Below are 60,948 nucleotides of genomic sequence, written 5' to 3'. Positions count from 1 at the left end.
TTATTACTAATAATTATTATTATTATTATTAAAAATATAAATACTCAACTTTGAGCGAACTTTATTATTATTATTTACTTTTAATATAATAATTATAATTAATAATTATAATTATTATATTATTAATATTCAAATATGGATTCTTTTTACGAAATTAATTATGTTACATATGTATGCGAAAATACATGTCTCTATATATTTTTAAAACAACGACAAGTTTCTTAGTCAAACGGATCATTAAAATAAATGACTTTAGCATTTACATTCACTTAATACCTAAAACATGTCATTAAATTGTTTCGTTTAAATAAACTCGTGATTTCACATGTCATTTCACTAGTTATGATTATATAAGGCTAATTATGCATTATGTTTAAAAAGTAAAGAGTCTAGAGCGGACGCATGTCCATACAAATATGATGTTATTCTCTTTATTCAATAATGAACGATTGAAACACTCTTAATTTTTATTTTTATTTTCGAGAATACATAGTAACTTTAAATCAATTTAAATATTAACAAATTCAATTGATATGATTCAAAATTAATCAAACAAGCGGCACAATTACAAACTTAATTAACTGTTTGCCAAGTGGGTGTAACACATTTAAATAGGAAAGTAGATCATGCCTTAACAAGCAACATTGGATAGCCAAAGTAACAATTGCACCAAAAAATACATTAACTAAGCAAAAAAATAACAATCAATAACGGTTACAATAACACTGACCCCATCACAGCAAATCAAACTGAGAAGCGACGAAGCAACGCAAATTGTCTCATAATGATCCCAACAACAAAAAACCAAAGTCACCTGATCTGATGTGAGCCTAAATGTTTGTTGCAATTTGACCTTGAAACTTATTTTAATGTCACTGCAAGTAATACTATACAAGTTATTTGACGTTAGTATAATAAAATATGAAATTATTTAATGTGACTACAATAGTAGCATAAATAATAGCATAAATTATTTGATGTGACTAGCATAAAATTTGAAATTATTGACGTAACTAATGTAAAAGCTAAAATTGTGATAAAATTATAAGGAAGATGTTTATCGAATAGATTTCACAACATTCAAAACTTATACCAATTTATAACCGTATAGATGATACGACTTATTTACCGACTTGATCCAGTTCACCCAAATCACAACAACATTATATATGTTTAATTGCTTATGTTGTAAGGTATCCGCTTTGCAATGTTAATGTCGGATACCTCCAACACATCCATAATGTAATGCATATAAGTGTGACATTGAATGATAACGTCCGTATTCAAATCAATAGGATATGTACGTTCAACTTCGGCGTTCCAAATATAAATATTTAATAAATATTTTTGATTAGAGAACTAATGTAAAATTATTTGTTACTCTTAATTGTTTTTTATTATTTAAGTAAAATTATCTATTTATAAAAAGACACAAAATACTTAATAACCTACTAGAAAATAATACTACTACTACTAATAATAATAATAATAATAATAATAATAATAATAATAATAATAATAATAATAATAATAATAATAATAATTTGATTAATTAATTTATAATTTTACTTAGTAAACGTTTAATTCAATGTGTCGAAAAGACACTATTATATAAAACAATGTGACAGTATAATATATTATTTTTAATTTATTTATTTGAAATATATTTTCTTTTAAAGAATATGACATTTGGAGGTCGGGGGTGTAGACATTATAAAGCTTATTTTATTTGACTTTTAGCAATAATAACAACAACAACAACAAAACCCAATACCACATAAGTGGTGTATGGGGGAGGTGAGATGTAGACAATCCTTCCCCTATCCGAGAATAAAGTCAAGTCATTTCTCCACATAGAGTGAAAACACTCTCAAAAGTAGAGAAAATCATCCCTCTCTCTATTCGACGGATAGAGAGATTGCTTCCGAGTGGACCTCCGGCCAATAAGTAGGAAAAAGTTTTTTAAAAAATAAAATAAAATAAAAAATAAAATTGAAACGTCATGAAAATGGTAAAATCAAATTTCCATGAGTTTTAAATCATGTCTGAAATTTAATTTAGGCTCTAAGAGTCAGTCAAGTCGCCAATAAATCGACGCTTGCTGTTGACTCAATAACTTTTAGGTTACGTCAAATTTCATGACTCTTTTTGTGTGCACTCTGGGATGATTTACGTTTTCATATTGCGTGTCGAATGTTATGTTGAAAGTTTTACATATGATATTACTTTAAACTTTAAGTGTTTCTTATCGGTCATCCAGATTACACTCTAGCGGACGTGATACTATACAGTCTCAAATACACAATTATTGCTCTTGCGATTATAATCCTTTTTTGTTATGTCTTGGGTATCCAATCTTCACATTTCATCATTCACGAATAAAGAAGAAGAATAAAATCTTTAAAATAGTATTAAGTTTTAAATGTTATCTGTAAGGTGTATAATCAAAAGTTTTTAAAGTACTCAAGGGAAAAATTCTAGACAATCTTTAAGGGGCATATTATGTAATATTCTCTTAGTCTTACGTGTAAAGTATGATGTTGTTTTCTTTGACATTTTTCTTAAGGTTCGTGATCAAATGTTATGTTTACGAAAAGTGAGTATAAGGTAGATTGTTATGTATTTATATCGACAACGACATAACATAAGATTTCTAAAGCATGTATAAGGTACATTTACAGCATCTTTATTGTACTAATTTGATAACAAGATGAAGAAACTGGTTTGTATGTGTTTTGATGAAACTAGTTGATAGCTGGAACTAGAGCTTGTAGCTAAAGTTATAATTCAAAATCTGGATCTTATATTTTAAGTTATAATATAAAGTTTATGTTTTATAAGTGTATGTTAAACTAGGTGAAGTTTATATATATGTAAAATAACATTTAAGGACAAAAATAAATAATATATAATCGTATTATCGGTAACAAGGTAACAATGTAATTTTACTCTTAATAAGTTATTGAATAAGTTACTAACAAATAATGATACTAGTTTAGGTTTGTAATAAATAAGTTTAAGCTCTCATTAGCTAGTGGCAAACATACCCTTGAGGATATTAAATAAGGCGTTGTTTGTTATTTAAGATGTTTTTGTCTAAATATTTGCGGATCATGTTTGTAAAGAAGATGCGACATAAAGATCAATATCGCAGGGATTATAACCAATACCACTTTCATCAATGCAATGGAGATTTAAGTCTTGATCAATCCTATGACAATGAGGCAAAATGACAGGCTAATTAGGCTATCGAGTGAATTCATTTCAATAGAATTATAGAAAACCCAATACACTTAGTGAATTGAGTGACTCGAGTGAAATAGTCTAAGAGTGTGTTTTGGTGAAACTAGCTTGTAGCTGGAAGCTGGAGCTTACTTTTTAAGCTAGAAGCTGGAGCTTATGTTTTATAAGTGTTTAGTAAAATATTTGAAGCTTATGTATGTAAAATGACATAAAGGACAAAAAATAAATGATAAATAATGATTCAAGAGTTAATAATGTAATTTTACTTCCATAAGTTTCCTAATTAATTTTCAAAAGCTACTTCAACTACCTTATTTTTTCAAAGCTTATTTTTTTCTTAAGCTCTGGAATATTTGTATACCAAACAAGGCTAAAAGCCGGAGTTTATGAAAAAGAAATAAGCTCAAGCTCCCATAAGCTCCTAGAAGCTGCATCGCCAAACACACCCTAAGTCATCTAACATCCCCTCATGTGTGAAAAGATAGATTCGGGATTAATAAAGATAAACTCCGTTTTCTCTTGTGAATCTCAAATGGAAAAACCACTTGAGCGAAATGAACGAAACACCCAAGTGTCTGAGTTTTTAAAGTTTGCTCGAGGATAAGTAAAGTCTAAGTTTTAAAAAAAATATTATAAAGAAAAATATATTGCATCAATTGAGTCCGAGTTTTAAAATATCAAACGAGCCGCAATTATACTTAAATTTTTAGGCTCGAGCCGAGCCAGGCCGAGCTCGAGTTCTATGAAATTTTAACGAGCCGAGTTCGAACTCGGCTGAGCTCATTTAGCCCTACTTGTAACTGAATTGGACTCCGTGAAACAATGTATACCACATAAATTCCTCAATCATAAAACTCTGTCGAACTACGGTTGTATTTTTTGACATACTAAGGAGACCCGTATAAATTTGTCTTCCATATACAGTCAATTTTGTGTATCCGTGACAATGTTAATTTAAAAGATTAAACATGCACTAAACTAGGACCAGTTCAACATGTCTGTAAATAAGTTTATATAGATGCAATAATTCATTTTTTAAAGTGTCCACCTTCATGCTAGTATAATATATAATATAATAAATAATAATAATTGTGAAAAACAGATAAAGTGATAAAACAATAATCAAAACAAATAAGAAGTTTAACAATCACAATCATTGCCGTAGTCTTGATATAATATTTGTCCAAATTTATTTTATTCTTTTCTATAAAAAAGATGGAAAGATCTTTAAATAAGTAAATAAATAAATAAATACTCGTAACATGGAAGGATCTTTATAAAAAAGATGCCGCATATTTCCCATTTCCCTCTCATAAAATAAAAGAAAGGACGTATACAATTTTTTTTAAATTTAAAATATTACACCTTGAAGTCTACCATAATTACATATGCAACCCCTCACATTCTTCTCATCCCCACTCCCCCACCAAACTCCTCACTTTTTACGTCATCGTCATTCCATCATCATCATAAAATTAAAACGCATCTCATATTTCATTAAACATTTCATTTAATTTAAACCTTGTTTACTCCGTCCAAATCAACTACCCTAAAAATGGCAACCGCCGTAACAACCTCCGTCAATTTTACCAGATTCCCCACTTCAACCTCCAAACCCCACCTCACCTCCACCGCCAACCGCCAACCGCCGTCTCTCCTTCTCTCCGTTCACCAAATCCCACCGCCCAATTAAATTCTCCACTAAAATCACCGCCACAATCTCCGTCGGCGACAAACTCCCCGACGCCACTTTACCCTACTTCGATTCCAACGATGAACTCCAAACCACCACAATCTCAGCCCTAACACACAACAAAAATAAATCCTTTTCGCCGTTCCGGGGGCCTTTACCCCCACCTGTTCCCAAAAATACCTCCCCGATTTCGTAGAAAAATCCGGTGAGCTGAAATGAAAAGGCGTTGATACGATCGCGTGTATTTCAGTTAACGATGCTTTTGTAATGAAAGCGTGGGGTAAAGATTTGAATATTGATGAGAATGGGAGTGTGTTGCTTTTGAGTGATGGGAATTGTGAGTTTACGAAATTAATTGGGTGTGAATTGGATTTGAGCAATAAACCGATCGGGTTAGGGGTTCGATCAAGACGATATGCGATGCTTGTTGAAAATGGTGTTGTGAAAGTGTTGAATTTAGAAGAAGGTGGTGCCTTTACTTCTAGTGGTGCTGATGATATGCTTAAAGCCATTTGAATCATTATTTTCTGCGTGTTTTGTAATACTAATAATGAGGTTTTAATGTGTACTTTTGTAGCATTGAAATGAAACCAATTTGCGTGATTGGTTTGCAAGGTCTATCAAGTTTGAAGAGTTTGTTGTGTTGTTTTAATTTATGTATCCTTTAAACTTGTTAGTGTTATGTTGTCATCTACACTTCGTTAAACCCATGTTCTTTTTCGATGAGACAATGTGTATAGGTGTTTATACTGATACGCAAGGGCAGAGTTTTAAAGGGGCCGGAGGAGTTCTCACATCTTAAAATTTGATCAATTAGTGGAATTTGGGAGTGGAATTTGTATACTCTTGAGTTCCCACCTTTGACCTTTTTATCAATTGAATCAAAGTATGTGTACAAAAATGTTAATAAAATGGTGAAGATTTGTAAATTTCGTATTATTAACAATTACTTTACAAAAGTTTTCATTAGATCACCCTATAACTTAGTGAGAGAAAAAAAGTTAGACACGATCATCAAAATAAATTGTTCTCATGTTGAGATCACCGTATAACTTAGTGAGATAAAACTGTTAGAAACGATCATCAAAATAAATTGGTTACGTCACATTAGTTTATTACAAATAATTCATTTCTTCGAATAGTTTAAAAAAAAAAAAAAAATCTTATTCGTATGTAATTCACACTTGGATAATTTTCATCTTACAAAAATTCCGTTCATGTCACTACTAGTACGTGTTGTGACTTGCATTCATTCACAAAAATTCTAACGGTTTCTTGCATCATCAATATATAAAACATTAACACTCGTAGCCAGCATACAAACTAATTAAACTAAACATTTATGCTGATATATTTGTCATCACTGAAAACTGTAAAAAATGCTGGATGTGGGGTTCGAACCCACGCGCACTTATGTGCAGAAGATCTTAAGTCTTCCCCCTTAACCACTCGGGCAACCCAGCTATTGATGAAGGTGTTTTTATTTTATTTTACATATTTGTTTAACATGTAAAATTGTAAATACCTTCAAGTAAGAATTCGCTTCTATAAATACCTGCTCTGATTTATGCTATCCCCCTTCATCCCCAAATTTCAGAGTTCTACCACATAAACCCTAACCCTATTTTCCACACACAAACAATCAATCAATTCAAATCAAACTAAACTAACGATGGCGGAGCATTTGGCGTCAATTTTCGGTACAGAAAAGGATCGAGTGAATTGTCCGTTCTATTTCAAGATCGGTGCTTGTCGTCACGGTGACAGATGTTCAAGGCTTCATACAAAACCGAGCATCAGTCCTACTTTATTGCTTTCAAATATGTATCAACGCCCTGATTCCATTACTCCCGGTGTTGATCCTCAAGGTCAACCCCTTGATCCGCGCAAAATTCAAGATCACTTTGAGGTCCTTGTCCCTAATTTTCTCCTTTCTATACCTTGCCTCGTATGGTTGATCAATTTTACGTGTATATATATTGGTATGTGTATGAATATAAATATGCATATGTATAAACTGTGTTCTAGTAAATTTTGATGTGTTATGTATTAATCGCATAAAAATTTCTATTGGCTTTGCAATTTTTCAACTAATGCATTGATTTTTGATACGGTTATTGTTACCACACATTGATGCAGGATTTTTATGAAGATTTGTTTGAAGAGTTGGGCAAGTATGGGGAGATTGAAAGTCTAAACATATGTGATAATTTGGCTGATCACATGGTATGTTATTGTTTTACATGAAATTGGTTTGCTCTTTGAATTGATGTTAACTTAAGTCTTCTTTTTTGTAAGCAGGTAGGGAATGTGTATGTTCAGTTTAGGGAAGAAGAGCATGCTGCAAGTGCTCTTCAGAATCTTACTGGAAGGTTTTATGCAGGTACACGTTTTATTCTATTTGAATGGCACTTTTCAATGAATTTTATTTATCTATCTTGGGCTATTGATGTGTTTTATCATTAGTAGATGCCTTCAAGTGGCTTAAATTTCGAGTTGTACATACATACATATATATATGATTAAAGCAAATTTTTTATAACATGAAATAATCTTATATCTTTAGGTCGCCCCATCATTGTGGACTTCTCTCCTGTGACGGACTTTCGTGAAGCGACATGTAGGCAGTATGAAGAAAATGTATGCAATCGTGGTGGTTACTGCAATTTCATGCATTTAAAAAAGATTGGCAGGTCAGTTTGTTTTTATATTTGGTTGTACTTTTTAGAGGTGTTTAGACATGTGTCTTAAAATTGATTATGTGATTTTACTGTTCTGAAGTGTTAATAGCTAGTTTTATAGTATTTGATCAACACAACCTCGATTCCTGTTAACTGATTGTAGGGGGTGAAATAGTCTGCATTTTGATTTTAGAATATTGTCTATTTAGGTCATCTGATCTAAATACCTTCTTAAGCAATGTATTCTGTTACAAATTATTATCTGATTGTTGTAATTCAGTATCACTTTTTTCATTTTTATTAAAACTCCCTGATGTTTTACTGTCATTCCATTAACGAATGATGAATGCATATGATATTTTCAGAGAGTTGAGGAGACAGTTGTTTGGAAGAAGTCGAAGGAGAAGTCGAAGCAGGAGTCACAGTCCTCAGAGGCATCGTGGTTATGACGAACGTTCACATGGTGGTCCCCGCAGCTCAGGAAGAAGAGGCGGTGGTGATTATGCAGATCACGATCACCGTCATCATGATAGGAGTGGTAGGAGGCCTAGAAGCCGGACCCCACCTCGAAAAGGGGGACGCAGTAGAAGTCCAGGTGGAAAGAGAAACCGGAGCCCAGTTAGAGAAGGTAGTGCTGAAAGAAGGGCAAAGATTGAGCAATGGAACAGGGAAAAAGAGCAAGCGGACCCCACCCGTGCAAAAAACGCCACCAATAATGATGGACGTATCGATGGAGATGCGAAACTGAATGGAGACCAGTATATCGATCCTTCCCAGCAGCAAAATAATGATGGAGGTTATTATGATTGATTGAAGTTGCATAGTCAGGTTTGTTTCTTCTCTCTACTTTCTGTATATAATCTTGCATTATTTTTAATGGCGGTGAGAGTGGGTTGAATGGGTTAGGTCCAAATGTCTAACCAAGATATACCTGGTATGAGTCGGGTCGGTTGACCTAAAACAATATCTGTTTGGATTTTTTGATCTTGTTCTAAATTAATAGTGTGTCAAATATTATTATAGAAGTTAGTTTTGATTCCGATAATAACTAAGTCTTAACACAATTTATTAAAAGGTTTTATGCATCAAAGCTACTCTTTAGGTGGGTTTGGACCTTCAACCCATCTGACTCGTTAGCGATTAAACAGCCCAAATGGACCCACTAGTAAGCAAATCAGTCAAATTATGAACTCTTATCGAAGATAGGAATAATAAGTGAACAAAGAAAAAACAAAATACAGGGTTTTATTTTCATATTATCCTCACTTTGGAAGATACAGCATACTGGCTTACTGCCCACTTTCTGCTGTGCAGGAGTGTACAGGTTACAGGTTCACTAGCCAAATGTCTATATTCTCCCTTTACTCTTTACCCCTTCAAAGATTTTGAATAAAGATTACAGGGGAAGACAAAGTGTAGAAAGGATCACTAGCTGCAAACTGCCTCAATCATAGAATATAGGGCTAATTGGATAAAATTTAACCAATTTCTGTTCAATTTCTATTTCTGGTAACCATATTTTTTCTCCCTGAAAAACCATTTAACTCTCAAAAGTTTACATAAAAATACATATTAAGAACTGATTGAAGGTAAATCCATATGTGTCAAAGTGATGATCTTTGATCATTATTGACTTTTTATGCTGAAAATCCTGTTACACGCTTTCAAGATTGAAGTTACCTTAAGTCAAAGTTTTGAAAAACGTTTGAGGGTTTATTATTTAGGCCAAAAGATATTGGTTACCCAAAATAGAAATTTATCAACAGTTGGTCATTTTTTGATGAAATCATGTTTATAGGAGTGCAGCAAATAGATTTTTGGGTTCAGGAAATTCTTCCTTAATATTTAGAAAGATTACTTATATTTGAACAATATTATGAATAAAGAGATGTGATCTTACATAATTTACTAGTTTTGCAGGTTCAGGTATCCCTGCTTCGAAGGATCAAGCCTATTTTATTGCAGCTTATAATTGTTTTTGTATACAGGTTAATATCTTCATCTCCAGGCGACAAAACAGATTGAAAATGTTGTGCGGGGAAGAATTTAATCTGAAGATCATGTTGGCGATAGTTCATTTATGGTTGGTTTTTATTTTTATTTGGATTTTTGCTGTGAAGTATTCCGTAATACTGTTCAACGTATAAGATTAGTATTCTGTTTGTGTTTTTTCTTGGAATGTGATGTACTCTAGTTTCTGTTTCGGATGATGGTGTTGTATCAACTGACTGCCTTTGATGCACTTCATTATTATTACATTTGAGATTTTTTGGAATTTTATTATTTTCTCTGGATAGATTATATGAACGGTCCTCTTTTCATTTGAAGTTGCTCTATAAGTGAGATAAATGATTAAAAACAAGATTTAGATGTACAAGTTTATTGGGTGGCCCATGGCTACAAATTTGTTTGGACTGATTTTAGCTTTTGATATGGAGCAGTTGATTGTTAGTTATCATTTCATTCCATGGCTGTTTGAAGTATGTATAAAGGTAAAAGGTATAGGTTTCCTTATTCGGGCTATACGAATGAGTAATTCAACCCCATACTTTAATGTACCTAACCCAACAGGATTAGGATTACTACCTGGCTGTTTCAAATCTATCCTTGGTCACCACTAAATATTCATCCTAGACAAGATTTGAGACCTCTTGCAAGGAACTCATGGTCTTAACTACTAGACTATCTTGTGATGGATGTTTGAAGTATGTATGTTGGCCAGTAACGTTTGTATACATCTACTAAGTATCAGTAGTATAGTATCTCTTAATTAAAAGGATTAGGATTGTGATGTGTACACCAACCCGGCAACACATGTTTACTTAAACACAACACAGTCATTGCTGCTTTTAAAAGCTGTGCAGCACTACAATATGTGAATATGATGCACAATTAGTGGCATATTTGTAAAAAGGTGGTGCTTTACGGAATAACCCATACATAGATAAGAAACTTTCAAACAATCAAATGCTTATTTTTCATTGAAATTATTGTAACAAAATAAGAACTTTGATGGTAGTTTGACGTTTGTCCTTTTAAGATTCTTTGGTTGCATCTTGTCCACAAGTACAGCTAGTTCCCTGTCCCATATCTATTGCTTCTCTATAAGCTAATTTTAGGCTTTAGCATATGAAAAAGGCAAATATTATATTATTATATTACGAAAGTTAAAACAAGTCTTACTAATTACAGCTATTTCTTGCAAGCTTCCAAGTGAAAACATCTCCATTTCTTGGAAGTCCATATGAAGCTAGACTTTAAAAGGTATGGACGTACGTCATCATCTGTAAAAGACCTTTCTCCCCGTAAGTTAAAATATGCAACCTTTGCATATTGTATGCATCAGTGCTGAAAACAAGTTAAAAACTTATTGACACGGGTTTGTTTGTTTTTTTTCCAGTAATTGATTGATGTTATTTATTCTTAAGGATCATCATTTATACTATGTAATAGTATCTGATATGTATATAATCTTCTATGTATCTGTGTAAAACAGATATTGATCAGCCTGAATCTTTAGATACTCCGGTTTCAAGTAGTCAAAGAAGCAGATCAACTCCCCCATCAAGGGTTTTACTAATCTCGCATCAATTCACCAATCAACTCAATCGAATTCATCTAGAAACTGCAATTTCGCACGGGGAAGACAATTTAATCGACCTCCAGCTCTAGAATCCACACATTATTCGCGAAAACGCTTGATTCAGCAGTAACGTTATTATCTTCTCTGTGAGTTCGTTTCATATCTATTTAATTAGACTGAATTTGTTTTCAGTTTCCTGTTTCCTAGGGTTTTGATTGGGTTCCGTTATTTGACCTAATATTTTGTTCTAGGGTTTTAAAATTCGCCTTGTTGTCATCTCTCACTATTTCCCCAAATTCTCTGCATCTCATATCATATAATCAGTATAATTTTTATCTTTAAGAGTAATCGTGTATCATGGTGTCCAAGAAGAAGAAAAAGTACCAAGATATAACGATAACGGCGACTGCTACTAGGGTTTTGCGAAACCGATCGGTTAGTCGTGGAACAGCGGATGCGGCTTCTAAAAGTGGAGAAGTGTCTTCATCTGATTCTGATGGGGATCGTTCATCTCAGATTATGGATGATGTCGTACGTTCCAATCTGATGGTAGATGAAGTTGATCAGCCAAATAAGAATGAGGGAGATGTGCCAATTGATCAACCTGGGAAGGATAATCGTGATTCAGAGGGGATGGTTCTGAAAACCTATAGTTCTAGAAAGAGGAAGGGTAAAGTGAACCAGCTGATTGATGTTGGGGATGGTCCGTCTAAAGAAAAGAAGAGTGCTCAGTTTGTTCCTTATGCTGGTGATTCTTCTATTCCTGCTAATGAAAAAATACTCCCTGAAGTAATTAAAAAACGCAAGGGTAACAGGAAGAAAGGTGGGTATGGTAAGAATTCTGTGATGACCCGGAAATTTCGACTAAATTTAAACTTAATTTTAAATGATTAATGACTTCGACACGATAAGCAAAGCCTATGAAGTTGAATCTCAAAATTTTGAACTATTCAATTACCCTTCGGTTGTTCTCAACGATTCGCGAACCATTATATGTAAATAGATACATATATATACTATAACTTGAAAACGTAACAAAGTTTTAATTGCATGATACCGTACATTAAACTTATTGGTTTATATATCTATTTGAATATATATGACTTCAAGTTATTTAGTAAACGATAGTAACATTCGATTATTGATTCGATTGATATTTAGATAAGTTAACTAAAACGTTTAAGATGAACAAGTAAAATACTAATTTGCTACAGTATTTTCAAATTGCTACAGTACCCAAAATGCTACAGTGTTTTCAAAAATCACTATTTGCTACAGTGAAATTGAATTGCTACAGTGAATTGCTACAGTAAAAATTGACTTTGCTACAGTAACTTTGCTACAGTAACACTATTTCAAAATGAAAATGTATATATTATATATATATTAACAAATAGCGAGACGATGATTTATAGAAGTAAATGACCAAAACATTTGAAAGTTTAAGATATACTATGAGTGGTATAGTTTATGGATAATTTAAGACTATATTTTGACAAAGGTACGTGACACGAAACGTAAAATGCAAGTTTTCTAAAGGTACGAAAGGACATTCGAAAAACTGGAACCGGGACATAAGTCGAGTGATGACGTACGACTTATCGGAACAAAAATTACAAGTCAACTATGCACGTGAATTTAATATAATATATAATTAATTATTTAAATTATATATATTATATTAATATTTTATCATGTCGACAAACAAATGGACAAATGATTCTGAGCTGGAAATTGAGGCCATGCGATCGCATGGCCATCATGCCCAAAATCCATGCGATCGCATGGGGCAAAATTTCAGGCCAAGTGCTATAAATTCTCGAGTTTTGGCCAGATAAATCACACACACACATATATTATTTTTACTCCGTATTTATTTATTTTATTATTATTATTATTATTATTATTATTATTAATAATAAGATTATTATTAATCTTATTATTTTTATTATTAGTGTTATTATTTTTGCGATACAAAAATAATAATGTACATAAAATATTACGACGGAGTGCTGTCCAAGTAATTTTTCAAAACGAGTTTTCGAGAAAGCTAGAGTTAAGGAAAATATGGGTTATTGCCAAGGAGGTTATGGGTAATATTCGGGGGTATTTTTGTGAATCAAACCTCGTGCTTATTATATCCAATGCGTCTACGTGCTTTCCTGCAATATTGTATATCAATATTAAACTGTGAGTTTCATAAGATCCCTTTTACTCTCTACATTTTTGGGCTGAGAATACATGCAAATGCTTTATTAACCGATATACAATATTTATATGTGTGAGTTTCATTTGCTCCCTTTTTAATTGCTTTTGCAATCTATATTTTTGGGCTGAGAATACATGCACTTTATTTTAAAAACAATGGACACAAGTACACACTAAATTCTACACCGAGTTTGAACCGAAAATCCCTTAGCTTTGGTAACTAGTAACTGCCGGTTATAAGAACTGGTGGGCGCGAGTAGTTATATATGGATCCATAGGGCTTGATATCCCCGTCCGAGCTAGAGCACTAGCCTTTTAACGGACGTATGCTATTTGAGAAGCGTACACGTTGGTTTGCGTGTATTATTAAGATGATTATACAAAGGGTATAAATTATATATACGTTAAGTTTAGTTACCAGGGTGCTCAATTTCGTAGAATATTTTGATAAACGTTTCTGGATTGAACAACTGAAATCTTGTGATCCACCTTTATATACAGATTATGCGCAACATTAAAACTATGAACTCACCAACCTTTGTGTTGACACTTGTTAGCATGTTTATTCTCAGGTTCCTAGAAGTCTTCCGCTGTTTGCTTATGTGTTAGACAAGCTATGTGCATGGAGTCTTACATGGCATATTTATCAAGGAAACGTTGCATTCACCAAATCATCACCATGTATCTTATTTTGACTGCATTGTCAATGGAAGTACTATTGTAAACTATTATTTACGGTGATTGTCTATATGTAGAAATCATCAGATGTCGAAAACCTTTGATTTAAATATTCATTTATGGTGTGCCTTTTCAAAAGAATGCAATGTTTACAAAACGTATCATATAGAGGTCAAATACCTCGCAATGAAATCGATGAATGACGTGTTCGTCCATATGGATTTGGAGCGATCGTCACAAATTCTGCTGTAACTGATCATTCTATTGATGATATTGTAGTCAGTAACGATGATATTATTGCTAAATCTATTGGTGAAACAATTGCTGTTGCTAAACCGACTGTTTCTGCTAGTCCTGTTGTATTCTTTAAGAGTTCAAAAGATGGTAGTTATAATGAGGTTGATGTAAACCTAGTGGCTGCTGCTGAGAATGCTGTTAAGTTATTTAAGAATGATGGTTTTAGAGAGTCAATTGTTGTTCCTGATGATTTCTCCCAATTTACATTGGGTGGCAATGTAACATTAATGAATACGCAGGATAATAATAGTGGTGATAAAGATAATGTTGTTTCTGGGATTAAATCTACAACAATGGAAGGGGTAGAGACTAGTGATGGGCAAGACAATACAAATACTAAAACCCCAAGACCATGGGTAAATCCAAACATCACTTTTGCTGACTTCTTAAAACAAAACAAAGATGAAGAAGAATTAAAAATGGAGTTCATTCCTCCTGTTTTAATGTCTAATGGTCAAAAGAGAGTAGTTTTCACCTCTGAGGAGGTTAAGAAGGGCGGTAGTGCATTTTCTCTTCAATTATATGGGTATTTTATTGGAACTTCTATGGATTATAGGGTTGTTAATGCCCATCTAAGGAGAATGTGGCGGAGGTATGACCTTAAAGAAATCGTCAAAACAGCTGCAGGATTTTATTTATGCAAATTTAAAAATGAAAAGGGTATGAAGGAGGTTCTTGAGAGTGGTCCATGGTTAGTTAATAATGTTCCTTTTTTCGTGAATCATTGGGAACCTGGGGTTTGGCTTGAAAAAATTGAACCTGAAAAAGTTCCAATTTGGATTTGCATTCACAATATACCCATTGAACTATGGAGTGGCAGAAGTATAGGTAAACTTGTTAGTGGTATTGGTAGGCCTATGTTGATGGACAAAGTTACTTCAGAGAGATGTTTGAGTAAAAGTGGAAGACTAGGTTTTGCTAGAGTTTTGACTGAAGTCAATGCAGCTGATGACCTTCCTAGCTTTGTCGAATTTTCCTATCCTGTGATTGGTTCTTTTCCAGCCAAAGTGGGTAAACTTGAGGTGACTTATCAATGGAAACCGCCTTTATGCACTCATTGCAAAGTGTTTGGGCACTCTTTTAATACTTGTAAAATTAGGCTTAAAACAGAAGATGAAGTATCTGCACAAGTGTTAAAAGACGCTTTGAAAATCAACAATGATGGTGAAACAGTTGATTTAAATAACCAGTGTGTTGAGGACGGCTTTAAAGTTGTTGGTAAGAAAGGAAGGGTATTTCATAAGTTGAATTTTGATAATAATAAAAGTCAATGGCAGTCAACAGAAGCAAAAGGTATCAAGCAAAATGCAGTTAAGAATAATTATGGTATTAAAGACAATATTGTTGTGGAGGAAACAGATTGGAATGTGGAGTTCCAGAAAAGTCGAAATCATAATGTTTTAAGGAAAAGAGATAAAGGGAAGGACATTGATGGTGAAGGTAATAATAAGACATATTCCAAAGATAGAATTGAAACAAACAATCCTTTTTATGTATTAGTAGATGATGAGGGTAATGGTGATTGATGTTAAGTTTGATAATACTGCTCCGAAATTAGGGTATTCTACATCTTGTTAGTTTCTTACTTTATATTTAGTATAGGTCCTCGAGTTTCGCTCAAATTAGTGTTGCTCATGTTGTAATCCTCTTTGTATCATTTCCTTATCAATAAAATTATCTTGCTTTTCAAAAAAAAAAAACTTATTGACACACCAAAAATGCAGTTTGGAAAGCTGTTCAAGCATAACATGACACTTGCGGCTATTATCAATTGTTAAGAAAATAAGAATCAATAATTAAGATTATATATACCCCAACTTTTGAGCAATTTGTTACACTCTTGATCAACTCCTAATCTGAAACTTGTGACGGATCTGAAAGAGTATTGAAATGTTAGAGTACGTGATCAATGCGATATAAATCAAGAAGACAAAATCATAAGGTTCTGTCCTCTTCATTTTTGTTGAAAGTCTACCAAACTATTAAATCCAGCTAAAAAAGTTCTCACCAAATTTTAACCATATTAATTATCAAGAACGAGAAAAAATCAGTTATGCTCTTTACATAAAAAAACAGTCGCGTTGTTATTAAATAAATGAGTTTAAATTTGGCCCTAGGCTAGATCAAATATCAGTTGGAAAAGAGTAATCCTTGAGCTTTATTATTCACACACAAAAAACGCGCTTAAAGCTTAACCCTCTGTTGCAAAACACCCCGTCTAAAGCCGTTGCGACGCCCGTTGCGACGGTTTGGTGACTAGCCCGTCCCGTCTCCAAAAAAACCGTCTAATATGACAGTCAACGGTCAAAATTCGGGTCAAAGTTGAAAAAAATCATGTCAAAGTCTCTTAAAATTCGGAAAAGTTAGAAAGTCGGTTAAATCGGTCAAATTTGTCATATTTTAGTTTGAATTTTTTGTATTATATTAACGGTAATAGCGATTATAGGTATAAATTAGTCAATTAAAGTTTTTGGCTTTAAAATATGTACACGTATATACATTTATATACTTATATAATTAAAAGTCAACTCTGGTCAACGTCCGTCTCGACCCCGTCTGGACCCCGTCTCGAACGTCTCGACCTTTTTAGGACCCGACCGTCTCGACCCCGTCTCACGTCTTTTACAACCTTGGCTTAACCTATTAAAATGTCCTTTTTAGAGGTTGGCGAAAATATTGAGACAAAAATAAGGTACCCCCAAACCCTTGTCACCCAGACCCATCTTGCTTGTTGCAGATAGTTTAGTTAATATTGTTTTCATAGAATATAAAATGAAATAAAATACTTGCAAGTTAATGCTGAATAAATAAGTAACGGTATTCCTATAAGTTGTTATAGTTACGTTACAACAGAAAATACAACATTATGACAAAACAACTTGTACATTTAAAAGGATTACGATTTCCTCTCCTGTAGAAAAACCGAAAGTGTCTTTCTTAGGTTCTGATTGAATGAAAACTCAGGTATACTTGATAGGCAAAACGATGACATATGTACAGCAATCAGCCTGCAAGAGATCACATTAAAGATAATATCAAAATTTCGTTATACCATATAAGGATCCAAGACTAAGCAATCAACAATTCAATATCATAAACCCTAAAACATGATATTTACTTTACCCAAATTTATATCTAGTAGTAGATGTGGCAACTATGAACGAGTCAATTTGGGCAACAGTTTACCCCTATTGGATCCAATAAAGAACTTTAACTAAAAGGAAAAATGGTTGGGTCAAATGGATTGAAAGTAGCCTAAAGTGTCTTTAAAATGCTTCTAGGCTACTTTTAATTTATAATAAAAATAGATTCCTTTTGTAATCATGGGAAGAACATGTCCTACGAGGGTCTTTTTTTATACGTATATCTTCGGTAAAAGCAAATCTGGTAAACCTAGAATGAAGATAACATTGTTATATACTAAAAGATTCAAAAGAGATTACATTGTCAATGATTCCCCATGTGGGGGGCCGTGTGCAATTCTCACACATTCACGCAAGTGAAGACAATACGTCCGTTTGACTTGTTTGTGGAGTAGCAGGTTTTGTTAACGGTCTCAAAGTATCCATAATGGCCGAGAACGAAGGTCGCTTCCATGGCTCACTACAAATTCAAATTTCAAATTTCATCATTAAAACAAAACTAATATCATCACAATTCACAAAGTATACTTAATAATAACTGGAAGTTGATATTTAAACTCACTTTGCCCAACAAGCTTCAATTAATGATGCTACTTGAGGGTTGACGTCACGAGGTATCTCAAGCCTTTTGCATTTGAAACCTACAGCCGCCACAACCTACAAAGATATATATTATGAATACGTGTTGTACCCAGATGTGGCAATTTCGACCCATTCGTATAAAAGACTGTTTGCAGGTCAGCCTGACCCACCCCACACGACCCATATTGACATGTAACAATACAAATTAAGAATGAGTGTTACAAACCTGAGCCGGATTTAGATTACCCCAAGGTTGTTGCAAAGTGGTAAGTTCCCACAAGATAACCCCAAAGCTGTACACATCTGATTTCTCATTTGAAGGTTCATCACGAAGAACTTCAGGCGCCATCCATTCAGGCTGTTATATAACACAAAATCAAGTTATAAGAAAAAAACATACTAGGTTTATGTCTTTATGATGCTTGAATATATACTCGATTTAGATAAAAAGGAAACTTACTGTTCCTGCAGCAGTCTTGGACGAAAGAAATGTATTTGCTTTTAACCGTGAAAGCCCAAAATCACAGACCTGTAACAGGTGGCATAAGTTGTATGACAACATTAGCTGGCATAACTTGGCAGAACTGGCTTAGTATAAAAAATATGTTTTTTAAGGGGAAAAAAAAAAAGGTTTTTTTATGCTTGGCAACTTTCCATTTACCTTTACTGTGTATTTCCTGTCTACTAAAAGATTGGGAGATTTCAAATCCCTGTGAACAATTGGAGGATTTCGTCGGTGAAGGTAATTCATTCCTTTTGCCTATATGAACAAAAAAGGTTTTTAGTATATTTAATGATGAGAAGAACGAGTTGTGGATACAGATGAACTTTCATGTCTTTTTATAAGAAGAAAAAAAAAGAACCAGTTTGAAAGGTTGAGTAGATACCACATCATAGGCCATACTAAGTCGCCGCCGCTCATCCAAGGCCTCTTTGGCGCCAGATTTGTGCAGCAGCCTATACAGACTACCTCTGCAGTTAAAAAAAAAAAAAAAAAAAAAAAAAAAAAAAAAAAAAAAAAACATAATTAGCACACCATTCCAATAACATCAAATTCTCATATTCCTAAGTTATGTGGATACACATTTTGTGAGAATGGGGGACTAAACCTTGATAAATATTCTGTGACTATTGACAGGTTCGGGGGCTGAGTGACAGCACCCATGAAAAGAACAATATTTGGATGCCGTAGTCGTCTCATAATTGCAACCTAACAGACCATAATGAATGAGTAAAGTAGGAGTTATTAAACACAATGCATGCCAGAAAAAATAATAAATAAATAAAAAAAGGGACACACAAGGAGCTACCTCCTGCAAGAACTCATTCAACCTCTCAGGATGAAAATCTTGTTCTAAAAGAATCTTCACAGCAACATCCTGCAAGTAGAAAAATTTGTGAGATTTTGATTAAAAAAAAAAAAAAAAATCACAGCAACATAATAAGGAAGCCTGCAATATCATTCGACTTAAATTTACTCTTTAAACTATGAACACCGGCCACTAATTATAACTAAAAAAAAAGAGTTTATCACTTACAGAGCCATTCCAATCAGCACGATGGACAACACCAAAAGAACCTGAAAATGCAGACTTTCAGAATCAGATTTCTTTTATAATAATATAAAAACCTTTAACAAGGTTGAATGGCATATATATAGCTTCCCTATATATGTTTGCTGTAGACAACTAGCAAGAATTTTAACACCTCATAATTAGCAGTCTAAAATGCCATCTCAATAAAAATAAAGGTTACCTGCTCCAATTCTCTCCTTTAAAACTAGATCACTCCATGGAATGTCCAAATCTTCAAAATCAAGGGTATAATCTCCACTCGCCTTATTTGCTTGACCCGGGTCAAACCTCTGATTACTAGAAACTTCCATTCTAGTATTGGATAAGGCATATAATTGGGAATCTCTATCATTGGCCATTTTTGACGTGCTTATGATATTCTGAGCATATGCTTTAAGAGGCTGCAAATTTTTATCAAGAACTTTAGGACGGGCAGCTTTAGAAGGAGGTAAACGAGAACTCTCATTGCTATTGCTTGGACTACGTGCAACTTTATCAGATTGTTTAGGATAAATTGTCTCCCCAGTATCTGCATCACCTGCAATCATAAACCTTGTAACTTTAATTAAATGAAAATACACACATTTATGATTGAGAAACAGTTATGCGCAACGTATTGGGAACTCTTTTGCAAATAATATCATGTGTACCACATCATAACGTATATTGAAGTTCCAAATGAATACACGCACTTCATCAATGATTTAGTCCATTTTGGAATCGCATAATGACCTTCCATTTAAGAGGAACACCAGCTTAAAATAGATATATACATCATTCATCACGATTACTAAAACACTTGCAATTTGTTGCACCAAACATTGCACATTATTTCTTCGTTCTGAATGCTACAAAAGCATTATATTATATTATATTATATTATTATATTATATTATATTATACTTATACTTATATACTAAACCTCCCCCCATTTTTGGTCGTTTCAGTTTTACCGAATTGTCGTTTTGAGTTTGCGTTCACACTACAAATGGTCCTCCAACTTTCACACAAATTACACAACAAGCCCTCAACTTTACACTTTTTCAGGGGTAAAAAACGTAAATTTATAATTTAATTAAAATAAAAAAACCTTACTCCACCCGAATTTATAACGGGCCCTATCTTCTCGCTCGGTGCGAGTTAAATTTTTCCGAGGCCACCGTTCAACTCGAAAAAATCTCACGAACCCAACGGGACTAACTATATGCAAAACGGACATCGTTAAAAAAACACTAAATAACGGGCCCTATATTCACGCTCGGTGCGAGTTAAATTTTTCCGAGACCACCGTTCAACTAAAAATAATTTTACGAACACAACGCGACTAACTATACGCGAAACGGACATCGTTAAAAAAAATAAATATTTCGGGCTATATTACATACATATATATACATATACAACACGACTAACTATACGCGAAACGGATATCGTATATCCAAATTGGACCGCGCGTCGAATACAACCGCAGCAACGCGCGGTCGGATTTTTTCTAGTTACTAACATTTAAAGCCATTTAAGAAATTAAAAATTTGCAAATAAACAGAATTCCATTTTATTTGATTCCGCTGATATTACTGGAAGCAAACTTTGACTACAACACTGAAGTAATCTATGTCAAATACAGTTAACAGAACATGCTAAGTGCATAAAAAGCCTGCAAATTGAAAGGGGCCTACAAATGCACTTATCTAATCATAATCATGAATTCACATGATTTTCTGATATTAGAATGATGAAAGATTACTGCACGCAATATGCGATAGAGGTACGGTTAACATCCTAGAAACAATTATTAAAAAAATTCAATGCACACAGCATTTTCTATGAAAACTTACCAATAGAAGGATCTTCAAATACGAGATTTAAAGAGTCGCAATCAGCAAAGTACTGCTTGGCCAATGACCTGAAATCAACCATGGGTTCAACTTGTCTAAAACGAGGAAAGCGCAACGGAGATGAAATTGAGATCGTAGATGGACCATTTAGCAGAGAATCGGGCTCACAAAGGCATCCTGGATTACCAATCAAATCAACAAGAAGCTCCCTGCACAACAATTGCAACTTCATCTGCTTAGATCAGGAAAAAAAGAAAAAAAAAAGAAAAAGATCTTTCATCCAAAAACTCTGCTATGAATTGTGAGGTCAGTACATTTTTAAATAGATACAGATGCACCAATACATGCTTCTAGGAGTAAGCAACAAACTCCACAGTATTATCTAAAGGATCATGAAGTAATCAAATACATAATATTCTTAGAGACAAAAATATAGAAAAACATAACACAACTAGAATGCCGCTCATGGCTTATATTCCCATAATTGGTGGGATGAAATAGAACATGAGGATCAGGAAAACATAATATGTATACATGTAATATGTAACAATTATTAAGTCGGGCCGACGTTTCCCATTCCCATAAAAAAAAAGAAATCCGGTATATGGGCAATAACTACAAGTACAGATTATACTTATTGGTCCGTTATAGAACCAAAATATTCAAAGTCAGTTGCAATTAGCTTCTTTATAGATCAGTTGTATGTATTATTTATGTTTTAGAAGAAATACAGGCAGCAATCACAAGTTTGTTGCGATTAGCTTCTAGAATATTAGACGGAATTTTAGTCATTAGGCACGCCTAAAGCTATCAGACTTACTTGTCAACGCCAAAACGAACAAGGCAAGATGAGGCATCTTCTCTTTTACAATAATTGCAACCCTTGGCTATTCGACACGGTAGATCAATTGTGTCGGCTAAGATCTGTTACAAGTCATAACATAAAAAATGTGAAATAGCTGCTGTTAGATTAAGCCCGTCTTGTCAGACATTCATTTATATACACGTGAAACAATAACACAGTTCTGGATTTAAACTATTCTCCTGGTTGTAACTTTGTAAATATGCAACAACAAAGATTTCTCCTTTTGTTATCATTTTAAATACATTCCATACAAGAAAGGAAGAAAAGGTAAAAGGTTTTCCCTGTTCGGGCTACCGAAAAGGGCGAGTAATCCGACCCCATACTTTGATGTACGTAGCCCAGCAGGATTACTCCCTGACTGTTTCCACCCATCCCTGGCCACCACTAAATATTCGGCATACACAGGATTTGAACCTAAGACCTCTTGCAAGGAACTCAGGGCCCCAACCACTTGGGCTATCTAGTGATGGTTTCCATACAAGGAAGAATCGAAACATTAAAGAAATAAACCAAGTATCTGAGAATGAAGTAATGTACCGATAGTAGGTAAAAGATATTATCTTTAAAAAAATGAATCTACAACATACTTTAAATAGTAGGGCCCGGTGTCTGCAAAGGCCTATAGAGAGGCTACCCATAGGAAGTACAACGGATCCTAGACAATCTTTAAGATCGTCACTGCACTCCTTCCACATTGAAACCAAGCCATCTTCTCCATTTAAAGTTGCACCCCTTGTGAAAACAAAATACTGACAATAAGTAGATGGGTTGGAATTGCCACCTCTAGATCATTATGTTTCTCAAAGTTACATGCTTAAAAATCTAAAGTCTCACCCCATTCGATGGCAGACAAGCTTTGCAAGTTGATCAACGACCTCTAATGTGGTTATGCTATTACACGATATGCTATGAATCCGGTTTTGAAGCTCCCTGAGGCTAGGATCACTACGTCGGTCAATCAAAATAACTTCAACTGATGATTCAACACCAGTATCAATGGCTTTTAGCAATTCGAGTGATGGAATTCGCCCACTCTCTTGTAGATCACAGCACATCATCCATACGTAAGGATCCATCCCATATATTAAGTAAAACCCATCAGGGACTTTATCAAAGTATGACAAACAGCCATTTGCCTAATAGAACACAAACCTTCAGAATCGGAACATATAACGAATATAATTTGAATATATAGATAAATATTACACACTATAGATTAAATTAAATCTAATATATATTTCAAGAAATCAACTTTTTCAAAATCAACAATATTAACAAGAACAAAGGTTCTCACTAAGCATTATATCTCTGACATGCATACCTGCTTCAAATCTAGCTAGCCTGAGTGATAAGAGCAAGAATAAAATGAAATAACTAGGACAACTATAGTCAAGGGAAAAAAAAGCATGTGTCCATGTCGATTAATACTTTGCAGGACACATATTTGTAGATAGTATAGTCTTGTTTAGATAGATGCAAGTTGCACCAATTATAAGAAACATACTTTGAACGCATAGTGCAAGCTTTCTAACATACAAAACTTGTCTTCTACTTGAAATGGCTGAGGCTAGTGAACCTGGCATTCTGCTCAGACCTAAACCTCACGAACAAGGTGCATTTTCAATCAACAAAAATTACCTAAACAGTCATAATGCAATCAATTTACAGCAGCACTTAATATATTCGCAAACACACATAAACAGCAGAAACACATACCCAAAATCGATGCGATAAAACTTCAGCAGATGCAGTATTAGATACAGATGACCTAGACCCGGCGGTTTCATCCGTCACAGGATCCAATAAATTAGGATCATCAGAACACATAGCTTCAGTAGAGAGCCGCAACGCCAACGCCAACTGCAATTGATAGCTCTCCTCCGTTTGTTGTGCCCAGCTTTTCGACGAATAAGATCCGCCGCCGCCGCCGCCGCCTCCTGCCTCCGACGACTTCAACCGTAATACCTCACCACCACCACCACCACTTCCATCCGGCAAACTCGAATAACCATCTGGATCACCACCACCACTATTCACCGCCGCAGCTGATAACGACGGGACGAAGTAATCACCGGAAATCGAGCTCTCGCCGTAACTACTTCCACTCGATTGCCGCTGCAAACCGCTGATCGAAGAAGCCGGAAACGTCGATTGACGATTCTGTTGAATCCGCTGATCAGTTGTTAGGTTCATTAAATCCCAATCAAATCCGGCTCTATCGTTTCGCTTTTTTTCACCGGAGTGTGATGAATCATATCCGCCGCCGCCACTGCCGGTACCGGTGCCCGATAATATCGGCGGCGGCGGCGGTGGTTGGAGATGATCGTCGTCGGGAATCTGAGTCAACAGAGTGTAATTGGTACGTCTGCTACCACTAGGCATTGCAGCCATCAAATCAAATCAAATTTAAAAAATAACAAACTTTATTTTCTATGTAGATGTATATGTAATTATGTATCAATGTATGTGTAATTTTGAGAATTGGGTGCAAATATTGTTAAAAAAAGTTACTCGGGATAAAAATTATATGAACTTGGATGATAAGTGTTTTATCTTTCATATATATGAATGTCAACTTGGACGATAAGTGCTTTATCTTTCATACATGAATGTCCTGTGCGACATGATTTTTTACAAACAACTTGCTAAGTACGGAATACTTTTTTTTTTTTTTTTCCGGCGAAAAAGAAATATATTTATTAGCTTTCATCGGAAAGATGAAGTAAAACAACATATTACATTGAAAGAGGCTTTCGAGCCTAACGAAATGACAGAAATTAAAGGAAATTAAAAAACAAACCAAAATACTAAAAAGACATAAAGCCCATAAAAACTTGACACAATTGGTAGAATTGTTGAGGCAGGCCCGTAAATGCCTAAGATCAAGCCCAAAGCATAAAGGGCTCGTGAGCCCAAACCAAGAAGTAAGCAAATCGGAGGTCTAAAAGCTACGGAGAGAACAATGAAGAGTCGATTAACCAAAAGGGATTAGGTCAATAGAAGAAGAACAGTAGCAATCGACAGAGCCATTACACTTGAATCAATTGCTTGAACCTTGACATCGAACGATTGAAATCTTGAAGAATTGTTCTCAAACGGAATTGAAAACTCACTGCTAAAGATCGATACAACCACACGGAGCATGAACCGAATCTTTGAAAGAAAATATGCACTCTTGTCTGCAATTGCTTGAAAAGAATCCAGGTAAAAATTACCCTCGTGATTTAGATTTATTGATAGGAGTATCATCATCCTCAGCCATGTTTTGCATTAGCACAGAAAAGTTGGCTAATTCTTCCTTGTAAGTTAACTTTTTAACATCAAATTGGGAACGAATTGACACTCCACTTTTTAGAGATGATACGTTTCCAACAACATGATTAATATCATTAGAAGTGTCAAACAAACCCGACAGATTAGGGACGTCATCGACCCAAATTGAAGCTTTATCTTTGTATTTTTTGTCTTTTCCCTTATTGTTGACATGATTGGGTAAAAGGTTGCTGTTATCAGAAGGAACACAACGAGCTTTGATTTTGTCACATGATTCTTTACAGTTTATTCCACAACACTGATCAGATTGAGGCATTGTGACAGGAACAGAAGAATTGAGCTTAGAAACAAAGGAATTTTCACAATTAAATAAAGAAGAAACACCTACTGTTTGTAAGGAGGGAGAAGTGACAAGTGAAGACTTGTGGACAAGAGGAGGATAGTCATTTAAATTGATATTGAAGGGAACACCATGAACAGAGGAAGCCAAAAGCAACACATCCTTGCTACCACTCATGTCAGGTACTTTCTCCATGCTTTTTGCTTTAAACAAAGCACCTTTAATCTCTTTTTCAGAATTTTTTAACAATTCAAAATTAGTCATTTGGATTTTAACTGCTTTTGAGGCCTTTTCCATAGAATAATGAATTTCTTTTGGAAAAACATCTTCATTGGGAAAAATTGACTTTTTTGGTGTGTAAAAATTTAAAAGTTTATCCAAAACAGTAACTTCACCCTCCTCCGGTAGAAACTCAGTTGCCGGAGATAAAGATTCCGGTACCTGAGCAGTCTCTTGCTCAGTAAGATTCTGTTCAGCTGATAGTTTTAGTGATTCAAGCAGCACCTCATTGTATTCTTTAATAATATTGTCGTCAACAGTTTCAATTAACTCGTCTTCGATGACCTCTTCAACCCACAATTTGCACTTATAAGTATTAGCAACATTAGCTTCAACATATTGCTTGATGGTACCTGGTTCACTTGTTTCAATAAGAGCAAACAAAACATCGGGACGAGTAAGGTTGTGGGACAAGGAATCAATATGCATTACTCTTCCAAAAAAGCTAGCTGCTTCAATTGTGCAGTTTGAAGAAACACATTCGAAAGGAATCCCTTTAAAAGCCAATTTTGTTATTCTAGAGAATTTATTTTTGTATTTCACCATCGGAATAACCTCTGTAAATTCCAACTCATTAAGAGTAGGACCCATTGTCATTCTTTTGAAACTTTCTTCGTCTTGACATCGGATAATATAGCCATATGAACCCCATGTAGAAACAGCCTCGATAGCAATAAACCTACTTTTAAGCCACTTAAATAACTTCAATGCTTTGATAGGTTCTTTATCAACAACCAAAGCTGTTAAATTAAGTCTATCATAAAGTTCAAGGTTGATTGACAGGTTAATCACATGTTGTGTTGCAGGTGAAGCAGGATTGAACAATACAGAATTTAATTCTGCAATATTAGGAGCAATTTTGGAGTTTAATTCTCTTTTGGCATAATCAATGAAAAGAGGTCTATCGTTAATAACTTTGCCATTTAAATTTTGAATAACTCTTGCAGCTTGATCCGCTGTTTCGAATTTGACGAAAGCAAAAGACCTATTTTGTTTCCAAGACAAGCCTTCAATAGACCCATATCCGCACATTACATTATTGATGGTGGTAGGGTTTGTATATCTTGATAAACCACCCAAAAACAATGTACATTTTTTCGTGTTAGAATTATTGGCTTTGGATTGATGTGCTACGAATCTTTGTTTGGTTTTGGTAAAAGGGACATGTTGTTTGAGTGAAATTGAATTAGGGAAAGTTGGTTGAAATTTAGGATTTGAAAGTGGGTTTGAAGGTTGGGGGAATTGAGAGAGATTGGAAGCCATAAGCTAGATGTGTTTTAAAGAGAAACAGTATGTAATAGAGGCTTTTAATAATAATAGAACTTATTAACTGCAGGAAGTTAATGGAAAATTGTAGGAAATTGATTGCTAGTTGAAGTTGAAAAAGGACAAGATGAAGGAGGTGGATGGAAAAACGAACAAGACGGTGGTTTTGGGTGGAGAGGTGGTGGCTACTGGTATTAGGAATTAGGAATTGACTATTAGTTTTTTTCATAAAAGGTTAAAAGTAGTAAAATAGGTTGGCCATACGAGTTGCGCTTAAATAACACTTTAGATGACGATTGCTTAGATTTATGTTAAAATATAAGAGCATCGTATGTCGTACGTCGATTTCGACGTTTCTCATAATCAACCGTTGATTCGACAACGCCCCGACGTCGATTCGGGCGTCGAGTTGTCAAAGTCCATAAAATTGATTGGAGCGTATAAATTTAAATATATATCCTTTACACACGGATATATATGTTTTTAAATATGTTCCTCGACTACGATCTGTGATGGCAACTCGGTGATTTCCTAGGTGGTAGTGTGATTCGGGTTAGGCTGACAATTGGAATAAGGTTTTATTTTTCTTAAGGAATCATGAGATTTAGCGGTGTTTACTCACCTAATAACGGATGATGACAGGGTGGCTTGAGTTTTCATTGGGTTTGGTTAGCATTTGGACGGTACACTCTTGCACTGCCTATTCTCTAGTGTTTTTATGAGATTCCTAGGCTTTTTGGGAGTATTACATTGTTCGTCTCCAGTTACGTATGTGACAACAATTACCGATGCTTTGTTGGCCGCTTCACAAGAAGATTCGGGGTTTGGAGGATTCATTAGTTTTCATTATTAATTGCGTATGTTTTTAATGTTGTTTACGTTAGTTTAATTGTTGTGTGACTGGTTTTCGAAATCGTCAGATCACTCAAAGTTATTTACGTTAGTTCATTTGAGTTTATTTTATTTACCTTAGATTTTTGAAACCTGTGTAAAAGAAAGTGTGAATACCTTAATAAAATACATTGCAGCTTTGGGGTAAACTGCTAGAAAGTTCGTAAACCACTAGTATACAGTGGCGAATCCATGATGAAATTTTAATGGAGACATAATATTTTTTCACAAAATACCCTTCATAAGTAGTAATGTTTATCTTCAAAAAAATCATAAATCTTACAAATATATGGAGTATTGTAGTTAAATTTAGTAATTTCCTATACGATTGAAATATATTTAATGAAACAATTTCAAAGATAGTCCCATGACACCATCATGTACATTCGCCACTGCTAGTATATAATTTAGTTAGTATAAGTCACGTCATATTAATAAAAATGGAGTAGTAGGTTTTAGGTTTTTAAGATGGCTTAATATCATTTCTATAGTGACGTACTACATTACCAGGACAGATCGCGACATCAGCATGTTCTTCACAATTTATCCTTAAGACATAGATATTGCCAATAATGACATAATTCCTCAACAGAACATGACATCACCAAATTAGTTACTCCGTAAATAAATTACTTTACAAGTGTTCAAGTCTAAAGTACAACCCAAAATTGCGTTGAGCACCGTTCTGAAAAATGCTATCTAAAGAAAAAAGTGAGGGTGAGGCTGGTGAGGGCACACCTAGGGCATATCATGGCAGTGACATTGGCGCCCTAGAGGGATAGCTAAGGGCAAGGCTAGGACAAGGTTATTTGGTAGTTCGTTGGTAGCGATCTAATAGAAAGATCGATTAATATCATTACGTGGGGTGCATATTATAAATGCATACAATACAATTTATCATTACGTTGGTGCATTATTAATTGAATAAGTTGATTAACTCTTTTTGCAACTTAGAATCGTCCCAATTTTATTGTTAAACAATCGTTTTCTTTACATCAATATTTCTTTACGATCAATATATTATCCGTGCTAAACAGTAAACAATATCTTCATGTTGTTTGTTAGCGGTGAACATATCATATATTAATTTTATTTATTAATATTGATGATCAAGCATAAAATGGTCTAAGGGGTTCGGTTCATGCGAGATCAACATTAAGGGGGATTTAAGGGTTTTTTGAGTTTAACTCTCCGGTCCGGAGTACCGTGAATAACCCTCATACGAGATGATGATCTCAGAAAGGGTGGTTAAACGTAACCCACCATCATTCGGGTTAGCCGGAATTGATGGCTCAAGGGCGATGTTAGGATTTATGTTTTACCTGAAATCGCAAAGTGTATAAAAGAGCTATTCTGGTCGCGCATGTTAGATGTAGTGATGAATGTGACCGAGAGTAGTTTTTTAGTCAAGTGGAATACAATTCCAAAGTGATCCTTCGATAGCCCATGTTGCATCTATTTATAGGTGTGAGCTTTTGTCCCTTAGTGCCACGTAAGGGGACAAAATGACATGTTTAGTGTCACGTCGTTTTATCCTTGTCCTTTTACTCCAAAAAGTTGTAAAAGTACTGCCATTATTTTAGTGTTCTCCCCTTTATTCCCTCTTGTCCATTTCTGGCCGTTATGCCACGTCAGGATCGTACCGTCCTGCCACAGTGTGTCGTTTCTGCTTAAGTGTCGCTACAGTACATCTTTAGCCTAGTTCATGTTACTTAGGTGGTGCGCCGTTTAAACTGCGCGATCAACGTTGCGGGTATGTTATTAATGAAATGTCCCGTTCATATTGATTATAAACGTTCCATATTAATTGATTTCGTCGCGAGGTTTTGACCTCTATATGAGACGTTTTTCAAAGACTGCATTCGATTTTAAAATAAACCACAACCTTTAAAATATTACGACGATTATCAAAAATGATAATCTAAAATATAGCGTTTTTCACACGACTATTACATAATAGTTTACAATAATATTACACATCAACATAAGTCTTCGAATGCAGTTTTTAAACAATATTATACAAGCATGGACTCCAAATCTTGTCCTTAATTTAGTATGCAACAGCGGAACCTCTTAATAATCACCTGAGAATAAACATGCTTAAAACGTCAACAAAATTGTTGGTGAGTTATAGGTTTAACCTACATATTATTAAATCATAATAATAGACCACAAGATTTCATTTTTATAACACATCTCTTATCAGGCATTTTGCAAACTGCATAGAGATAAAAATCATTCATATGTTGAACACCTGGTAACCGACGTTAACTTAATGCATAGAATATCCCCAAAACAGAACCTCTCATCTGTATAATAATCTCGAAGTACTAAACCATCCATAACCTGAATGGGGGTTGTTAAGCCCAATAGATCTATCTTTAGGATTCGCGTCAATTAGGGGTCATTTCCCTAATTCTTAGGCTACCAGACTTGAAGGGCGATATTCGGTTTAATAATCCAACCATAGAATGTAGTTTTGCGTACTTGTGTCTATTTTGTAAAACATTTATAAAGCTGCATGTATTCTCATCCCAAAATATTAGATTTTAAAAGTGGGACTATAACTCACTTTCACAGATTTTTACTTCGTCGGGAAGTAAGACTTGGCCACTGGTCGATTCACGAACCTATAACAAATATGTACATATATATAAAAGTATTTTCAAAATATATTTACAACATTTGTTAATACGTTTTAATGTTTTAAATATTTTCAGTCAGCTGTCCTCGTTAGTAACCTACAACTAGTTGTCCATAATTAGATGTACAGAAATAAATTGATATATATTATCTTGACCCAATCCACGACCCAGTGTATACACGTCTCAGGCTAGATCACAACTCAAAGTATATATATTTTTGGAATCAACCTCAACCATGTATAGCTAACTCCAACATTACTGCATATAGAGTGTCTATGGTTGTTCCAAATAATATATTTAGATGGGTCGATATGATATGTCAAAACATTTGCATACGTGTCTATGGTATCCCAAGATTACATAATATATTAGAATACATGTATAATACAATATAAGTTAGCTAGGATATGATTTGTATAGATTTGTTACCAATTTTCACGTAACTACAACAAGTAAAAATATCCAATCTTGTTTTACCCATAACTTCTTCGTTTTAAATCCGTTTTGAGTGAATCCAATTGCTATGGTTTCATATTGAACTTAAGTTTATAAATCTATACAGAAAAAGTATAAGTTTATAGTCAGAAATACAGATTACAAGTCGTTTTTGTAAAGGTAGTCATTTCAGTCGAAAGAACGACGTCTAGATGACCATTTTGGAAAACATACTTACACTTTGAGTTTAATCATGATTTTTGGATATAGTTTCATGTTCATAAGAAAAATTATTTTTCCAGAAGAACAACTTTTAAATCAAATTTTATCATAGTTTTTAATTAACTAACCCAAAACAGCCTGCGGTGTTACTACGACGGCGTATATCCAGTTTTAAGGTGTTTTCGTGTTTTCAGGTTTTAAATCATTAAGTTAGCATATCATATAGATATAGAACATATGTTTAGTTGATTTTAAAAGTCAAGTTAGAAGGATTAACTTTTGTTTGAGAACAAGTTTAGAATTAACTAAACTATGTTCTAGTGATTACAAGTTTAAACCTTCGAATAAGGTAGTTTTATATATATGAATCGAATGATGTTATGAACATCATTACTACCTCAGGTTTTGTAGATAGACCTACTGGAAATGAGAAAAATATATCTAGCTTCAAAGGATCCTTGGATGGCTTGAAAGTTCTTGAAGCAGAATCATGACACGAAAACAAGTTCAAGTAAGATTTCCACTCGAAATAAGATTGTTATAGTTATAGAAATTGAATCAAAATTTGAATATGAGTATTACCTTGTATTAGAAAGATATCTTACTGTAAATAAGAAAGATTTCTTGAGGTTGGATGATCACTTTACAAGATTGGAAGTAAGCTAGCAAACTTGGAAGTATTCTTGATTTTATGAAACTAGAACTTATAGAATTTATGAAGAACACTTAGAACTTGAAGATAGAACTTGAGAGAGATCAATTTGATGAATAAAATTGATGAATGAAAGTGTTTATAGGTGTTTTTGGTCGTTGGTATATGGATTAGATATAAAGGATGTGTAATTTTGTTTACATGTAAATAAATCATGAATGATTACTAATATTTTTGTAATTTTATGAGATATTTCATGCTAGTTGCCAAATGATGGTTCCCACATGTGTTAGGTAACTCACATGGGCTGCTAAGAGCTGATCATTAGAGTGTATATACCAATAGTACATACATCTAAAAGCTGTGTATTGTACGAGTACGAATACGGGTGCATACGAGTAGAATTGTTGATGAAACTGAACGAGGATGTAATTGTAAGCATTTTTGTTAAGTAGAAGTATTTTGATAAGTGTCTTGAAGTCTTTAAAAAGTGTATAAATACATATTAAAACACTACATGTATATACATTTTTACTGAGTCGTTAGGTCATCGTTAGTCGTTACATGTAAATGTTGTTTTGAAGCCTTTAGGTTAATGATCCTGTTAAGTGTTGTTAACCCATTGTTTATTATATCAAATGAGATGTTAAATTATTACATTATCATGATATTATGATATATTAATATATCTTAATATGATATATATACAATTAAATGTCGTTACAACGATAATCGTTACATATATGTCTCGTTTCGAAATTATTAAGTTAGTAGTCTTATTTTTACATATGTATTTCATTGTTAATATAGTTAATGATATGTTTACTTATCATAATACCATGTTAACTATATATATATATCCATATATATGACATCATATAGTTTTTACAAGTTTTAACGTTCGTGAATCACCGGTCAACTTGGGTGGTCAATTGTCTATATAAAACCTATTTCAGTTAATCAAGTCTTAATACGTTTGATTGCTTAACATGTTGGAAACACTTAATCATATAAATATCAATTTCATTTAATATATATAAACATGGAAAAGTTCGGGTCACTACAGTTCCTACCCGTTAAATAAATTTCGTCCCGAAATTTTAAGCAGTTGGAGGTGTTGACGTATCTTCTGGAAATAAGTGCGGGTATTTCTTCTTCATCTGATCTTCTCATTCCCAGGTGAACTCGGGTCCTCTACGAGCATTCCATCGAACCTTAACAATTGGTATCTTGTTTTGCTTGAGCCTTTTAACCTCACGATCCATTATTTCGACGGGTTCTTCAATTAATTGTAGTTTTTCATTGATTTTAATTTCGTCTATAGGAATAGTGAGAACTTCTTTAGCTAAGCACTTCTTCAGATTCGAGACGTGAAAGGTATTATGTACATTGGCGAGTTGTTGAGGTAATTCAAGTCGGTAGGCTACTGGTCCGACACGATCTAAAATCTTGAATGGTCCAATGTATCTTGGATTTAGTTTCCCCCGTTTACCAAATCGAACACCGCCTTTCCAAGGCGAAATCTTTCCTTTTAAGGTCCGCGTAGCTCTTTTGTCGACTCTGAGCGATTTTCAACCGTTGTTGAATTTGGATGATTTTCTCTGTAGTTTCTTGGATTATCTCCGGACCCGTAATCTGTCTATCACCCAATTCATTCCAACAAATTGGAGATCTGCACTTTCTACCATAAAGTGCTTCGAACGGTGCCATTTCGATACTCGAGTGGTAACTGTTGTTGTAGGAAAATTCTGCTAATGGTAGATGTCGATCCCAACCTGTGACGCCCCGTACTAAATCATCATGTACGGACCATCATCAACAGGATCATTACAAGGTTAAGTACTATATGCGTTTTCAAAACAGAGTTTGCATTCATTAATAAAAGTGACGTCATAACATACGTCAATTGTTTTACAAATCAAAGTATGCTTCACAGAGTAGAAGCATTAAATAAGTGTACGTGACCATAATGGTCGTTACATAACATAAGTTCATAAGTAAAAAGTTTGAATGCAACATAAGTAGTCATGCGATAACAACTCTAGGCAGCGGGTTCTACAGCACGACTAGTAAGATAGCGGAAGCGACTTCAAGCACCTGAGAAAATACATGCTTAAAAAGGTCAACACAAAGGTTGGTGAGCTATAGTTTAAGTATAACAGTAATGTAAGTAGGCCACGAGATTTCAGTGCTACAACGAGCGTTTCAAAAGTATGTAAAAGTATATGCTTAACCGTGGGCACCCGGTAACTAACTTAACGTTTAATGTACCCCCTTAAAGTGCACTTGGCAAGTGCGTATAACCTCGAAGTATTAAACACTCGTTAAATGCTAGCGCTACTAGCCCGAGTGGGGATGTCAAACCCTATGGATCCATATCTAAGATTCGCGTTCACGGTTCAAAAACCAATGATTAAACGTTACCGAGCTAAAGGGAATGTTTCTGCCGTTATATAACCCACACATATATAAAGTTTAAGTACTCGTGCCTAGTATGTAAAACATAAAATCCGCATGTATTCTCAGTTCCCAAAATAAGTTAAAGTAAAAAGGGAATGCTATAACTCACAATGATTAGTAGTAATGGTAAGGTAGTAGTCGGAAAGTGGTGTGCAAGTAACGGTCCAAACGTCCTCAACCTAAGTCAAATAGCACTAAGTCAATAAGTCGTCTCAAAAGGTTTACAAGTACGTAATTAAGGTCATAAGGGTCATCATCAATCATCATTAAACAAAAGGTAACAAGTAAGACTCGTTTATGAAAGTCGTTTAAAACAAAGGCTGACTTCGGTCAGTCACCACGGCCTCTACCCTTACTGAATTAAGGTGAGACCAGTGGTCATGGCTCCGTCTATGAGTCCCTTAAGTGTGGTAAAATTTACAGAAGCAAACTCGTCTTGGTTTGACCGTGGCGACGGTCTAAGTGCGAGTAGGTCAGAAATTTCTGCACAACGTTAAAGGACATGGTAACGATCGGAGGGCCATAAATCCTAAACCGTAACTCGGATTAAGACGAGTCCTATATGAAAAGTTATCTACTCGAAAAGTTCTATCTAAAAATCAAGGTTAGAACAGCCCAGGTCTGCTGGTCTGTTCCAGAAGCAGTAGGTCAGAAACTTTTGGACAGAATGCAGTGGGTTTTCAAGGGTTCCGGTGATCTTGGTGTTGGATGCTCATCATGGTTCTCATCCTTGATGCGTCTAGCTTCAAGTGCACCACTCATGGATGTGTATACATCATCTTAACCAAGATTTGTCCATCATAACCTTAGTGCAAGTCTAAGACATGAATTTGATGAACCAAAGTTACATCAAGTCCTAGATCTACACACACATGAACTTTTAAAACAATAATAAGTTACAAACTTGAATTGAACTTAAGTAAGCAAGATCTTAGCTTGTAGAACATAGTTCTTAGTTAGGTCTTGAAGATTCAAGACTCAAAGTCTAGATCTATAGTTCTTAAGTCAAATCAACACAAGTTAGAGAGTTTAAAGTGTTGTTCTTGAACTAACAAGTTAGATCCAAGAAATATAAGATCAAGATTAACTAGTAATCATGACCAAGGTTACATGTAAGTTTAGGAACAAGTTCATGAACACTAAGAAAGATCACAACCAAGTGTTGGATCCATGATACTTGCACCAAAGTGTAAGCTCTTGTTGGTTTCATGTCCTTGTTCAAATGTGTAGTAAGCAACTAACAATAAGAAATAAAGAAAATGAATGATAAGCCTAAACCAACCATGAAGGTGGTATTCTAGTAACATACAACAAACAAGAACACAAGTAACAATTATAAAGATTATAAACTTTAAATCTTTTGAAACAAAATATGTAGAACATAACTAGATAGATTATGTTCTTGGATGTTCTTGATAAATACAAGATATTATGAAGAATCAAAACTAGGAAGTTAGATTCTTGAAAGTTAGTAAGTAAGTAACAACAACATGTAACAAGAATCAAACAACAAACAAAGATTGATGATGATGAATGCTTATGAAATCAGTTTTTACCAACAAAGAAAAGAAGAAAAGAAGTTGTTTCAAACACTTACAAGTATGAGAGAAAAAGAGAAGAAAGTTTAAGGGAATTTGCAAGTAAAGTGTGTGTGTTTTTGAGAGAGCATACAAGTGAGAGTAATGAAGGAAAAATGAAATCAAAACACCACTAAATGGTCTTCATGGATTCGGCATTCAGCAGAAAAGAGAGGGGGAGAGGTTAAGTTTAATGGTTATTAGCATGTAAAGTTCATAAAGGTGGATATAAGAGTTGATTTCATGGGGATTATGTGTCAACTAGATTCCAAGTCTTCCTAAACCAACTAGTTGCATGTTAAATGGTACTTACAAGTTGCAAGAGTGGGCTAAAGGTTCATTAATAAATGTAGGGTGGGCTTATAAGCCCAAGTTCAAGAGTCCATTTACTAATCAAAGCCCAAGTTCAAATAAATCACAAGTTAAACCAATTAAAGCCCAAGTAACTAACTAATAGCCTTAGTTAATTAAAATGATTAATAAAATTAATCATGAATGTAAATAATACTTGAAAATATTATTCGTGCAAGTTCCGGGTGTCACAAAGACGTTTCGGGCATTTAAAGTTCAAGTACGGGCAATTAAAGCAACATGTAAATGTAATAACATACATTCTTTTAATCAAGCGTATTAATAATAATAATTATTAATAAATAACGTTGGAAAAACCAGGGTCGTTACATTACCCACCTGTTAAAGAAAATTTCGTCCCGAAATTTAAGCTGAAGTAGATGGAGGAGTCGGGAAAAGATGAGGATATTTCCGCATCATTTGATCCTCTCGTTCCCAAGTAAACTCAGGTCCTCGTTTGGCATTCCATCGTACTCGTACAATCGGAATCTTGTTGCGTTTCAAAGTTTTGATCTCACGATCCATAATCTCAACAGGTTCCTCCACAAAGTGGAGTTTGTCATCAATAGTAAGTTCTTCCAATGGTATGATGAGTTCGGGTGCAGCAAGACACTTCTTCAAGTTTGACACATGGAAGGTAGGATGAACTGAGCTCAATTGTGCTGGTAGATCCAAACGGTATGCAACTGGTCCAACACGTTCCAAGATCTCGAAAGGACCAATGTATCGTGGGTTCAACTTTCCACGTTTTCCAAAACGGATCACACCTTTCCAAGGTGCAACCTTCAACATTACACGATCACCAACATTAAATTCAAAGTCTTTCCGTTTAAGATCGGCATAGCTCTTTTGGCGATCACGGGCAGTCTTAAGTCTAGCTTGGATCTGAGCAATCTTCTCCGTGGTTTCGTGAACTACCTCGGGTCCGGTGATTTGCTTTTCGCCTACTTCGGCCCAACAAATAGGAGATCGGCACTTACGACCATACAATGCTTCAAAAGGTACAGCATTAATGCTTGAGTGATAACTGTTGTTGTACGAGAATTCGGCGAGTGGCAAATGCCTTTCCCAGGCCTTTCCAAAATCAATGACACATGCACGCAGCATGTCCTCCAAGGTCTGAATCGTTCGTTCACTTTGCCCGTCAGTCTGAGGATGATAAGCAGTACTCATGTCAAGACGAGTTCCCATGGCTTCTTGCAAAGAACGCCAAAATCTGGAAGCAAAACGGGGATCGCGATCGGAGATGATTGATAAAGGTACACCATGACGAGATACAACCTCTTTGATGTACAGCTGAGCAAGTCTTTCCATTGTATCAGTTTCCTTCATCGCTAGGAAGTGTGCAGATTTGGTGAGGCGGTCAACAATAACCCAAATAGTATCGCATCCGCCCACCGTCTTCGGCAGCTTAGTAATGAAATCCATTGTGATCCTTTCCCACTTCCATTGTGGGATTTCCGGCTGTTGAAGTAACCCAGAAGGTCTCTGATGCTCGGCTTTAACCTTCGAGCAAGTCAAACACTTACCAACATAAGTCGCAACGTCCTTCTTAAGATTCGGCCACCAATACTGTTCTTTAAGGTCGTGGTACATCTTACCTGCACCAGGGTGAATCGAATATCTCGATTTGTGTGCTTCATCAAGTATCAGGCTTCGTAGATCTCCATAGTAAGGTACCCAAATTCTTCCGGCATAACATCGGAGTCCAGACTCTCTATCCTCGAATCGAGAGACAAGTATGTTCAAATGCTCGTGAGATATGTTCTCCTCCTTGAGAGCCTCAACTTGGGCTACTCTGATCTGGTTGTTGAGGTTCGAATGGATGGTGATGTTCAGAGCCCTAACACGGAGAGGTGCCGTCCTCTCCTTTCGGCTTAAAGCGTCAGCTACAACATTGGCCTTGCCAGGGTGATAACGGAGTTCACAATCGTAGTCGTTGAGCGTCTCGATCCATCGACGCTGTCTCATATTCAATTGATTCTGATCGAAGATGTGCTGGAGACTCTTGTGATCGGTGAAGATAGTGCTCTTAGTTCCATACAAATAATGTCTCCACAATTTGAGTGCAAAGACAACGGCTCCAAGTTCAAGATCATGTGTAGTGTAGTTCCGCTCGTGAATCTTCAATTGGCGGGAGGCATAGGCAATAACCTTTGATCGTTGCATCAGTACACAACCAAAACCACTCTTCGATACATCGCAATAAACAACAAAGTCGTCACTGCCTTCAGGAAGTGATAGGATAGGTGCGGAGGTTAACTTCTTCTTCAAAATTTGGAATGCTGATTCGTGTGTGGGTTCCCAAATGAACTTCTTGCCCTTGTGAGTCAGTGCGGTCAAAGGACGCGCAATCAGAGAAAATCCTTCAATAAACCTTCGATAATAACCGGCGAGACCTAGAAATTGGCGAATATGCGTTGGAGTAGTGGGGGTCTCCCACTTGCTGATGGCTTCAATCTTGGCGGGATCAACTTTGATACCCTGGTCGCTCACAACATGACCCAAAAACTGTACTTCCTTCAACCAAAATTCGCACTTGGAGAATTTGGCGTAAAGTTGCTCTTGTCTTAAGAGTTCAAGCACTAGCCGAAGGTGTTGCTCATGTTCTTCTTCGCTCTTAGAGTAGATGAGGATATCATCTATGAAGACGATAACAAACTTATCCAAGTAAGGCTTGCAGACACGATTCATGAGATCCATGAACACGGCAGGTGCATTTGTCAAACCGAATGGCATCACGAGGAACTCATAATGACCATAACGGGTCCTGAATGCAGTTTTCATCACGTCACTTTCCTTCACCCTCATCTGGTGATATCCGGATCGCAAATCGATCTTTGAATAAACGCTCGATCCTTGCAGTTGATCAAAAAGATCATCAATTCGTGGAAGAGGATATCGATTCTTGATAGTCAATTTGTTGAGTTCACGGTAGTCGATACACATACGGAAGGATCCATCCTTCTTCTTTACAAACAACACAGGTGCGCCCCAAGGCGAGAAGCTTGGTTGGATAAACCCTCGATCTAATAGCTCTTGTAGTTGACTCTGTAATTCTTGCATCTCGGAGGGTGCGAGTCTATAAGGTGCGCGAGCTACAGGTGCAGCTCCTGGCACTAAGTCAATCTGAAACTCTACTGCCCTCGGTGGCGGTAATCCAGGCAGTTCTTCGGGAAAGACATCGGAAAACTCGTTCACAATACGCACATCGTTCACGTTCTTCACCTCAGTTTCTACCGCTTTCACATGTGCTAGGACAGCAAAGCGTCCCTTCTTCATAATCTTTTGTGCTTTCACGCAACTAATGAGGTTCAACTTCGAGGTACATCTCTCTCCATAGATAACCAGTGGTTCGCCATCTCCTTGTGGTATGCGAAGTGCTTTATCTCCACAGATAACATCGGCCTTTATCTTGCTCAACCAATCCATACCGACGATCGCGTCAAAACTTCCCAGTTTGATAGGTATCAAATCAATTTCGAAATCTGCACCAGCTATGTTGATAATAGCTCCACGACTAATATGGTCGACCTTTTCAAGTTTTCCATTGGCGACCTCGACAAGCATACTTTCCTTCAAAGGAACTAACGACCAATCTAACTTATCACAAAAATGTCTACACACATAGCTCCTATCGGCACCAGTATCAAATAGGACAGAAGCTAAAAGATTGTTGATCTTGAATATACCTGTCACCAAGTCGGGGTTGTCGCGAGCGTCCCTTGCATTAACGTTGAAGGCTCTAGCACGTGGTGGTCCGCCATCCTTACGCTTGTTAGGACACTCGTTTCTGAAATGGCCCGTCTTTCCACATTCATAACACTTCTTAGGCCCATTGTTGTTGTGGTTTGGCTTCACATTCAAAGTGGTAACCTTGCAATCCTTGCCAACATGTCCAGATCGTTGGCACTTCTCACAGATAACATTGCAATACCCAGTGTGGTGCTTGTAGCACCTATTGCATTGTGGTAGGGTTCCTTTGTAGTTCGGATTGGTGCGGTTGTTGTTGTTGGGGTTGGTGTTGTTGTTGTGCATGTTGTTGTTTTGCCTGAACCCTTCATGTCGTTTTGCCGGGTTTTGATCATAGTTCCTACCCCTGTTGTTGTTGTTGTGGTTGTTGTCCCATTTCCTCTTTTCACCACTAACAGTTTCAAACTTAGCCTTCTTCGGCTCGTCCAGGATGATTTGATTCAAGAGAGTATGCGCCATGCGCATTGCTTCGGGAACACTTGGTGGTTTGGATGAGGTAACATTACCCTTGATGGACTTAGGAAGTCCCGAGAAGTATTTCTCCAAACGCTTAAATTCGGGGGTGACCATGGTTGGACACATAAGAGCCAATTCCAAAAACCTACGGTTGTAGCTGTTAAGGTCGTTCCCTACAGTTTTCAATTGCATAAATTCGATTTCCATCTTTTGAATCTCGGTTCTCGGACAGTATTCCTCGATCATAGCACATTTAAATTCTTCCCAAGGCGTAGCATACGCCTCATCAATTCCTTGCGCTTGGGCCATGGTATTCCACCATGTGAGCGCGCCATCAGAAAGTGTGCAAGATGCAAATTTCGTTTTGTTAGCCTCAGAACAATTGCTAACCCTGAATACCGATTCCAACTTTTCGAACCATCTGGTGAGACCGACGGGTCCCTCAGTGCCACTGAAGTAGTGTGGCTTGCAGTTTTGAAATTCCTTGTAAGTACACCCATCTCGGACGACAGGTGGATTGACAGGCGGTGGTGGTGGAACTTGGGGTTGTCTTTCAGCTAGTGCAGCAGCGACTCGCTCGTTAATCATTTCCTCAATTTGTGCCGCGGTGGGGATAGATCTCCCGTTGGCCATGATGTTCTATACAAACATTTTGACTCAAGTCAAAATCCATTATGCAAATAATAATAATATAGTATATAACAACCAACATGAAAACAGCACAACACATGTTGATTAAGTAATGCAAGCATATATAAGTACCACAAAACCATGATATGATAACGTAAATAGAACACTTGCGCACAAAGTAACAACACAAATTCCATTCATTAATGATAATAAGTTCATACATTACAATAAGTTCGTACATTACATAAGTGAAATATGAAATTACAAAAAGAGATTACAATACAGAATCTAGTACAAAGTCCTACGGCGATGGTGGGTACAAGATGTCCAAAACATGAGCCAACTGCTCCTCGAGCTCAGTAACTCGAGTCTGGAGAATCTCAATCTCCCGCCTCATTTCCTCATTAGAGGAAGATGATGGGGCAGGTGGTGCTGGCGGTGCAGGTGGAGCCGGTGGTGCTGAAGTGGATGGTCCGGCTCTGGGTGGAGACGGTAATATCTGTGGGTCGGCGGGGTACGGCACCAGCCGTTTACGAGCAGTGATCCTACGACGCTGACCATAAGCGTCAGTGACAGTTCGACCAGGAATTATGCCAGCGAAGCGATACCGCTTCTTCGGCGGGGTAGAAGGTGCCTGAATCGGTCGGTCAGCGGGATCCTCCTCATCACTGGAGTCGTCAGATGAGGTGTCGTCTGAAGAAGCATCGGTGGAAGAACCGTCGTCTGAATCATGCGGTGGTGGCGCGGGTGGCTCAACATATCCGAAAGCGGCCAACATCTGTCGGTGTCGGCCTGGCGTAATCACGGCTAGGCGGCCGTCGGCAGTGCGTCGGCAAGGTGTGCGCCAGTGATTACGGAAGGGACCTTCCCCGAACTCCGCGGGGATCTCCATGCCACCAATGTGAGCCAGTTGCCTCGGGGGTCTGGAAGAAGACGCCGGGATAGGCACACTAGAGCTAGCTCCAGAACTAGAGGCGCCGGGGTCGCCAGTGGGTGTCGGGGCCGGAATGTCGGCAGCAGCAGCAGCAGCAACAGGTGCAGCAGTGGGTGGAACAACGGGGCCTGAGCCGCTCGGGATGTCAGTAGGTGGAACGTCCGACATCTGAACAAGGAAAAATAAATTTTCCATGTCAGTATGTCATAAAGCAAGCAAATAATAGGCCAACAGTTTAAATCATGTATAACAATAAGTAGCATGGCAATATCAGTAATCGTACGAAACTAGCATGCAATCGAAAGCAAGTAATAGCATGCAGTAGTGAAATCACGTAGTAGCATACGGCATATAGCAGTAACAGTAAGCAGCAGCATGCAGTAAGTTCAGCGGAAACAAGTAAACTAACAAGTTGTAGATTAGCCCTATTAGTGAATCCTACTCGGGTCGGTCTTAGACTCACTAATGCATCCTAATTCCCTACAACCTGGCTCTGATACCAAATGTGACGCCCCGTACTAAATCATCATGTACGGACCATCATCAACAGGATCATTACAAGGTTAAGTACTATATGCGTTTTCAAAACAGAGTTTGCATTCATTAATAAAAGTGACGTCATAACATACGTCAATTGTTTTACAAATCAAAGTATGCTTCACAGAGTAGAAGCATTAAATAAGTGTACGTGACCATAATGGTCGTTACATAACATAAGTTCATAAGTAAAAAGTTTGAATGCAACATAAGTAGTCATGCGATAACAACTCTAGGCAGCGGGTTCTACAGCACGACTAGTAAGATAGCGGAAGCGACTTCAAGCACCTGAGAAAATACATGCTTAAAAAGGTCAACACAAAGGTTGGTGAGCTATAGTTTAAGTATAACAGTAATGTAAGTAGGCCACGAGATTTCAGTGCTACAACGAGCGTTTCAAAAGTATGTAAAAGTATATGCTTAACCGTGGGCACCCGGTAACTAACTTAACGTTTAATGTACCCCCTTAAAGTGCACTTGGCAAGTGCGTATAACCTCGAAGTATTAAACACTCGTTAAATGCTAGCGCTACTAGCCCGAGTGGGGATGTCAAACCCTATGGATCCATATCTAAGATTCGCGTTCACGGTTCAAAAACCAATGATTAAACGTTACCGAGCTAAAGGGAATGTTTCTCCCGTTATATAACCCACACATATATAAAGTTTAAGTACTCGTGCCTAGTATGTAAAACATAAAATCCGCATGTATTCTCAGTTCCCAAAATAAGTTAAAGTAAAAAGGGAATGCTATAACTCACAATGATTAGTAGTAATGGTAAGGTAGTAGTCGGAAAGTGGTGTGCAAGTAACGGTCCAAACGTCCTCAACCTAAGTCAAATAGCACTAAGTCAATAAGTCGTCTCAAAAGGTTTACAAGTACGTAATTAAGGTCATAAGGGTCATCATCAATCATCATTAAACAAAAGGTAACAAGTAAGACTCGTTTATGAAAGTCGTTTAAAACAAAGGCTGACTTCGGTCAGTCACCACGGCCTCTACCCTTACTGAATTAAGGTGAGACCAGTGGTCATGGCTCCGTCTATGAGTCCCTTAAGTGTGGTAAAATTTACAGAAGCAAACTCGTCTTGGTTTGACCGTGGCGACGGTCTAAGTGCGAGTAGGTCAGAAATTTCTGCACAACGTTAAAGGACATGGTAACGATCGGAGGGCCATAAATCCTAAACCGTAACTCGGATTAAGACGAGTCCTATATGAAAAGTTATCTACTCGAAAAGTTCTATCTAAAAATCAAGGTTAGAACAGCCCAGGTCTGCTGGTCTGTTCCAGAAGCAGTAGGTCATAAACTTTTGGACAGAATGCAGTGGGTTTTCAAGGGTTCCGGTGATCTTGGTGTTGGATGCTCATCATGGTTCTCATCCTTGATGCGTCTAGCTTCAAGTGCACCACTCATGGATGTGTATACATCATCTTAACCAAGATTTGTCCATCATAACCTTAGTGCAAGTCTAAGACATGAATTTGATGAACCAAAGTTACATCAAGTCCTAGATCTACACACACATGAACTTTTAAAACAATAATAAGTTACAAACTTGAATTGAACTTAAGTAAGCAAGATCTTAGCTTGTAGAACATAGTTCTTAGTTAGGTCTTGAAGATTCAAGACTCAAAGTCTAGATCTATAGTTCTTAAGTCAAATCAACACAAGTTAGAGAGTTTAAAGTGTTGTTCTTGAACTAACAAGTTAGATCCAAGAAATATAAGATCAAGATTAACTAGTAATCATGACCAAGGTTACATGTAAGTTTAGGAACAAGTTCATGAACACTAAGAAAGATCACAACCAAGTGTTGGATCCATGATACTTGCACCAAAGTGTAAGCTCTTGTTGGTTTCATGTCCTTGTTCAAATGTGTAGTAAGCAACTAACAATAAGAAATAAAGAAAATGAATGATAAGCCTAAACCAACCATGAAGGTGGTATTCTAGTAACATACAACAAACAAGAACACAAGTAACAATTATAAAGATTATAAACTTTAAATCTTTTGAAACAAAATATGTAGAACATAACTAGATAGATTATGTTCTTGGATGTTCTTGATAAATACAAGATATTATGAAGAATCAAAACTAGGAAGTTAGATTCTTGAAAGTTAGTAAGTAAGTAACAACAACATGTAACAAGAATCAAACAACAAACAAAGATTGATGATGATGAATGCTTATGAAATCAGTTTTTACCAACAAAGAAAAGAAGAAAAGAAGTTGTTTCAAACACTTACAAGTATGAGAGAAAAAGAGAAGAAAGTTTGAGGGAATTTGCAAGTAAAGTGTGTGTGTTTTTGAGAGAGCATACAAGTGAGAGTAATGAAGGAAAAATGAAATCAAAACACCACTAAATGGTCTTCATGGATTCGGCATTCAGCAGAAAAGAGAGGGGGAGAGGTTAAGTTTAATGGTTATTAGCATGTAAAGTTCATAAAGGTGGATATAAGAGTTGATTTCATGGGGATTATGTGTCAACTAGATTCCAAGTCTTCCTAAACCAACTAGTTGCATGTTAAATGGTACTTACAAGTTGCAAGAGTGGGCTAAAGGTTCATTAATAAATGTAGGGTGGGCTTATAAGCCCAAGTTCAAGAGTCCATTTACTAATCAAAGCCCAAGTTCAAATAAATCACAAGTTAAACCAATTAAAGCCCAAGTAACTAACTAATAGCCTTAGTTAATTAAAATGATTAATAAAATTAATCATGAATGTAAATAATACTTGAAAATATTATTCGTGCAAGTTCCGGGTGTCACAAAGACGTTTCGGGCATTTAAAGTTCAAGTACGGGCAATTAAAGCAACATGTAAATGTAATAACATACATTCTTTTAATCAAGCGTATTAATAATAATAATTATTAATAAATAACGTTGGAAAAACCAGGGTCGTTACACAACCGTTTCCAAAATCAAAAACATGTTTCATGTATCTTTTGAAATTCAAGATCGATGTGGGGGTAATCCCGGTAATTCTTTCGGAAATACATCGGGAAATTCTTTCGCTACGGGAACATCATTGATGTTCTTTTCTTCAGGTTTAACTTCCTCGATGTGTGCTAGAATGACGTAACAAACCTTTTCTTATTAGTTTTTGCGCCTTTAAACTAATAATAAGATTTAATTTCGCATTGTTCTTTTCTCCGTACACCATTAAAGGTTTTCCTTTTTCACGCATAATGCGAATCGCGTTTTTGTAACAAACGACCTCTGCTCTCACCTTCTTCAACCAGTCCATGCCAATTATTACATCAAAACTCCCTAACTCGACTGGTATTAAATCAATCTTAAACGTTTCATCACCCAGTTTAATTTCTCTATCCCGACATATATTATCTGTTGAAATTAATTTACCATTTGCTAATTCGAGTAAAAATTTATTATCCAAAGGCGTCAATGGGCAACTTAATTTAGCACAAAATTCTCTACTCATATAGCTTCTATCCGCACCCGAATCAAATAAAACATAAGCAGATTTATCGTCAATAAGAAACGTACCCGTAACAAGCTCCGGGCTTCCTGTGCTTCTGCCGCATTAATATTGAAAACTCTTCCACAGCCCTGCCCATTAATATTCCCCTGATTCTGGCAATTTCTAATAATGTGGCCCGGTTTTCCACATTTATAACAAACGGGGTTTGTTTACTTGCTCCGACACTATTCGTTTCGGCATTACTTGTTCCGACATTATTTGTTCCTTTAGTTCTGTTAAACTTTGGTCCGTAGACCTCACACTTTGTCACGCTATGACCATTTTTTTTACACCTGTTGCAAAATGTCGTGCAAAACCCATGATAATTTTCTTCACACCTATGACATGGCTGTTTTTGGTTTTTGTTGCCGTTGTTGTTATTGAGGTTGCTGTTAGGATTGTTATTGTTGTTGAAATGGTTGTTGTAGTTGTTGTTATTGTTGGGATGTTTATTGTAGTTATTGTTAGGATTGCGGTTATTGTTGCGATTGTTGTTGCGGTTGTTGGGATAGTTGTTGCGATTGTGGTTGTAATTGTTGTTGTTGTTGTACTGGTGACTCTTATCACCGTTTTCCTCCCACTTCCTCTTGAGTTGTTTCGTGTTGGCTTCTTTGGCCGCCTGCTCTTTAATTCTTCCCTCAATCTGATTTATGAGTTTATGAGCCATTCGACTTGCCTTTTGTATAGAAGCGGGCTCGTGTGAACTCACATCTTCTTGAATCCTTACTGGTTACCCTTTTACAAATGCGTCGATCTTCTCTTCTTCTTCTTCGAATGCTCCCGGACACAATAGGCACGACTCTGTGAATCGTCGTTCATATGTGGTAATGTCGAACCCTTGTGTTCGTAACTCTCTAAGTTCTGCCTTGAGTTTAACTTCGTTTCTAGGACGGTACTGCTCGTTCATCAATTGCTTGAATGCCGACCACGGTAGTGCGTAAGCAGCATTTTGTCCTACCTGTTCAAGATAGGTGTTCCACCACGTTAACGCAGTACCTGTGAAGGTATGCGTAGCGTACTTAACATTATCTTCTTCAGTACACTTACTTATGGTAAACACCGATTCGACTTTCTCGGTCCACCTTTTCAATCCAATTGGTCCTTCGGTTCTATCAAATTCCAAAGGTTTGCAGGCAGTGAATTCTTTGTAGGAGCATCCTACACGATTTCTTGCACCGTTAGCTGCATTGCTAGATTCAGAGTTATTGTTGGTATGTAGCGCAGCCTGTACTGCGGCTATGTTTGCAGCAAGAAAGGTACGAAATTCCTCTTCGCTCATATTCATGGTGTGTCGAGTAGTTGGTGCCATTTCCTTCAAAATAGCCAATTGAATCGAGTTAATCATACAGAATATTAAGAGTAGTCAATAGTATTTCGTAGCATAATATGAACTCATTTATAAAAGCTTTTTCTTCATATTAGCGTTTTATAAGTTTAAATTCGGGTACTACCTACCCTTAAGTTCATACTTAGTAGCTAATATACAATTCAACTACTACAATTCCATATGAAAAACTGATTATAATAATATATCACATACAAATATTCTTCAAACTTACAACTTCGCTATATTACATATAACATGAAATATAGTACACTTTGATACAGGACAGTTTTGAAGATAAACCTAGTTAATACGCAAGTTGTTCAGCAAAGGAAATAAAGACACGTAATTCATAAGTCCAGAAACAAGTCATGCATTCTGATTTTACTAAGATGACTTTCCATCCTTGGTCTTGTGGAAAATAACCGTTATGACCATTGGCTAGGCAGCATGTTGTAATGTCGTCAAAAGGACGAGGGTTTCGTAATGTCCAACAGCCCCGTAATTATCTAAAAACCTTGTTTCTCACCCCCAACTACTGAATCTGTCACTTGTGGGAAGGTTTTATTTAAAAGTTGCAATCCGATGTTCTTTTTCTCACTTTGGTAAGAAGCGAACATCACTAACCCGTAAGCATAACATGCTTCTTTATGTTGCATGTTAGAAGCTCTTTCTAATTCACGAAATCCTATGTTGGGATATGTTGAGTCAAAATAGGTTCTTAACCCGTAGCGTAAAATTGCATTTGGGTTCCCCGCATTTAATGCTTTAAAGAAAACACGGTGTAACTTACGGTCTCCCTAATGTGATATACCCCACCTATCAAAGGAAAGCCTTTTATAAACTAAGGCATTTCTGGAAAGTCTTTCAAATGCTTGACAAGTTAATTTCACCATAACTAAATGTGCTGATGAATTCTGACCGACTCTAGACAAGATTTCCTCAATCATATCCTCTGGTAGGTCTTTTAAAATATTCGGTTGTCTACCCTTAACGTCCATTTTGTTTTTATACTGTAAAATAGACAAGGATTAGATTCGTAAAAGATAATTAACAAACAATACAAGCAATTTTTTTAGAACATAAAAGTACAAGCATACTACAATACATATAATATACAACATGATTACAACCCTCTAATCTGAATCACTGGTTTCTTCTTCTTCAGACTTGGTTCGTTTTCCTAATTTTCTAGGAATATATGGTGTTCCTCTAATACGAGCTGTCGTTTTCCATAATGGTTAAGAGAAACCTGGTGGTTTAGAGGTTCCCGGGTCATTGTTACATTTTAGGAAATACGGATGTTGTCGATAAATATAAAGTTCATCGGGGTTGGAATCGGGTTTTTCTATTTTTATACATTTTCCCTTATTATTTTCTTTCGCTTTATTAAATTGGGTCGAGGTAATTTCTATAACATCATCGGAATCCTCATCGGGATCCGATTCATCAAAAAATTGGTAATCTTCCCAATATTTTGCTTCTTCGGTGGAAACACCATTGACCATTATTAACTTTGGTCCGTTGGTTGAGGATTTTCTTTTATTAAATTGATTTACTATAGGTATCAATATTTCTTCCTCTGGAAGCTCTTCTTCTGGTTCCTCCTCTTCCGATTCCTCCTCTTCTGGTTCCTCTTCTTCCGGTTCCTCCTCTTCCGGTTCCTCCTCTTCCGGTTCCTCCTCTTCTGGTTCCTCTTCGGGAATTTGTGAATCTTCCCAAAATATATTCGACTCTTCATTATTATTAGGTGAATCAATGGGATTTGTACTAGAGGTAGACATCTATCACACAATATCAAACACGTTAAGAGATTAATATATCACATAATATTTACATGTTAATAATATATAGTTTCCAACAAAAAAAAGTTAAGCAATCGTTTTTGAAGAAAAACACGGTCGAAGTCCAGACTCACTAATGCATCCTAACAAACTCGGTAAGACACACTAATGCAATTTTCTGGTTCTCTAAGACCAACGCTCGGATACCAACTGAAATGTCCCGTTCATATTGATTATAAACGTTCCATATTAATTGATTTCGTCGCGAGGTTTTGACCTCTATATGAGACGTTTTTCAAAGACTGCATTCATTTTTAAAACAACCATAACCTTTATTTTATCTATAAAGGTTTAAAAGCATTACGTAGATTATCAAATAATGATAATCTAAAATATACCGTTTACACACGACCATTACATAATGGTTTACAATAAGAATATATTACATCAAAAATAAGTTTTTTGAATGCAGTTTTTACATAATATCATACAAGCATGGACTCCAAATCTTGTCCTTATTTTAGTATGCAACAGCGGAAGCTCTTAATAATCACCTGAGAATAAACATGCTTAAAACGTCAACAAAAATGTTGGTGAGTTATAGGTTTAACCTATATATTATCAAATCATAATAATAGACCACAAGATTTTATATTTTAATATATATCCCATACATAGAGATAAAAATCATTCATATGGTGAACACCTGGTAACCGACATTAACAAGATGCATATAAGAATATCCCCTATCATTCCGGGAAATCCTTCGGACATGATAAAAACAACATCGAAGTACTAAAGCATCCTGTACTTTGGATGGGGTTCCTTAAGCCCAATAGATCTATCTTTAGGATTCGCGTCAATTAGTAGATCGGTTTACTAATTCTTAGGTTACCAAGCAAAAGGGGCATATTCGGCTTCGATCATTCACCCATATAATGTAGTTTCATTTACTTGTGTCTATTTCGTAAAACATTTATAAAACTGCATGTATTCTCATCCCAAAATATTAGTTTTTTTAAAAGTGGGACTATAACTTACTTTCACAGATTTTTACTTCATCGGAAAGTAAGACTTGGCCACTGGTCGATTCACGAACCTATAACAAATATGTACATATATATCAAAGTATGTTCAAATTATATTTACAACATTTTTAATACGTTTTACTGTTTTAAATTTATTAAGTCAGCTGTCCTCGTTAGTAACCTACAACTAGTTGTCCACAGTTAGATGTACAGAAATAAATTGGTAGATATTATCTTGAATCAATCCACGACCCAGTGTATACACGTCTCAGGCTAGATCACAACTCAAAGTATATATATTTTTGAAACCAACCTCAACCCTGTATAGCTAACTCTAACATTACTGCATATAGAGTGTCTATGGATGTTCCAAATAATATATATAGATGGGTCGATATGATATGTCAAAATATTTACATACGTGTCTATGGTATCCCATGATTACATAATATATTAGAATACATGTATAATACAATATAAGTTAGCTAGGATATGATTTGTATAGATTTGTTACCAATTTTCACGTAGCTACAACAAGTAAAAATATCCAATCTTGTTTTACCCATAACTTCTTCGTTTTAAATCCGTTTTGAGTGAATCCAATTGCTATGGTTTCATATTGAACTTAAGTTTATAATTATATACAGAAAAAGTATAAGTTTATAGTCAAAAATACAAGTTACAAGTCATTTTTGTAAAGGTAGTCATTTCAGTCGAAAGAACGACGTCTAGATGACCATTTTGGAAAACATACTTACACTTTGAGTTTAATCATAATTTTTGGATATAGTTTCATGTTCATAAGAAAAATAATTTTCCCAGAAGAACAACTTTTAAATCAAAGTTTATCATAGTTTTTAATTAACTAACCCAAAACAGTCCGCGGTGTTACTACGACGGCGTATATCCAGTTTTACGGTGTTTTTCGTGTTTTCAGGTTTTAAATCATTAAGTTAGCATATCATATAGATATAGAACATGTGTTTAGTTGATTTAAAAGTCAAGTTAGAAGGATTAACTTTTGTTTGCGAACAAGTTTAGAATTAACTAAACTATGTTCTAGTGATTACAAGTTTAAACCTTCGAATAAGGTAGTTTTATATATATGAATCGAATGATGTTATGAACATCATTACTACCTCAGGTTTTGTGGATAAACCTACTGGAAATGAGAAAAATATATCTATCTTCAAAGGATCTTTGGATGGCTTGAAAGTTCTTGAAGCAGAATCATGACACGAAAACAAGTTCAAGTAAGATTTCCACTCGAAATAAGATTGTTATAGTTATAGAGATTGAATCAAAGTTTGAATATGAGTATTACCTTGTATTAGAAAGATATTTTACTGTAAATAAGAAAGATTTTTTGAGGTTGGATGATCACTTTACAAGATTGGAAGTAAGCTAGCAAACTTGGAAGTATTCTTGATTTTATGAAACTAGAACTTATAGAATTTATGAAGAACACTTAGAACTTGAAGATAGAACTTGAGAGAGATCAATTTGATGAATAAAATTGATGAATGAAAGTGTTTATAGGTGTTTTTGGTCATTGGTATATGGATTAGATATAAAGGATGTGTAATTTTGTTTACATGTAAATAAATCATGAATGATTACTAATATTTTTGTAATTTTATGAGATATTTCATGCTAGTTGCCAAATGATGGTTCCCACATATGTTAGGTGACTCACATGGGCTGCTAAGAGCTGATCATTGGAGTGTATATACCAATAGTACATACATCTAAAAGCTGTATATTGTATGAGTACGAATACGGGTGCATACGAGTAGAATTGTTGATGAAACTGAACGAGGATGTAATTGTAAGTATTTTTGTTAAGTAGAAGTATTTTGATAAGTGTCTTGAATTCTTTAAAAAGTGTATGAATATGTCACACCCCTCAAAATGGACTAGGGGTAATTGTGACCAATCATATTGATGTGCGTAGAGGTGTATTCGAAATAGTTATATTTTACAATGAAAATACTATTAGATACGATACAATTTTACACAAGTTATTTATTTATTTATAGAGTGGATATACCTAAACCTTGCTACAACACTTATAGGAAGTGTACCTAATCGTATAGTAGTGTAGTTTTTAGTAAGTCCGGTTCGTTCCACAGGGATCTTTAGCCAAGTTTAACGCTTTATTTAAAACTATATTTGTAAATAAATATATATATTATAATTATTATTATAAAAGGGGGTTTTTACCGTTTAATGACCGGTTTGTCGATTTTAAAACTTTAGTCGCAGTTAAAACCTAATGTAAAATGTTAAAAATAAATATAACTTAATTTAAAGCGTAAAGTAAATAACGATAATGAAATTGCGATAAATAAAAGTGCGATAAAATAAAATTTGCGATAATTAAAAGGTAAGATAAATAAAATGACAATAAATTAAAGTGCGATAATTAAAAGTGCAATTAAATATGAAATATATAAATTATGCTTATTTAAACTTCCGTAATCATGATGTTTGACGTGTTGATTTTAGTTTATTACCATGGGTTAATTGTACCTTGTCCTGGATTATTCAATATGTCCGTCTGGTTTTTGTCCATAACAGTCCATCTGTTATAAATATAAAGTGCGAGTGTCCTCGTCAAATTATCCTTATATCCGAAGTCAAATATTTCAACTAATTGGGGACTTAAACTATAATTACACCAAGTGTCCTTGTATATAATTCACCCATGTTTTAATAAGTCCATTAACTATTAATTCATTCCCGTGTCCGGTTAAATGAACGATTATTAGTACTTATAAATATCCAGCCCATCGTGTCCGATCGAGTGTATATGGTTATTTATTGGTACGTCCAATTGTAAATCTTTATATTAAATTAACAAACTATCATTTAATTAAACAAATATAAACCCCATTAATAGCCCATAGTCTAATTTTCACAAGTGTCGTTCTTTTGTCCAAACCCCAATTATGGTACAAAGCCCAATTACCCAATTTTAAATATTTTAGCCCAACATCATGATTACTTCGGCTTAAATAAGCATAATAATAACTTAGCTACGAGACATTAAATTAAAAAGGTTGAACATAACTTACAATGATTAAAAATAGCGTAGCGTTACACGGACAGAATTTCGACATACACCCTTACAACATTCGCTAACATACCCTTATTATTAGAATTAAAATTTAAATTAAAATTATAATTAATATATATATATATATATATATATCTTTGCGTATGATTGAGAAGAAGAAAGATGTGTAAAATTCGTGCAGAATTCGATGGCTTTTATAGGCCCACGTTGTACTGTAGAGTTCCGCGAGTGCGGTGGTTTCCTTCACAAAAGTACCGCGAGTGCGGATCTGTGGATTCCAGCTCACTCTTTGGATCCTAGCTTTGCCGACGGTTTTTAAAATATAAATATAATATATATATATATATATATATATATATATATATATAATTTTAAGAATTATTTATATATTATATTATATTTATGTGCATAGTTGACTTGTAATTTTTAGTCCTTGCGTCGAGCGTTGAGAGTTGACTTTGGTCCCGGTTCCGGATTTTCGAACGTCCTTGCGTACAATTTAATATCTTGTATTTTGCGTTTCGCGTCTTGTACTCATGTAATTTCGAGACGTTTCTCATCAATAATTGGAACCACTTTGATTGTATTTTGTATTTTTGAGCTTTTTGGTCGTTTGCGTCTTCAATTCGTCGAATCTGTCTTTTGTCTTCACCTTTTATTATTCAAACGAATATCACTTGTAAATAGAACAGTTGCAACTAAAAGTTTGTCTTTCTTGAGGGATAATGCTATTAAATATATGTTCGTTTTTAGCATTATCACATATAGTCAAAGGAAGTTGTAGTCCTACATTGCTAAGGTACCTAATTGTATAAGTCACACTTAAAATGCAATCTTGGTTCTCTACAACAGCCTGCTCTAATACCAATCTGTCACACCCCCCAAAATGGACCAGGGGTAATTGTGACCAATCATATTATAACACAGTTGTATAAACGAGAACGACTCTATATGAGACTTTTTAAATAAAACCTTTGTTAATAAAACAGCGGAAGCAGTAATACATGTTTACATTATTATTAAAACGTAAAATAAATGTTTATGAACTAAAATATAATATGTGATGTGGACTCCATGCAAGCATCAAATCTATCATCGCAAAGTTGCAAACAGCTAGCTCAATCATCACCTGAGATAAAACATGCTTAAAGTGTCAACCAAAAAGGTTGAGTGAAATTCACAGGTTTATAAATAATATCCAAAGTTTTATACCACAAGATTTAGTTTAAAGTTGATTGTTATAGAAATATCAATCTAAAAGTGTTGCTGCATTTTGTAATATCGCTACTAAACAAGTTTACCCTATGACACCTTGTACTGTCAGTGTCGTGGAATCATTATTATGTAACCAAAGACCAACGGTCGAATGGTTAGAGACGTTACTCTCAATAGGCCTACTCACAATAATTAAGTTTGCATTTAAACGTAGCAATTGACGATATTACGGTAGGGATTTAGCATGAATCAAAGCATGACAGTATAGTTAACAATTTAGTACTTGTGTCTAAGTGTAAAACAGTTATAAAGCAAGCATGTGTCACACCCCAAAAGTTATAAATACTTAAGTAAATAGTAAACGTGGGGCTATGAAAATCACTTTAGTAGCACAAAAGAGTATTCCACGAAAGAATTGAACGGAAGGACGTGACCGAGATCTCAACCTAGAGATAGAACGTATGATCAGACATTGCCTAACAGACAATAGTATATAGTACTATATTGATAGTAATGGTTCACTAAATAATTTCCATTTTCGGAAGGTTACTATTTATGGAAAGTTTCCACTTATAGTAATTTTCCAATTTTAGAAAGTTCGGGTCAATTTTTAGCAAGACGTTGTATAACTTTACTCAAACTTCGTTGCTATCAAATAAGTCAGGAATGACCAGATATAACCGGGGGCCCAGGACTCTTGACCAGAATCTAAGTCATGGCATTCGAGATCCACAAGCTTACCCATAAATGGCAACCTAGACATCATTCACTTACGACCGTGAGTAGCGATGAAGTTCACATGAATTGTACATTATATTTGATTAACCTTCACTTTAGGTTTATATGTTATTATATATGTTATATTATATTTATTAATGTATTAACAATTTGATTATCTTATATTATATACTATAAGTTATTATTATTAAATTAGTATAGTTATAAAATAAGTGTTTATTAATAATGTATTGTTATTAACTTACATCATAGGCATTATACTTTATTATATAGTATACTTAGTTATTAACCGTAAGTTATAATAATAATATTAATTTAGTATATTTAATATACTTATGTTAATCGAAAATCATACTAATATATGTTAATTCGAATATTAATTCATTAAATATTATATTTATAATTTTTATAAACTTAGTTAATTATAAAATTCAGTAGGATATTTTATAAAAATAATTTTATGAAGTTTTTGTATTTATTTCCCACTTTTCTTTATATATATACTCGGTTTATATTAATCAAATTTAATTAGGTAATAAATAATAAATTGACCTAAATAAATAATTTTATATTTTTTACAGGTTCTATATTATGTAAAAATGTTATAAAAATTATTAAATCAAATTTTATATCAAAATATTATTTATTTAATGTTTTCTAATTATTTAACCATTGTAATCGGCCTATTATTAAATAAATAGGAAAATTAATTTAAAATTAATTTTTATATTTTTTTAAAGTATCTAGTGATGCTACTAATCATATAAAAATTTTATAAAAATATTTAATACACATTTGTATTTATTTTGTATTTTCTTTATTATTTCTCTCGGTTTAGAATAATGCAAAAGTAAATTCTTTTTAAATACTAATCATCCCATTTATTTAATTTTTATAATTTTCACTTGTTTATAAAAGTACAATAATCTCAAAAAAAATTATAATTATTTTTATTACTATTTAATATTTTATTACGAATTTTATATTGTTTTTATGTTTAAATACTACATAATTCCTATTTAATTATAAATAATATTCCATAAATTATCAAAATTATTTTTATACATCATAATACTTATAATACTAATTGTAACATGTAAAAATAATTCATATATATTAAATTCAAATTTTTAAAGAATATACAAAAAAATAAAAGCAATTCGATAAAAAATATAGAAAATACCTCAAGTACTTTCCCAAGTTTGTGAGAGAGTTTTTCCAAAGATTTGATACAAATTTTTATGAAATGGAAGTGGGTATTTATAGGAAAAAAATGGTTGGTGAAAAGAAAAAATATAAATAAAATAAAGGTGCCAATTTTGACAAAAAATAAAAACATGTTAAAAATGTTTTAAATAAGTTTTTGTTTTTGAAAATATTTAGTCAAAATTCATGGGCTCATTATTTAATTTATAAAAAAAATCTCTTTTTTTATAAGCTAAAAATATATATATAATGATTAAAATAACTTATCATTTAATTAATAATTATATTTCATATAGTTTTAAATATAATACACATTAATATTAATATTAACTAAAGTTATTTTATATAATTAGTGTAAACTTTAGTTAACAAAAAGTGTCGAATAAAAATAAATATTTGATCAATGTCAAATTTAATTATATATTACGTATGGATAACAACCCTATAGTCAAATTAGTCAATTCAGGTATGGAAATATTAGGGTTGTTATAGTACATACCCGTTAAAAGAAATTTCGTCCTGAAATTTAGTTGTTGCCATTAATCGGTGTTGTTCGTACATAGACGAGGATATTTACATTTTATTTGGTTTTCACATTCCCAGGTATGCTCGGGGCCTTGCGTGAATTCCAACGGATAGAATATTGTTCTGTTTCAAGAATTAAAATCATACAAACCATAATTTCTACAAGTTCTTCTACGAAGTGCATTTTATTATTAATGCGAAGCTCATTCAAAATGATGATGTTATACAAGTCATTTCAGTAAATTGGATATATAAAATGTGTTATGAATAATATCGAGCTCATTTAAACCTTGAGTGTTTATACCACCACGCTAGGGTAGACAAAATATAGAGGAGTTCATGAAAATCATAGTCGTGAAATTTGATAGAGATTGTCATTCTTTACAACAAGAATGATGAATATGAGTTGAAAATATTGTTTTATCAACATTGGGTAATATGGATAAAATGATTCGATTATAAGAAGAGTATAAATGAAGTTATCTTAAAAGTTTGAAATAAGGAAATATCAGTTTGCCTTAACTTTTGACATAATTAAAGGTGATTTCCGGAATTCATGGGATTCAAAGGAAATCTTTATAATCTGTATAAGATTTGATTCTCCGGTAATTAAGGAAATTAAAATTGCCTTGATTGTTGTGTCTAGAATTTTGCTATAAATTAACTTCTTCTGTTTCATTATCTTCACCACTTCTATACTTTCTTTCTCGATTCATACTTCCAAAGATTGTGAAAATGCTCCATCCAGTTCTTATCCTGGATATTTTTCTGACTATCGTTTCTGTCATTCTTCTTTTTCATTTACCCCAGAGGAATCTGTTTACTTCTATAATTACCTTGGGGTTATAGTGTTTTTAATTCTCCCGTATCTTTATGTTGCTATACGCATTGATATACACGGTTTGTAATTTTCGTGTTGTTATCGGGCTTTATATTTTCCCTTATATGTCGGAGCTCTATGCTCTTGTTTTTCCTTCCCGACTTCAAGTCAAGCGAATAATGGTCTAGAATTCGTAGGTATGGAGTTTCGAATGATCATAATATATAAAGCAGAAGGAAAGGTAATAGCACGATTTGATTTGTCAAATTACTAGAATTACTAAGGATAGAACTATCAAGAATATATGTTCTTGATATGTTCAGAGGTTAAGTAGAATGTAAAAGTCATGTAACATGGCAAATGATGATTATAAAGTCTATGAATCGTCATCTTCCATTAAAAATTTAGCATGACTTACTGTAATATAATCACGTTGGCCTAACGTCATTATATTATACTAACTCATGCTTCAATTCCCAACACTACCTCAAATCATTCAAAATTTAAACTTGTATGTTATAGAAATATAGAAACTAAAATAGTTTCCTTTATTATGTAACACAGATAGTGCGAAGTGATAAATAATTTCGAACAAGAATAGTTATGAAGGTATCTTCAGAAATATAGAGGATTTTTATAACGAAAGATACGATGATATCTTAGAATTTTCTAAGATCCAATGATAATGAGGAAAATTCTTCTGTAAGGATTTAGAATGCGTAAGGAGATCTTTTGTGGTTTTCATCAGAATTCGAATCATCTAGATTCTTTGATTACAGGTTTAGTCCTTGTGATTTGTCCATGGTCTCCTTCATGGTTAGCTCAATCCGTTTTTTAGTTCTAAATCTGAGCTTTTTCAATATGTCATTCTTTATCATCAAACTTTTGGCCATTAAGACCACCTATAGCTTTTGCTGCTTCGTCAGCATTCTCAAGGTTAACGAATCTGAATCATTGATTATCAATCCGAGGTGTTTTCAAGAATTTTGAATTTGAAGTGTTTAAGCGTAGGATGTAACCATCAATGGTTCTAATTTTGGTGGTTTGACGTGATAATTCATCACGAAATACCAATGAATATATATATGAATTTAGTAATCTTTTGGAAGATAACACCTGCTAAAGCTTTATTTGGATTCTGATATGTCAAAATTAGAATATGTAATTGAATTTGTACGAAAATGGTTGTTCTTTAGTGAACGGATACATATATCTTATGAACGTAAGTAGTATAGTTACGGATTATTGAATCAGAATTGAAAAATGTACAATGCAACATATTAATGTGAGATATAAATATTTCTCGGGTATTACCTACCCGTTAAAATATTTTCACAATTAACAGTTTGTACAAAAGAACTTTAATTACAATCTTTATGGAGATATACGTTCATATATGTATTCTTCAAATATAATATAGATTTAATGAGTTAATATAATATTAAAATCATTTGATTTGCGGTTGGAACAAGAATAAATAATCTTCAAAACTTGAGAGATTACATAATCGTCGCGGAATATTTCTTTAATGGAGTTATGAATTAATACTTCACCATTCATTGTTATTGATATACCTCGGTATATGATGTTGGTGCTCGTGGAATTCTTGTGAAATTCATAAGACACGAATAATGTTTTCTAAAAAGTTTCGAATGGAAGTGTAAAATCAGACATGTATTTGAATAATACACTTGATTTATTATGAAATGGAATTTATTGTGCTGAAGCAGTGATTAACGATCATTAAGTCATTAACGAAGGATGTACATTATAGCATATTAGTGATATGAATTAACCAAGTAGTACATACTAGTTAAGATTTACACGTAATAGCTTAGTACGAAAAGATTTATTATTGTTTCAAACCATATATATATAAAGTATACATATATAATTCTTCAGGAAGAATGAGTCAATACATCTTAACTCATTATTACTAATATTCCTTGGTATCTATGGGGCGTATGATGTTGATATCCGAGGTACTGAGTGTGATGTTGAGGCGTGAAATGCAGATGTTGTTGTTGGTGATGCTGATGCTGTTGGTGGTGATGCTGATGGTGCTTACAATACTTGTGGTGTTGGTGATGTTGGTGGTATTGTTGGTACTAGTGGTGCTGGTTATGTTGCTGGTGTTGCTTGTGGTACTTGGGTAGTAGGTGTGAGCCTAGCTTCCAAATCGTGCACTGTTTCCTTCAGGGTTTCTACTTTTTGCTCGAGTCTATGGATTTGTTCTACCCATTCCTCCGTAAGGTTTGTCAATTCTTGATATTTAGTTCGAAGTCTTCTAACTTCTTCTAATAACCCTATCTGGTTAGAATTCGGGAGTAGAGGACGAATACTGTCTTGGGCTACATCGAGTCGACCTTCGAGGCGGAAAATCCTTGCAAAAAGAGTGAAAGTGGTATTGCGAACAGGTTCGCCGGTAAACGGATCGAGTACTCCGACATTTGGTGGTAAGTTTGGCTCGTGATAAGGAGTACCTTCTTCATTTCTCCATAGGGTGAGTATTTCGCGAACCCATCCCCATTTTCTGAAGAAATCTCGGTAATTGATCGGTGGGTGTGCTCCCGTCACGCTATCTTCAGAGCTAGAGGAACTTGAGGAATCAGGTGAGAAATCCATATTATGTGTTTGGAATAAGGTTTGATATGAAAT

General features: G+C 34.8%; 2 protein-coding genes, 1 non-coding gene and 1 pseudogene across 4 annotated transcripts; 2 read left to right on the top strand and 2 right to left on the bottom strand.

Annotated features, from left to right (window-relative positions):
• The first annotated feature begins 4,829 nt into the window (after positions 1-4,829).
• LOC139855281 (peroxiredoxin-2B-like) lies at positions 4,830-5,625 on the top strand (annotated as a pseudogene).
• A 691-nt stretch (positions 5,626-6,316) lies between these two features.
• Positions 6,317-6,399, bottom strand: TRNAL-UAA (transfer RNA leucine (anticodon UAA)). Its single transcript has one exon. It is a non-coding gene; the product is annotated as a tRNA-Leu (tRNA).
• Positions 6,400-6,493: 94 nt separating this feature from the next.
• Positions 6,494-9,892, top strand: LOC139851288 (splicing factor U2af small subunit B-like). 2 transcript variants are annotated; one of them, XM_071840314.1, is made up of 6 exons: positions 6,494-6,845; positions 7,076-7,162; positions 7,238-7,319; positions 7,503-7,629; positions 7,983-8,445; positions 8,932-9,892. In XM_071840314.1, exons 1-5 carry the CDS (start codon positions 6,609-6,611, stop codon positions 8,425-8,427), a joined length of 978 nt encoding a protein of 325 aa, XP_071696415.1. In that variant the 5' UTR covers positions 6,494-6,608; the 3' UTR covers positions 8,428-8,445; positions 8,932-9,892. The 2 variants fall into 2 exon arrangements, with proteins under 2 accessions (XP_071696415.1, XP_071696414.1); XM_071840313.1 differs by having other exon boundaries at positions 6,495-6,845; positions 9,606-9,892.
• Positions 9,893-17,183: 7,291 nt separating this feature from the next.
• LOC139853727 (serine/threonine-protein kinase CTR1-like) lies at positions 17,184-24,862 on the bottom strand. The gene is made up of 16 exons (XM_071843092.1): positions 24,102-24,862; positions 23,220-23,521; positions 22,973-23,117; positions 22,341-22,444; positions 21,521-21,729; positions 19,864-20,220; positions 19,647-19,687; positions 19,419-19,487; positions 19,218-19,318; positions 18,996-19,080; positions 18,770-18,868; positions 18,569-18,637; positions 18,335-18,466; positions 18,089-18,183; positions 17,827-17,986; positions 17,184-17,391 (listed from the first exon to the last, which is right to left on the bottom strand). The coding sequence occupies exons 1-15, from the start codon at positions 24,774-24,776 to the stop codon at positions 17,875-17,877; spliced, it is 2,595 nt and encodes an 864-aa protein (XP_071699193.1). The 5' UTR covers positions 24,777-24,862; the 3' UTR covers positions 17,184-17,391; positions 17,827-17,874.
• Positions 24,863-60,948: the final 36,086 nt, after the last annotated feature.

The sequence above is a fragment of the Rutidosis leptorrhynchoides genome, chromosome 6, assembly GCF_046630445.1.
Source record: "Rutidosis leptorrhynchoides isolate AG116_Rl617_1_P2 chromosome 6, CSIRO_AGI_Rlap_v1, whole genome shotgun sequence".
Taxonomy (NCBI): domain Eukaryota; kingdom Viridiplantae; phylum Streptophyta; class Magnoliopsida; order Asterales; family Asteraceae; genus Rutidosis; species Rutidosis leptorrhynchoides.
This window is presented reverse-complemented; position numbering and strand designations above follow the sequence as displayed.

What these genes read in the sequence shown, in the direction of transcription:
- LOC139853727 (XM_071843092.1), bottom strand. Translation starts at nt 24,776, where the DNA reads ATGGCTGCAATGCCTAGTGGTAGCAGACGTACCAATTACACTCTGTTG. An exon ending in GTTCGTTTTGGCGTTGACAA is followed by an intron (nt 21,730 to 22,340) that starts GTAAGTCTGATA and finishes ATTGTTGTGCAG; the next exon opens with GGAGCTTCTTGTTGATTTGA. An exon ending in AAAGGAGAGAATTGGAGCAG is followed by an intron (nt 19,688 to 19,863) that starts GTAACCTTTATT and finishes CTGCATTTTCAG; the next exon opens with GTTCTTTTGGTGTTGTCCAT.
- LOC139851288 (XM_071840314.1), top strand. Translation starts at nt 6,609, where the DNA reads ATGGCGGAGCATTTGGCGTCAATTTTCGGTACAGAAAAGGATCGAGTG. An exon ending in TACTGGAAGGTTTTATGCAG is followed by an intron (nt 7,320 to 7,502) that starts GTACACGTTTTA and finishes TTATATCTTTAG; the next exon opens with GTCGCCCCATCATTGTGGAC. An exon ending in CATTTAAAAAAGATTGGCAG is followed by an intron (nt 7,630 to 7,982) that starts GTCAGTTTGTTT and finishes TGATATTTTCAG; the next exon opens with AGAGTTGAGGAGACAGTTGT.